At 33.6% G+C, this 72,089-nt stretch overlaps 3 protein-coding genes across 4 annotated transcripts; all 3 read right to left on the bottom strand.

Moving 5' to 3' along the window:
- Window positions 1-26,235: 26,235 nt before the first annotated feature.
- Window positions 26,236-28,215, bottom strand: LOC115712278 (pentatricopeptide repeat-containing protein At4g19191, mitochondrial). The gene has a single exon (XM_030640538.2). It carries the CDS (start codon window positions 28,207-28,209, stop codon window positions 26,248-26,250), a length of 1,962 nt encoding a protein of 653 aa, XP_030496398.2. The 5' UTR covers window positions 28,210-28,215; the 3' UTR covers window positions 26,236-26,247.
- Window positions 28,216-34,973: 6,758 nt separating this feature from the next.
- LOC115708329 (NADPH:adrenodoxin oxidoreductase, mitochondrial) lies at window positions 34,974-39,223 on the bottom strand. Of its 2 annotated transcripts, XM_061114843.1 has the most exons (13): window positions 38,840-39,223; window positions 38,634-38,738; window positions 38,331-38,444; window positions 38,183-38,236; window positions 37,724-37,840; window positions 37,335-37,444; window positions 37,178-37,251; window positions 36,978-37,039; window positions 36,626-36,824; window positions 36,409-36,469; window positions 36,049-36,116; window positions 35,505-35,650; window positions 34,974-35,413 (listed from the first exon to the last, which is right to left on the bottom strand). In XM_061114843.1, exons 1-13 carry the CDS (start codon window positions 38,954-38,956, stop codon window positions 35,180-35,182), a joined length of 1,461 nt encoding a protein of 486 aa, XP_060970826.1. In that variant the 5' UTR covers window positions 38,957-39,223; the 3' UTR covers window positions 34,974-35,179. The 2 variants fall into 2 exon arrangements, with proteins under 2 accessions (XP_060970826.1, XP_060970827.1); XM_061114844.1 differs by lacking the exons at window positions 38,183-38,236; window positions 38,331-38,444 and having other exon boundaries at window positions 38,840-39,196.
- Window positions 39,224-46,103: 6,880 nt separating this feature from the next.
- LOC115713968 (probable inactive receptor kinase At5g10020) lies at window positions 46,104-51,905 on the bottom strand. Its single transcript, XM_030642465.2, has 3 exons — window positions 50,689-51,905; window positions 48,562-50,217; window positions 46,104-46,871 (listed from the first exon to the last, which is right to left on the bottom strand). Exons 1-3 carry the CDS (start codon window positions 51,611-51,613, stop codon window positions 46,294-46,296), a joined length of 3,159 nt encoding a protein of 1,052 aa, XP_030498325.2. The 5' UTR covers window positions 51,614-51,905; the 3' UTR covers window positions 46,104-46,293.
- Between the last annotated feature and the right edge of the window lie 20,184 nt (window positions 51,906-72,089).

The following is a 72,089-nucleotide window of genomic DNA, read 5'->3' on the forward strand; positions in this document are numbered from 1 at the left end:
AAACTGATATTTTCATTATTTTAATGCCAAATAATTCAAACCTAACCCTAGTGGAATGCTATAAATAGATAGTGAAGGCTTCAGGAAAATTACACTTCTGAATCAAAAAACCTGAGCCTTTCTCTCTCTACCTTGGCCGCCACCCTCTCTCTCTCTTCTTCCTTAGAATTTCGAAATTACCTTAGTGATTAGAGTAGTGCCCACACACAGCAAGCAATACCTCAATCATAGTGAGGAAGATCGTGAAGAAATATCATCAGCAAAGGAGTTTCAGCATCAAGGATTTAGAGAAGGGGATCTAGGTTCAGATCTTGATAATACTCTGCTACAGAAAGGATACAAGGGTTAGAGATCTGAACGGAAGGAGTCATTTAATTCCGCTGCATCCAATGTAAGGTTTCTTAAAATTTATACGTGTTTATTTCATCGTTTTAGAAAGTTCATATTTAGGATGTTAATAAACATACTTGTGAGTAGATCTAAGATCCTGGTAAAATAAATTCCAACAGTTACCGTTACACCTTCAATGTATTTTATCCTTAAAACACTTAGCTCCGTATAAATGATATTTCAGCGAAGTGAAATGAGATGTCCACCATTTATCTCTGTTTAGCCAAGCTTGAAGGATATCATCGTTTTACTTCTAAATTCCTATAGAAGTTATAGACTCCATATTTATGTTAGCGCTTCCACTCAATTATACTATCATGTTCCCAAAATGTACGTATCACCCTGACCCAAAAGTAGGCTTATCTAATAAATAAAAGAACATGTATAGTACTCTTGAGATCGAACCTAAACATATCAGGATTAAGATCATTTGATCTAGGATCAACAGGTGATATTTAATTGAATAGATATTACAGTAAATTTTAATATATCTAATCAAAGTTCAATATCGGTCCCTTCCGATGTATACTCCATACATTCGATACTGGTAAACTTTACCAATGTCCTGGAAAGGACATAACAGTTTTCCAAGGTGTAAGAATACCTATCGTTGATTATCATGTCAGTCTAAATCCAGTGAACTGACAAATCAGGGAATAAACTTTCGAACATATACTTAACATTATATTCCACTGTGCTGACAACACTATAATCATTAACAAATTCATATGTTATGGACTTAAATAGAATTCATACATTATATATATAATCATGAAATATATCATGTGAACCATGCAACATAAAATGTTATTTCTGATCTTTATTAATAAGTAAATCTGATTATACTGAAATGAGTTTTATTTAGGGCACAAAACCCAACAAACTCCCACTTGCACTGATATAAAACAAAATGTGCATTTCAAATAATCTCAACACCTTGATATACAAATCAAGTGTAGTAGTATTAAACTTCTCGTAATAGGATCTGACAGGTTGAATTAAACACAACCTCTTCTCCACCATTACTCTTCCTTAATCACAAAATCCTTGATAATGTGAAATTCCTCTCTATATGTCTACTCTCTTGGGATACTGGATTCTATACTTTTGGCAACTACTTTTTGGTTAATCAGGAAATAACACTAGTAGTTAAGACAAGTTGGAACGGTGCCACAAATGTATAGAACTTTCCTTAGACTGAATAAGTACCTTTCCTGCAACTTTAACATTCAGTCTCTCTCTGGTAGACCTAGAGACTTCAGATAGGTTTTTACACTTCTCCAAAATCGCTACTCCACCCCCAGAGTAATCACCATCTTATCAGCAGACTTTCTAGCACAAAGGCAAGTCTCGAAATCTGATTTGGTGTAGTCTAAGAGTTTTAAATACACCCTTATTGACTAACATATAGTTCCTCTCCTTAATCTTAAGATTTACTTGATTATCTTCCAATGTTCTTCTCCTGGATTAATCTGATACCTACTCATTACTCCCACTCAACAACAGGTGTCTGGTCTAAGGCATACTAAAGCATATCTGAGACCTCTCACTGTTGATTTAAGAAATTCTTTCATGGCTTTATCTTTTCTGGAATAGTTGAGACTTTTCCTTAGATAAATAAAATATGTGCTTAGAAGTGGTGAAGCTTCTATAGATTTCCATTGGAAAGAAAATGTTTCAGCATCTTACTAAAGTAAGTTGCTTGCATTAGAGTAAGTAATTAACCAGGTATACCATAAGCCATAGGTTTAGATAAACTCAAACCTATAATACTAGGAACAGGAAGTTTTGTTAAGTCCATTGAATAGACTTATTAACGAAAATTTCCTTTTATGTCCTTGTAATAGAAAACTTTAGGTTACTCCATGTGAATGGATTAAACCATAGTTCTCTTGGCTTTCTTCTTAGTTTCTTATCTTGAAAGAAGACACTGCATTGCTTCCAGTGACTTCTCCATTTATTGTCATTGGAAGTTGTATTTTCCCATTGGGATCGGCGTGTCTCCATTGAAGCCTTATAGTTGAATTGGACAAGGTAATAAGTTAGCTTCCACAAGACCAATGGCTTTGAAGGCATCTTTGAAAATGATATTGACAGAGCTTCCATTATCTAGGCGAATTCTAGAAAATCTTTTATTTTCAATCTGACCTTATATCACTAAAGGGTCATTGTGGGAAAATGCACAAGCTTGGCATCATCTTCTGTGAAATTCATTGGCAAATTCATCATATGAGAATGCTGAGCAGGTGATTGTACCAATTGCAAGTTTCATCTTGATCAAACTCATTCAAGTACCTTTTTTGTGCATTTAGAGTGCTTCCGAAAATGTATGGTCCACCTAAAATGGTGGTTACGTGACCATTTAGCACAAGCTAGGCTGCTCCAAGAGGATATGGATTTCTAGGACTAGGAGCTACAACATGCCTTGCTATCGGAGCATTTTTAACTCCTTGAAGAGTTTATACGTTGAAAGCTTGAATTCCAAGAGCTTGTGGATGTCCTACTCCCTAAAGAGGATTAATGACTCCATGTTGTCTAGGAATAAAAAGTTGTCCATGGGCAACCCCGTATCTAGGATAAATGACTAGTATTCTTACCCAATTAGACAAATGTCCATTTCGAATCAATCTTTCAATTTCATCCCTTACGTAGTCACACTCATTGGTGGTGTGCCCAATATCATTTTGTTATTCACACCTCTTAATTAGATCTCTTTTTTATCTTTTGCCCTTGTGCATCAACGGAGGCTTCTTATAATGGACCATATTACAAGTTGCCTTATAAACATTCTCTCGAGTATCCACAAGGCTTGTGTACTCAGAATATCTGAACTCTTGGGTCTTTCGTTTCTTCATAAAATCATTTTGGCTTAGACCTTTTGAACTCCTTTTGCTCCGTGATTGGCTTACATTGGACTCTAGAGATTCCACTTTTTGGTTCATTTGTTCAGGAGCAGCACTAAATTCGGTTTGTACCCCTCCAAGTCTGGAAAAACTAGCCTGTACAACTGGCTGCGTGGAAGCACTTGGTCCGTAAATGGTAGGAATTGTAAAGGCAGTTCCTAGAGGGAAAATGAATGCAGTAGTCATTTGTGAAGTTTGGGCTATTTTTATGTATGTGGAAGGTGCTGGAACTACCCCATAAGCTTAAGCATAATCTTCTTCTAACTTTATGAATCCTTGAGCTCTCGTCAAGAAATCAGTCAAAGTATTTGCTCTTTTGTGTTGGAGATCTCCCCATAGCAAGGATCCTTTGGTTAATCCTGATGTTAAAGCCACCATCTTCATATCATTAGTAACCTTAGTTTTAGCCGCAACATCCATCATACATTGGATGTACTTCTTCAAGCTTTCCCCTAGTTGCTGTTTGACACTTGTCAGGGAACTAGCTTCCAGGTAAAAGGCCTTTGATGCTACAAATTTCTTTTTAACATTGCTTGTAGACCCCTCCAGTTGTGGATCAATCCCGGAGATAACCTCTTCCAACAGTCTTTTGCGGACTTGCTTAGAGTTAGTGAAAAGCAAAGACATTTTGCATCATCACTGGCCTTAGAAACTTGCATCATGCAATTTTACTTAGAAAGGTGGTCCCTGGGATCCATCCTGCCTTCGTACAATTCAATTTGTGGCATTTTGAAGTGCTTCGAAAGTGGTGCATCTATGATTCTTTTCACACATGATTTTGTGTCTTCTTCTTTAGAATCTGATACAATTACCATTTCGCTTTCTAGAGATCTTCTCTATGAGCTTCATCAACTCTTTGAATTTGCATTTTAAGCATTGAGTTTTGTCACTCAAAGATTCTTTTCTATGAACACGATCATTGATATGATTTCTCAAATCGTTCCCACGGGGTTTGGCTTTTTCTGTTCTTGCTTTATTTTTTTTTTCTTATTTAATTTTCTTCGAAGATCAGTCATGGAAAGACTTCCATTGTTGTCGTCTGAGATTGGATACAACTCATCCACATCATCGCTTTGACTTATGGAATTGTTGTGATTATGCTTATCCTTCCTAGAAGCAGACTTCTTGACTCCGACATCAGTCTTATCTTTTTGTGCAACTCTTCTTCTAAAATTAGTTTGGTCACCCTACCTTGAATCATGGTTCCCTTTCTTTTTTTGTTGAGTTGGTGATTAATTTGAGACTTCTTTTGCTGTTTAGTTGAAGAATTTTATTCAAAGTTTCGCCTATTATCATTTTCCCTTTATCCTTGCGAGGATTTGAGGTTCCAAGATATTTTGAATCAGTTCTTTTGGTAGCATCAATTGTTGGAGGTATTTTCACATTAGTGTTCCCTTTTATTAGGGCTGTCATCACGACTTCTATTCTGTCATCTTCTCGAGCAGTATCTCGTTGAACTGATCCTAATGAGATAGTCTACTTTCAGTTAACTGGAACTTTTTTGCCATGGCGACCACAAGATTTGACTCGTCGGGAGTGTCCTTTCCTCTAGCACCACTTTTAGTATGTTTATCTTGATAATCATCATTCGGCGTGTCTTGAGGATCATCTTTTGAGGTCTCTTTGAGATTGTCATTAACATCTTTTCTTCTGAATCGTCATCTCTAAATACAAGAGCATCCAGATTTGTGTCTTTGCCAACTTGATCTTTGTGACTGTTGGTCACCTCGTTTTGATCTTCTGCATTTCCTGCCTTAGCATTAGGATCAATGAAGTGAAGACTAGATTTGTTTTGGGTGAGCACCATGATTACTGAATGTAACCTTTAGATGGTATCACTGCTTCCTTCAACTCTCAATAAAAGCACCAAAATATTTACTGAGATTTTTCAGAAAACCAATTATAAATAATTAGAACTGAAGACTGAAAGAGAAAAAGTAAGAATAACACAAACATTTTTTATGTGGTTGGGGCATTAACGAACCTTAGTCCACGAGTCAATGTTATTGTGTAACTTAAGCTAGAAAATTCTCAAGGAATACAATGAGCGTAGGTTCTCAAGTTTTCTAAGAAAATATTGTCAGAGAGTTCAACCCTTAATTTGAAGGATACATTGGGTATTTATAATGTTAAGAGAATTACACTTGGTTTTCTTTTTTCTTCTATTTACATTGAATTACATAACTTGGGCTATCTTGTGAAGTCCAGTCAGTCAAAGCCATGTCCTATCATCGTGGGCAATTAATTGTGAATTAATTGCTTGATCTTTGTTTATGAAGTTTTCCCTTTTAGCATGATACGATCTTCTGTTGAGATCCGGGGAGCATTTATTTTCTTTCTCGTGCGCTTGTATAAAAGGGGAAACAAACTAGTCTTCTAGGAACCCGCTATCTGACTCTTCTGGCATCACGGTACTAGAGCTTTTTCCAAATACAAATTGTCACTAGCGGAAGATCATTTGATCACGGAGCTAAGATACGTTCCTAAAAGGTCCTATATAACTTGGGGTTGGCCCAAATTGTCTTCCTTGGGACCCACTGGTGGGCTTTTGATGCTGACCTAGATTCCACGTGTCCTTTGTTGGAAACACGAATAACAATCCTCAAAACTCAAATTTTAACTAAAAATCCCCCAAAACCATGATACAATTAGCAAAATCTCATTTTGTTCATTTAACCCTGTTATTTGCCTATGTGGCTTGATAGACCGAGTGCTAGGTCAACACCTGATTTCCATGCCACTCAAAATGTAAGTACGTGATATTTTAACGTGTACACTCTTGTACACGCGACACATTTACACGGGTCTACATAACAAAGTTATTTAAAATTATGTTAAATTAAAAAATATATAAAATTAAAAAATAAATTAGTTTTAAAAATAAAAAATAATCATAAAATTTAAAATTTAATTTTTCTTTTCTTTTCTCCTTTCTCTTTCTTTTCTTCTCACCTCGTTTTATTCCATATTTGTTCTTCATTCTTCTTCTTCTTCATACAATTGGCTCCACCACCATCACCACTATCTCTTTTCTCTCCCTGACTATCTCTCTCTTTCTTGAAATCTCACTTCCTCAGACTCTCTCTCTCTCTCTCTCTCTCTCTCTCTCTCTCTCTCTCTCTCTCTCTCTCTCTCTCTCTCTCTAAGCTTTCACTCTCTACAAGTCCCCCACCGTCTCTCTTTCAGAAACTCTCTCTCAATCTCTCTCTTTGCGACTCAGATTTACCCTAAACTTAGCCATCCCTATCCACCACCATTCCCTTTCCCTAAACCTAGCCGCCGTAAAGCTCTACCTAAGCTGTGAAGCTCCACCCAAGGAACCCAAGTTTTCTCCCAGCCAGTTGCGAGCTTAGGTCAGTCACGTAATTATTGTTAGCTTCAAGGAAGGCAACACTGTCACCCAGGTCAACACCCAGATTACCAATGCATGTGATGTTATTCAAGTGAGATATTATTGTGTAAGGGGATTCGGTTGATGTTTCAGGGACGATGATTGGGAAAGGTGGTATGAAACAAAAATACTTGTAAAGGGGTCTGATGACTTATGGATTGAAAACCCATAGTGTACTACCCTAGAATTATGAAATGGATTAGCAAAACCTTAACTAGATAATTATGAATAATTGAGAAATTATATTATTATATAATTTAATATATGAGAATTTATATGATTTATACTAGGTAAGACTCCGTTGGTGAGCTAGGGGCATTTTAGTAATTTTGACTCGAGAAGGGTAAAACAGTGAAATTAATTTATTTACGTGCTTATGGGACTATATTATTATATAGTATGTCTGTGTTGTCTTTTTCATGTGTGTTCTGACAGGTTGGCGCGGTATAGTCACAACCGAGTGTCTCGGGCCGAATCGGGTTCGGGCCCGAAATGCAATTGTAATTGATTTAGTGGCATTTTAAATATTGGTGAATAATCTGAAAATATATTTGGATTTATGTGTATGTGAAATGACATTTCTACCCTTGTATGTGTGTGGGTGAGTAATTAAGCCCTAAGGGCAAAATGGTCTTTTGACCTATTGATTTACATTAAATTAAAGAGGTGAATTTGAAGAAAAATGAAGGTGATTTTTCTGGTTTCAAGCCCTCATACCCGAACCTCTCTTTATATCTCAACCCTCTTTGATTTTTCAATTTTTGATTTGGTGAATATTGGCTTGGATTGAAGCTTTGAATTTGAGGATCTTTGAGTTTGTTCTTGAATTGAGCTTGAGGTAATCTTCTATGATTTTAATCTCTATTTTATTGCTGAAAATTTATTGTTGGAGAGCATGAAAATGTGTTGTGGTTGTAAAATTGGATTTGAGATGCATGTTCTTGTTGTTGGGTTGTCTTATGCATGCTTGGAGCTTTAATTCTTGAGTTTGTTTGGGTTAAGTTTGGACAGAAAATTAGAGGATTTTATTTTTGTATGTTGCTGTTCTTAAGCTCTAAAAAAATTGATTGTGTGAAGCATGAGTTCTTGGCTTAATTTTTTAAGAACTCAAGATAAGAATTTCATGGAATTAAGGTCAAGTTGGAGCTTTGATTTTCATGAATTAGTAATATGAAATTACGGGATTTATTGCTGGAAATTGATGCATGAAATATGTTATTTTGACCCTCTAATATTTGTTAGCAACCCTATTTGATGATTTGAGAGTTTGGTTGTGAATTGGGGTGATTTGATTGTGTTTTGGAGCTGATTCGTGTTCTTGTGGCTGATTTTCTGGGTTTTGAACCTAGGTGCCGCGGCATGGTATTTAGCATGCCGCGGCGCGCCCTTTTCTTTCTGGGCAGATCCTAATGCAAACTTCAAATGGCCATAACTTTGTGATTCAGACTTCGATTTGGGAGATCTATATACCGTTGGAAAGCTCGTTTCAAGCTCTATTGAAATATTTATATTTTGAATGCCAAGTATATAATTTTTAAATGTGGAATTAGGGATTAACCCTATATGTGTGAATCCCCAAATTTGTGACTAGGAAACCCGGCACTTGGTCAGGAGCACCCGAGGATTTGGAATCTCCATGTTTCCGGGACATCAGGTAAGACAGTAGTATGCATGTAGAGTTAAGCAAAGTGGCGCTCATATTGGATATTGTCATTGTGATTAATTAAGAACCGGGATTAGGGTTATTACCCTAAAATGAGCGATTGTTTGGTCTAGGGTTATTACCTTAGTAGTTAAAAGATGTTGAATGTTATACCATGATAAATATGTTGGAATAAAGAATTATGCGTCTAAGGCATGATTAAGCTAGACTTGGTAAACTAGTACCTTGAGTTAATTTTAATGTGGTTTAGGGTTATTACCCTAGAATATTATAAAGGTAAGGAAGTAATAATGTATGGTTATGTTGTTAATTAAATGAAGGAGGAAGTAATAATGTATGGTTATGTTGTTAATTAAATGAAGGCATAAGTTAGGGTTATTACCCTCAATAAATGTTATTTCGGGCATGCCGTAATATGTTGTAGGAATGAGTATTTAGTATGCAAGTTGGGGTTATTACCCTAAGATTCTATATGCTTTGATATCTATTGAGTGCATGCATATATGTCAAGAGTTATGCGCATAAGACATAACTTGGTTAGACCTAGTATATTACTAGGATAAACCACTGAAAGAACGTAATGTATGGATTATGTAAATATATATGAATAGGGTTATGCGAGCAAGGCATAACCAGGTTAGACTCGGTAATTATAACTAAGATAAACTTTACTAAGGCCTTATTGTAAATAGACGTGTGAGCGTAACACGTAGGTCTATGCCATATAGACATATATAAACGTGTGAGAGCAACACGTAGGTCTATGCCACATAGACATATATAGGCGTGTGAGTGTAACACGCAGGTCTATAGCAAATAGACAAATAGTGCAGTGGCACCATTAATTATGTGATATATATATTGAGATTAAGGGTTATGCGTTCAAGGCATAATTAGGTTAGACTCGGTAACCAGAACCGAGATGAACTATTCTAAGGCCTTATTGTATTTAGATGTGTGAGCGCAACACGTAGGTCTACGCCACATAGACATAAATAGGCATGTGAGCGTAACATGCAGGTCTGTGACTTACATGCATATGAGATTGGCATTATTGTTTATATTAGGACTGTACAAAAAAAAGTTTAAACCGCCCAAACCGAATAACCCGCCCAAACTGAACCGAAAAAACTGATAAAAATTACAACCGAAATAACCCGAAAAAATTACAACCAGCCCAATCTGTTAATTGGGCGGGTTGAAAATAGGTCCAATCCGTCCAATTAAACCGAATAACCCAACCAACCCGACTTTGGCTTTTATTTTATTTTTAGTTTTTAGTTTTTATTATATATAACATAAATGATTAAATATATAATAATATAAAAAATTGTATACTCAATTGTTGGTTTCAAAGTCATATATATTGTGTTGTGCTTTGGTGGAATTTGATATTTTTAATTTTTATTGACTTTGAAACCCAAAAAAAAAAAAAGTTTGGCCGGTTTGGGCGGGTTAACCAGACCAAATCGCCCAAACCGTTGGTCGGTTTAGAATTTTTTTTTTTTTTTTAATTGGGCGGGTTGCACTTAAATTTTAGCAACCCGAACTTTAGATTGTATTTGAAAATATATAGAATAAACCGCCCAAACTGACCGATGTACATCCCTAGTTTATATAGTATGATAAACATGTTATTGATATTTTATTCTATCTTTCTGGGCTTGGCTCACGGGTGCTCTATTGTGCAGGAAAGGGTAAGGCTATTGCTGATCAGCCATGAGTGTAGGAGCTGGATGAAGAATGTACATGTTCGAGCCACACTAGACCAAGCGGGTTGGGGTCTACCATTGATGTATTTTGTTCTCTGTTTTGTCGCTTAGGTCGGCTAGAGAAAGTAAACTTGTAATAACATTTTGTAAAATACTTTCGGAATCGCGACACATGTATCTTTTATTTTGTAAAAAAAAAGTATTACAAGTTTATTTGCATTCTGTTTGTAATTAAAGTTTAATTTTCGCGCTAATTTTATTAACAATCCCATTTAGGGGATTAGGGCTTCATAAGTATATTGGGTAGCGTGCCTATTTATTTAGGGCGTTACACATAGAGCTTTGGGTTCCATTGGAGCTAAAATCGCTCCTAGGAGAGAGAGAAAGTTAGGTAGAGAGAAGAAGAAATAACATTTAATTAGCCTTTTAATTTAATTTTTCATTTATTTTAATTTTTGTTTTGTGTAATTTCAATTTGTCCTAAAAATTTTAAAATAACAATTTTTTTAACTCATATCTTAGTTTTAGAAATGCCACATAATTATATTTTAAATGACATGGTAATATGGAGTTGACCTGACACTTGTATATCGAGCACGTAAGCAAATAATAGGATTAGATGAATGGAAGTGAGACTTTATCAATAGTATTGTAATTTTAGGAATTTTACTGTCAAAATTTAGATTTTGAGAGTTAATTGCTAGCAAGGTAAAACTATTAGGAATTTTGTTATAATTAACTTAAATATATATTATTTTCTTTCTTTTATCCCTAGAGTTTTCACTGTTCAGTGGGAGGTTAGAAGTTACTTTTACCTTTCATAAAATATAACTTATTACCTTGTTATTGTATAAAAGTAAAGTTTTTATTTTTTAAAAAATATAATTCATAATAACATACTATAATTGTTAATCATTACTTTTTTTTTACTAAAAATATAAATTCTAGGAGGATTTATATTTTATTACAAAACTGTACTGAATAATATATCTATTATTTATGTTATACAGATACATTTAATATAAAATAAAAGATAAGAGAGATATGTGTAGTGAGTTAATTTAAATTTGAATTGTAATGTTTAAAAAAGAACAAGATTTTTGTTTAAAAAAGAACAAGATTTTTTCTATTATATTAAATGTTATATAACAAAAATCTTGTTCTTTTTTAAACATTACAATTCAAATTTAAATTAACTCACTACACATATCTCTCTTATCTTTTATTTTATATTAAATGTATCTGTATAACATAAATTTTTTTTTGTTTGATATTGCAATTCAAATTTAAACTTATTGCACATATTTAAATTTTTTTTTTATTATGATTGTTTTTACTAAAAAAATATATTATTATTATTATTATTATTAAAGAAAGAGAAAAAGTGTGTTATTTCAAAAATGAGAAAAATATTATAAAATTAAAAGTATTACGTAATTAAACTAAAATTGTAATTAACAACAAATTTTGAATATTATTATGTTTTTTTTTTATATAAATAACACATAAATTAAATATTTTTTTAATAAAAAATAATTTTGTTTCTTGAATAACATCTAAAAAAAATTTAATAATTATACAACTAAAAAATATACATAATTAAAATAAAAATTAAAAATATAACTAATATGTGCATTGCACATAATATTAACCCAGTGTATATATATATATATTTATATATATATAAATGATTGTATGCTTCTAAAAAAACATAATGTGGTAATAACTTTTATTAAAAACAAAAATGGTAATCAAATGATATATGCTTTTATGTCAATATTTTTAGGATATATGTTGTGCTATTTTGTCATAATAACAAGAATAGAAATAAAACAACCGAAAAGGAAATTTTTTTTTCATTCTCATCATATAAAACAGCTATTGTTCAACAAAAAAATAATAATATAGAGCTGTGATAAGAAAGCATTTCTTTTAAAAAAATAGCTATTTTAGGAAAGGATGATTTATTTTAAATTATATAATATTTTTTTTTATCAGAATCAAATGTAAGAAAGGAAAAAGTTCCAACCAAAAAACTTTAAAGCTTACCATATAAAGATTTATTTTAGGAATATATGTTAGGTTTTCCTTTGACTAAAAAAATCCAAGCCTGGCACCCAAAAATGGAAAACAAATAAAATTTTAATAATTATTTTCATACTTATTTTGACAAATGGCTTGTTTTGTTTCAATTGAAAAGAAAAAAAAATCATACTCATTTATAGTAGAAAATATCATACACAACACACAAGGATTTTTTCATCTATGCGTTACACATTTGGTCAAATTATGCATTTATTATTACTAGCATTTGTTGTATATAAATACACATAATACTTGGCATAGTTTATTCTAACCTAAATAGAGTGAAATATCATATACATTTTATAGTTAAGAGTTTCAAATATCATCATGAAAGCTTCCTATATCTCTTTTATTATTCTAGCTCTCCTCCTCATTCAAACCTCAGGTAAAAAACTAGTAATGCTATAACAAATATACTTTACTTTCATTGGTGATTTTCTGTATAGATATATAACTGCATTAGCCATTACAATTTTTTTTTTTCTTTTGGATGATATCTCTTTATTATTTTGAATAACTTTATAATAAATAAATAAATAATTAAACAGGTAAAAAGGAAGTTGTAGATGTAAATGGTGTTGAAGGAACAGGGAGCTCTTGCCAAGAAACTGCTCAATTACCCAAATGCGACAACGAAACATGCCTTCAATATTGCCAATCCAATGTTGGCTCATATATGACTGATTCTGAATGTCTCCCTAATGGACTTTGTTGCTGCAAGTGATCATATTATGTACTTCGCACACAATAAAAAATAAAATATTTTTCATATTACATTTTATGATTAATTAATGAATAATATTTTTTTAGGTATTTCTTGTTTGGGGTAAAAAGATGTACTGCATATTAAAATTTAATAATATTGATATGAGTCATGATAATATAAATATATATTTATATATATACATACTAGGTTTGGTTTAGGAGTCAGAGGCACAAACTCATAGGTTAATCATATGTTTTGTATAATAATTATTAGTTATCATATATATATAAAAAAGATAAAGGTAAACTTAAGAGACTATAATACATTAAAAATAAAAATAGCATATTTACATTCAGCCAAAAAAAAAATTCAGAATATTTACATCCAGCAAAAAAAGCAATATATTTATATTCAAATTTTATTTTAACAGTAAAAGTATTTGGTCAGTTTCAAAAAATAATCTCTCACTGACTATGATATTATCTTTAGATAGTTGTGGTGGATTAGATATTAATTGATTCAAAAGAAATATGTACAAGAGAAGTTTCAAAAGATGTATATACAACTTTGAGATTATACAGTTTTCACTTTGCTATAGGAAGTAGCTGATATGCTATCAAGAGAAGTACATGAAGCATCAAAAAACTCATTATCTTCTTCAAGAACACATTCTTTTCCTGTTGAAATTGAGTCATTATGTTCTTGAAGAACACATTTCTTACAAGTTGAATTTGTGTCACTATGTCTTTCAAGAACACTTTATTCAATAGTTGGAATTGCTGGTTCTAGTGATGGTTGTAAAATTGTAGTAACATATATTTTCATGGCACTTGTATTACCAGCAAAAGATTTTATGGTCTTCAAGTGTATGGCGTATTTTTCTTGGTTTGATGAGTAATTGATTCTATGCAAGCGATTAATTGTCTCCTGTATATTGTGGGAATAATAAAAAAAATCAGAAATATATCAATGAAAAGAAGAAAAATAACATACTTTTTTGGTATATTGTGCGAGTATATTTGCAGAACAACCAAGAAAGATTTCAATAATTTTTCCAAATGTTATAGCCTCTAAGTTTCTTGTTGCATCATGAAGTTTGACAACAACTCGAGCTTTGCAAATTGGTAAATGGCAGTATAATTATTTAATTATACAAGAATGAAAGATATCTCATATATTATACTTATAATAAAGAATCAAAATATAATGTTATTATCATTTCAAATTATTTGAGATGTATATTAACTGTAAAAGTAGCTAAAAAATAAGCTAATTAGTTTCCTAGTATAACTTCCCTAAGTTGTGTATAAATACATATTATCTTTTCTCAATGAAATACATGTTATATTCTCTCCACCTTTATTTACATGGTATCAGAGCATCAATTTAAAATTAGGGTTTATTAAAAAAAGTGCAATTAGGGTTCTACATTTTTAGGGTTCCATTTTTCGGAAACCATACTTAGAGAGAAAGTAATATCTCACTGTCGATACCATTAAATTGCCTAGTCGCCGATCAATGTAGCCCCAGAGTTTAGTGATCTGGCCCTCTGCGCATGAACCTCATGCATCGCCTGAAGATCTAGAGACTTCTCCCACGCACCGATGCATGTAGGTGTTTGGCTATACATTTTATGGCCATTTTTTGCTAGTTTCTAACCTTGGTATTTTTGACTTAGTTTCATATTTATTTATTCCATCAAGTTCTTTTTGTGATTGTTGAGGTTTATTTGTTATACTTTCTTGTGGTTCTTCCCTCTATTGTTATCCTTGTTTGTTGGTTCAGAATTATGGCTAAAAATAAGTCTTCAATTGTGACGGATGTGGTGTCGTTAATGTCTAAATTTACTGATCATAAACTCAATGGTTCAAACAATATGGATTAGAGAAAGACTAACTTCCTCTATTTACACAATATTGACAAAGATGATGACTTGACTCGAGATCCTCCAAAGTTAGATTCAAAAGAGATGATTGATTTGACATGGCTTAAGGAGGATGCTCGCTTATTTCTTCAAATTCAAATTTCCATTGAAAATAAGGTAATTGTTTGATCAATCACTGTGAATTTATTAAAGAACTAATAGATTATTTGAAATTTTTTTACTCTAAAAATGGAAATCTCTCCCGCATGTATGACATGTGCAAGGCATTTTATTGTGTGGAAAAACAAGATCAATCACACATAAACTATTTTATGGCTTTCAAGAATACATATGAGAACTTAATGTGTTGTTATCCTTTATTCTTGATGTGAAGGTTCAATAATGTCAGAGGGAGTAGATGGCTATCATGAGCTCCCTAACAGGGCTCTCTCCTAAATTTGATTCTAAAAAAACGCAAGTTCTTTCTGGGTCTAATATCACTTCTTTGACAGATGCCTTTAGTCATGTTCTCCGTATTGAAACTACTTCATCTGATTTACTTACTATTGCTTTGGTTAGTCACAATAATTGTAATGTGTCAGGGAAATCTTCTACCTCAAGTGGATAGAATGGGGATATCCATAAGGATTTGATAGTCGAACATCGAATTCTAGAGGTATTTTTTGCAACTATAGTAAAAAACTTAGTCACACAAAATTTGAGTGTAGAAAGTTTCAATTTAAAAATTAGCAAAGACAGTTCACTAATGTTGCAAGCACTGGTGATGCATCTGACAAATTGGTCGTTATTTCTGCTGATGAATTTGCCAAGTACTCACGGTACCAAGAATCACTTAAGTCTTCATCTCCTTCTGTCACTGCTATTGCTGATTCAAGTAAATCTAATGCATTCCTTCTTGCCACATCCTTAAAATGGGTCATTGATTTTGGCACCACATATCACATGATAGGTAATTCCAATCTATTTTCTAATTTTTAATCTCATAGTTCCACTTCAACTGTTAACTTAGCTAATGGATCTTCTTCTTATGTTCTTGGATCTAGCACCATTACTCCTACACCTCTACTTACTTTATCATTAGTCTTACATTTACCTAATCTATCATTTAATTTGCTTTCTGTTAGCCAACTCACTCGTAATCTAAATTATTGCATCCCATTCTTTCCTAATCATTATTTACTTTAGGATCTTATGACAAAAAAGACTATTGGCAAATGACATGAATCTGGTGGCCTGTATGTTCTTCATCCACTTCCACCAATCTCTATGTCTTGTCCAAGTGTTTCTTTTGCTTTTGAGGCCCATTGTCATTTGGACCATTCATCCATTCCTCTGCTCTAGAAATTTTGTCCCCAGTATAGTAAAGTGTCTTTATTAGATTTTCAGTCGTGTCAGTTTTCCCAAAATTATCGTGTTAATTTGAGTCCTTGAGTCAATAAACATGCTAGTGCTCCTTTTGATTCTGATGTCGGGGGCCCTTCTCTTATGTTGTCAAAACTTAAATTCAATTATTTTGTTGCTTTTGTGGATGATTATTCTCATGTAACTTGGTTATATTTAATGAAAAATAGTTATGAGTTGTTTTCTATATTTTGTGCTTTTTATGCTGAGATTAAAAATCAATTTAATGTGTTTTTTTTTGTACTTTGCAAAAAATGCCGAGGAATACACATATGCTTGATTTCAATCTTATATGATCTCTAATGACATGCTTCATGAAACTTCTTACAATGATTTTGCACCCCAAAATGGTGTAGCAAAACGTAAAAATAGATATATTCTTGAAATTGAGCGTGCCCTCTTGTTTCAAATGAAAGTTCCTAAACCTTTTTTGCTCGATGCAGTTTCCACAACATGCTTTCTTATTAATTGAATGCCATCCTCAACACTTAATGGTGAGATCTCATTTAAAATTCTTTTTCCCGATAAGTAATTATTTCCAGTTGCTCCTCAGGTATTTGGCAGTGTTTGTTTTACTTGAGATGTTAGTTCACATGTCACCAAATTAGATCTTAAGTCATTGAAGTGTGTCTTTCTTGGTTATTCTCGTCGTCAGAAAGGGTATAGGTTTTATTGACCATGTCTTCATGCAATTAAGTAAAAAATTTCGAGGTTTGCACTTAGAAATTTTATAAAAGCAATTTTTATTTTGAGCAACAAATCCTTACCAATGTTGAGCTCCGTGGTCGATATGGTGGGTTTAATTTCAACTTCTTCTAGCTCGTTCAACAGCCCAACATTTATCTCAGGTTCCCCATGGCGAGGATCCATATCTTTATCCCCACTTGGACGTATTCCGATTGGACAATGCTTTTGCCCTTCTCTGAACTCTGGCTAAAATTGTCTTCCTTTTTGGCCTTAGATAGAGCGAGCTTACAACATTCTCGTGTAGTTTTTTGGTTTCCCTTCAAACAGCCCACTCCATTTCTTGTTAGGAATTTTACACATAGGTGGAATACAAAAGTGATGGCCTTCAGTTCATGTAAGGCTAGTCGGGCTAATATGACATAAAAAGCAGAAGGCACATCGATCACTATGAATTGAGCCATCACCGTTGTGCTTGTTGGATCTTGTCCAACTGTAAGTGGTAGGTGGATCTATCCGAGTGGGGCAACACTTTGGCTGAAAAATCCATATACTAGCTGAGTGCAAGGAACTAGATCTTTGAGCTGAAACCCCATCTTTTCATATATTATTTTGAACAAAATAGTTAAGGAAGCTCCATTATCAAACACGGTCCGAGTCACCATATTATTTGCAATCTGAACATCAACAACCAAAGGGTCATTATGTAGACAAATAACGTGGTCAGAATTTGCTTCACTGAAAGATATGATTGATTCTCCAACATGCGATTGCTTAGACTTTCTTTCTTCTTTGGCTAAAACTGCATCTGTCTGTTCATATTGTAAGGCCCGAGCATATTTCACTCTAGCTTTGCCCGAGTCTCTAGCAAGGTCGGGACCTCCAATGATAACCTGAAGAGGTCTGTCCACTGGTGGAGGCATCAACTGATTTTGAGTGTTATATGGTTTGGTGGCCCTTTGTTCCTAGTCAGTCTTGACATATTTTTTCAAGTGAGGGTTATTTTTCCTAATGAGGAATTCTATTTCCTACTTCAAGTTTTGTATTCATTAGTGTCGTGACCGTAGTCCGTATGAAAGCGACAGAACATAGTGGTATCCCTTTTGCTCATGTCTTTATTCATGGAAAGAGGTTTTTTATATGGTACCATGGACTGGGTAGTTGTAAAAATTGTCTCTATATTATCTGTTAGGATGGTAAATGCAGTAAACTTTGAGGCATTCTCGCGAGGATGTTGGTCGGAGTTGCCACTGAATCTACTTTTTTTTTCCATTACCTTATTTATCGCCATTATATGTTCTTTTACAACCTTGGCTCAAGCTACTGTGATTTTGTGAATTCTGGTCTGGCTAGATGGATGTATTGGTTGTAGGGGCATGTTGTTAATTTTTCTTCAGTCCAACTGTGTCCACACACTGAACTGCTTTTTTGAGCTTTATAAATTTTTCTTCTCAGTCCAAGAATTCTACCATTAACCGTATAGTAAGTTTCTTTATGTCTTTCGCCAATTCTCTTAGGGCTTCGATACCTCATAGGATTGCATCTAGCCTCTCTTACTCGGTCAGTCCTTTCACTTTTGTTGCTTTAGTCATAAATATGCTGATGTAAGCTCTTAAGGGTTCCCGTGGTATTTGTTTCACTTTGACCAGGTCATCTAAGTGAGATGGGATTTTCCAAGAAGAAGAGAATTGTGTTTGAAACTCTGACATGAAAGAATTCCACAAACTAAAATTCCTTGAAGCCAACATGAAGTAGGACTGCTAGGTAGCCTCTGCCGAAGTAGCTGGGAAGATTCAGCACTGTACATCACCTCTCACTGCTTGTAAGTCCATTTGCATTTCAAAATACTTAATGTGAGACAAAGGATCTTCTTTGCCCATATGAGTTTTCCATGTTGGCATTTTGAACTTTGGCGGTAGGTCTAGAGTGTTGATTTCTAGTGAGAATAGTGATTCTCTAGTCTGATCAGGTTCTAGAACTGTGAGTTTTGGGCCGACCAGACCTTGAACGAGGCTCTTAAGTTGATTTATTTATGCTTGCACTAATGGATTAACTTGACCTACTTATCACTGACCTGTGTCATATTAGGATCTCTTAGAACTGGACCCTGTACATAGTAATTTGTATTATCTAGTTGTACGGTAGGAGTATTATCCTATTCGCCTAATCCCATTCTATAATTAAAATCATTCCTGAGGTCATGCACGGTACCCAATTGGGTAAAGACTGATTTGCCTAGAGGCCCTTCTTGTCTGACCATTGTGAACAAGGGGTTGGCCCAATACCTCTGTCCGAGGACTAGTGTTAGGTTGATCATTCTCTCCCAAGTAGCGAGTTGGTAAAACTTACTCATCTACCATTTGGCCCATAGTTTGATTCTGTGGCCTAGGATTGGACGGTCCATCTGTTGGGTTTTGTGCCCTAAATAAAACTCATTTCAATATAATCAGATTTACTTATTAATAAAGATCAGAAATTATTTTATGTTGCATGGTTCACATGATTTATTTCATGATTATATTTAATGTATAAATTCTATTAAGTCTAGAACATATGTATTTTTTCGTGATTATAGTGTTGTCAACACAGTGGAATATAATCATGATCATATGTTCAAAAGTTTAATTCCTTGATTTGTCAGTTCACTGGATTTAGACTGACATGATAATCAGCGATAGGTATACTTACACCTTGGATAAGTGTTATGTCCTTTCCAGGGCATTGACAAAGTTTACCGGTATCAGATGTATGGAGTATACATTGGAAGGGACCGATATTGAACTTGAATTAGATATGATAAATTTACCGTAATATCTATTCAATTCAATATCACCTAGTTGATCCTAGATCAAATGATCTTAATCCTGACATGATTAGGTTCGATCTCAAGAGTGTTATTTGTGTTCTTTGATTTGCTAGTTAAGCCTACTTTTTGGTCAGGGTGATGTGTATATTTTGGGAAAACGATGGTGCAATTGAGTGGGAGCGCTAATCATAGATATGGAATCTATAGCTTCTATCCGGACATAGAAGTGAAACGATGATTTCCTTCGAGCTAGGCTAAATAGAGATAAATGATAGAGTGCTCATTTTAGTGATTATATTAGTTCACTAAAATATCATTTATAGGTGGCCAAGTGTTTTAAGGATAAAATACATTGAAAGGGTGTAACGGTAATTTATCCCTATGCAATGTAGATCATCTATAGAGGATCATTGATTATTGGGATTATAACAATGGATAATTAATAGCGTATCTATATCGTGGAACATATAGTCTATGTAACTGAGAGTGAAATTCCAAGTTCTATGGTGGATGCAATGAGGAATTAATAAGTTAGTGGATTTACTTTGTAAATTCTAGATCTGCTTATTGGAAGCTCGGTTATATAGGCCCATGGTCCCCATACTAGTTGAGAAAAACTGCTTGTAAGAGTCAGTTAATTGATTTTAGTTGATCAATTATAATTCTAAAATTAGACTATGTCTAGTTTGAATTTTTCACTAAGATATGGCTTGATTGTGAAGAAATAGTGTTTTGGGGTTTATTTATTGATTAAGAGACTTTATGGAGTCTAATTAATAAATATTACAATTTTATTTGATAGTTATTTTAATTATTAAATAAATAGTTTTGACATTTATAGGGTTGAAATTGCAAAAAGTGGCATTTGTGAAAAATAGACAAATGGTTGAGAAAAATGGAAAAAATCTAACTAGTGTTGGGCCCATTCATGGCCGGGCCACTAGATGGTAATTTTGGTCCATTTTTTTTTATCATTTTTTATTCCAAATAAATCAACCCTAACCCTAAGAGAAGTAGTATAAAAGGAAAAGAAAGTCTCATTATCCAACTAATGCTTCAAAGGCAAGAAAACCTAGCTTTCTTTCTCTCTAGGTTTTGAGACTTCTTCTTCTTTCTTTTCTTCTCTTGATTTTCGAAATCCTTAGTCTTTCTTCACCAAATAAAATTCAGCCATTAGTGATTGAGTACATGCCCACACATATCAAGTTGGTCCTCAATCACAGTATGTAAGACTGTGAAGAATCCAAACACAAGGAAGGAGTTTCGGGCTCAGATTTTGGTGATACTCTGCTACAGAAAGGATTCAAGGGTTAGAGATCTGAGCAGAATGAGTCATTTAATTCCGCTGCAACCACTGTAAGGTTTCTCAAACTTTATATGTGTTTAAATTACATTATTTTAAAAATTCATATTTAGGATGTCAAATAACATACATGGTAGTAAATCTAGATCCTGGTAAAATATAATCCAACACCATCAACTTAGGTTTGTTGAGTGTCTTTAGCTAGACGTTCTTCTAGCCCGTGCTGTGGCCCAAGAAGAATGTTAACATCTACTACTAATTATTGACCTGTGACTTAGTAAGCTCTCCTGATCAGTATGGCAGCCTACCTGGAATGGTTTTCAATTTTCACTTGATAGACTCTCATGATTTCCATCTCTCAATCTTGCCATTCTTTGAACTGGCATCTTTGTTCCGTAAGGCAAACTTTATAGTCACTCAAGTATCTTACTGATCATGATAAAGAGTGTTATTGTGGCCTTATATTTGCCTTAGTGCAGCTCAAAAGTTCTATAGCTCGGTGTCATCACCGATTGGCCTTTGAGAGTTTGTAGTAGATGAATCTCAGTACTGGGGGTGGTTTGCTCGGTTCGAGTACTTGTAGTTCTAGTTTCTTGCACGCTTGGAGTGAACCAGCCAGAGGGGTAGTCACTCCTTGACCTACAATTTGTGGGCCTGTTGGTGGTTGAGGATTAGTCAGAGTAGGATCTGTCGTGGCTAGATCTCTGGGGTTTGCAGGTGTGTGCACATTTGGATCCATGGCCATTGGATCTATTGTATCAATCTGATTTCCCCTTTGCATTTGCACAACTATTATGTGTCCTGAAAAAGAATTAAAACAAAAACTTGTGTGTCTTTGCTCTCAATGAAAGCACTAAAATGTTGACCTCGCTGTTAATCAATGACCAAGAGTCAAATTAAAGCAATTAAGATTAATTGAATAACTAAACATAAATAATATAAAGAAAAGAAAACACCAGATCTATAGAGGTTCGACTCTTTATTAATGGTAATAGCCTAATTCCCTTTAGTTGCATTGACTTATGAGAAGATGAATACGGAAGCCTTGATCTCTCTCTTAAGCTCTTACAACGATCTCTGAGTATTTTGCTCTTAGATCAAAGTTTCTCTCTTGAGTGTTCTCTCTTTGAAAATAATTTGTGTCCCTGGATAGTGAGATGAATCCACTATTTACAGGGATGAATTAAATTGGTTTCCTAAAACTAATCAGAAATAAAATGGGAAACTGGTTTAATTTCTATAATTACAATAAGCAAAATAGAAACTTGGCAGATTTCCTTTCTTCTCTAGAGATACGAATCTATCTAATGAATTTAGGGATAGTATCATGACTTGCAAGCTTGAGATTACATGAGATATATCTTTGAAATTGCTAATTTGCATTCCCCAGTAAGTGCATGCAAGCCACCTGCTTGATAGAAGTTGGTCCGATGTCTTCATGTACTCTACTCGGATGTTACAACTTCTGTCTGTGACCTTGAGAGTCAACTCTTCTATACGGCCTACTAAGAGTAGAACTGTCCATCTAGGTTATGAAATGTGTTCCAGATGTCACCTAGAATGATGCTACATCACCTTGAAGAAATTTGAATAACATTACAGTACATAACAATACTAATAATTCAATTATTTGTCTAGTAAGACAAAGTATTCTCGATACTTTATAAAGTATCCATCAACTCTCATTTCCAACGAGTCAACTAATGTCACTATCGTTGCCTAGTGAGGCAACCGATAAGTAAGAAACCCAACAATGGTTTCAAATTAGAGTTATAACTCTTTTTTATTAACGGTAATTGATAACTCTACAAAATAGAATTATTTTACCATATTTTATAAGTAAAAATTGGTTTAGTTCTTCACTTTTTTAATTAATTTACTAAGTTTTTAGGGATAGTATCATGACTTGCAAGCTTGATGTATCTTGCTAACTATACAAAACCTAATATAGCTTTCTTTATCAATTTGTTAGCAAGATTTATTTATGCTCCAACATATAGACATTAGAAAGGGATTAAGCACATACTTCATCATCTTTAAAGGTACTATTGATAAATGATTGTTCTATTCTAATAATTGTGGGTCATAACTTATTGGCTACGCAGATGCAGGATATTTTTCTGATCCACATAAAGTCAGATCTCAAACTGGCTATTTGTTCACTTGCAGTGACACTGCTATAACCTGGCGGTCAACAAAGCAAACTCTGGTGGCTACTTCTTCAAATAACACTGAGATACTTGTAATTGACAAGGCAAGTGAAAAATGTGTTTTCGTTAAGATCAATGACACAACATATTCGAGGGACATGTGGTTAACATCTAATAAAAAAGTACCAACAATTCTCTATGAAGATAATGCTGCTTGCATCGCCCAACTTAAAGGAGTGTACATTAAAGGAGATAAAACTAAACACATTTCACCAAAATGCTTCTTTACACACAATCTTTAAGAGAATGGTGATTTTGATGTTCAACAAATTCGATCAAGTGATGATAATCTTGCAAACTCATTCACAAAGTCATTACCAACATCAACTTTTGAGAAGATGGTTCACAAGATTGGAATGCGCCAATTAAAAGATCTCTATGAATGCCGAAATGAGGGGGAGTAATTTCATACTGCACTCTTTTTTTCTTGACCGAGTTTTGTCCCACTGGATTTTCTTGACGAGGTTTTTAATGAGATAGTTATTATGGACATCCAAGGGGGGTGTTATAAATATGAATAATTAGCATTTGCTCCCTGAACTTTTGATACTACCTGATTTTGCCCCTTAAAATATATGACTTGTTAAAAATTTCCCCAGTTACATAATTATGCCCCTTCTGTTAGATTACGTTTCTTTAACCGTTAAAAATTAGTATTTTTACCCCCTGAATTTTGACCAATACAAAATTTTGCCCCTATTATTAAAAAATAATTTTTAATTTTTGTAAAGCAATTATAATATTCTATTGATTCTGAAAAAATAATAAAAATTATTAAAAGACTTGATAAAAATATTAATTTTACTTAACAAAAAACTTAAATTATTTCTAAAAAAATATTTTCAAACTTTATTTTATTTATAAACACGTATCATACAAAATCAAACTAAAATTATTGAGAATCTAATAAAATTTTTAAATAAACTAAAACTTTTTGAAGAAAAAATCAAACTTATTTATATTATTAACTTATTTCTTAACTAATAAAAAAAATAATTAAAAATTCAATAAAAATATAAAACTGTTTTGAAAAAAAAATTATAAATTAAACTAAAAAAATAATGTGTTTACTTAAATAAATCTACATTTTTTGAGAAAAAAAATATACTCATGTTTGTTCTCGTAAAATTAATTTTTACAAAAATTAAATTTTAATATATTTTTTTTAATATCTAAATGAATTTATAATAAAATATAAATAATTTTTAAATTACTTAATTAGTTTTAAAATTTAAATTTATTGTTTAATTTTCTTAATCATTCAAAATGATTTTTTCTTAAGATCTAAATTAATTTTTTAAGATTTACTAAAAAAAAATGTTGAATCTTTCTTATTTTTATTTTGAGGGGGTACAATTTGATAGTTGTCAAAGTTTAGGGGTAAAATGACTAATTTACAAAGACAAGTCAGCATTTTAAACGGAATAATGGGACGGAACCTAACAGAAGGACTAAATTTCTGTACATATAAAAGTTCATGAAAAATTCTTAACAAGCCGTATATTTTAGGGAGTAAAATCAGTATAGTCGAAAGTTCAGGGGGTAAAATTGCTAATTATTCTATAAATATTAATAATTATATGGATGTCCAAATCTTTTATTTATTACCATTAATTGTAATCAATATATTTTTTTTCTTAGTTTTTCTTTTTCTTAGTTTCTTAATATTTAATTCTCTTATGTATATAAATAAGAAATCACCCATTAGACTACAATTTTAAAAAAAAATCTCATCTTTTTTCTATTTTCTTTTTCTAAATTATAATATTTTATAATATCTAAAGATTCATTTAAGTATTTATGCATAAAAATATCCTCCAATAATATTACAAAATGCAAAATAAGATACTATTGCAACAAATAATAGGTAATATGCCTTCAAATCTTTCTAGATAGATTTGTAATCTGTGTAATCACAACAAATTACAATGTTTTTTTTTTTTTTGAAAAAGAGAAGGAGCTCACTTGGCAAGGCTCCTCCGATATTATTAAAGCCTCATTTTTGGCGGAGAAAAATCTTGGTACATAAAATTATAACAATACAATGAGTTTGCACATTGAGTGACCAAACATACAAAAAGAAAGAATTCCTAAGTTTTACATCAAAGCACTCCAATCCCTGCATAAGTCTAGGAAAGAAAAGGCCTTAAAGTGTTTGGTTTTAAAGATCCATGTGCTCTGTCCAAAATTTTATTCTCTCTCAAACAACAAATTACAGTATTATTTAGGATACTACATACAAAGCAAGAAAATACAAAACCAACAAAAAATAAATAGATTTTGTATGTTATTATTATTATTATTATTATTTTGCTAATGTGTATATATTTAAGAGATTGTCTACTGATTAAACATAGGCCTAAGGTCCAAAGAGGGAAAAAACACTGTGATGCCTATTTTATTTTTTTGTAATGTCTATTTTATTTTATTATTTCTTTTTTTTGAAAAGATATAAAAACAACTTTTATGTACCCATTTATTTTATAGTGTAGAATATCCAATATCTAGAAACCACCAATAAAAATTCATTTACTTACCATATATTTGTTTAAATTGTCCATTTATAATGATTAGCATTTTGTTCTATACAAATACATTATTCTAGTTCTTGGTACAGAATAGTAAAACATCATATATTTTGTTTTCCATAACCTACACTTTCAAATCATCATGAAAGCTTCATATGTTTGTTTTATAGTTTTTGTTCTTCTTCTCGTCCATACGTCTGCAGGTAATGAGAAATAATCTTAATGATTTTGTCATACACATAATTTCGTATATATATATATATAGATTTTTTGATGTAATACCTTATATTATCTAATAAAGAAGTTTTATTTTGGATGTACAGGTAATGAAGTACATGAAAATGGTGATGAAGATCTAAAGGGGCGTTGCAACATAGTTTTTCACATTCCGAATTGCAACACAGAAGAATGCCTCCGAAATTGTCAATTGAAAATGGGCTCATATGTGGCTACTTATCAATGTGTCGATCAACAACGTTGTTGCTGTGCTTATTAATAATTAGCTTGTCATATAAATATATAAGTTGATCGATCACTGTCAATAATATATATATATATAATAAATATATAAAGAAAAACTTCAATGGAGATCATATTCCTGGTTTAACTGAACTGAGTATTCTTCTTCTTCTTTCAGTTGCAAAAACAAACTATCTAACACCTCATATATAAACAAATCCTCAGAATGACCCCTATCTTCAACTCCAAAAACATGACGATTACCATTCACTTGGACAATGCTTTGCCCTGGGAATTTCTTCACTTTATTACTTTTCATCATTTTTCTTATTGCCGCAACATCATCCCACCTTTGATCTGATGCATATATGTTAGCCATCTCAACATATGGGACTGCAACCAAAGGGTCTAGCTCGAACAGACGATCGGATACATACTTGCCAATTTCTACGTTTCTATGAATCTTACAAGAACTAAGCAACGAGCTCCAAATACCAATATCAGGTTTAACTGGCATGTTTTGAACTAGCTCCAAGGCTTCTTTTATTTTTCCTTTACGACCAAAGAGATCCACCATACAAGAATAATGGTCTAAGCCAGGATCTATGAAATATTTACTTGTCATCATATTAAAGTACTCCATACCTTTCTCTAGGATACCAGAGTGAGTACAAGCTTGAAGAACAGCAAGAAATGTGATGTGGTTTGGCTTCATGTCTGAGCTCACCATTGAATTGAAATGATCGAAAGCTTCTTTAACTTCACCATTCAAAGCGCACCCTGCAATCATTGTTGTCCAGGAGACAAGAGTTTTTTCGGGCATGATGCTAAAGAGGTCTCGCGCATCATTCATACTTCCACACTTTGCATACATGTCAATTAAAGCATTGGACACCACCGTGTTGTGTCTTAATCCGTTTGAAAATGCATAGCTGTGGATCCATTTACCTAGCTCAAGTGCTCCTGTTTGGCCAAAGCCCGAAATAAGAGAAAGCACGGTAACTGAATCAGGTTTCTCACCGGCTGCTTCTATAGCATGAAACAATCTCAATGCCTCATCTAAATCCCCTTTCTCAGCATAGCCGCTAATTATAACAGTCCACGAAACACATGTTCTACAAGGCATGTTGTCAAATAGAAGCCTTGCAGAAACAATGTCACCACTCTTAGAATACATGTATATAAGAGTGTTAACAACAGAAATATCATAATCACAACCCAGTTGAATTCCATGACAATGAATCAAAGTACCTTGAAGCATAGCTTCTGGTTGTGCACACGATGAGAGCAAGCTGACAACAGTGCTAGAATCGGCTCTATATCCATCACACGACATCAGTTTGTAGCAATTTAGAGCATCACGAAACTTTTCGAAGTTTGAGTAAGCTGCTATCATTGAATTCCAAGAGACAACTGATCTCACACCCAAGTCAATCCCATCAAATACGACCTTTGCTAAATGAAGATCACCGCATTTGGCATAGGCACCAATCCAAGTGTTAGCTAGAGAAATATCAGCATCTAATCCGAGTTGAATTCCAAGCGATTGAATAGCTTTCAGTAATTTGACGTTCTTTGAGTGTGAGCTCACTTGAGTCAACCCCAAAACGGTCACCGTATCAGGCCGAATCCCAGAAAACATCATCTGACAAAATAGACATAGAACTCTATCAAGAAAACCTGAGTGAGCAAATCCCAGAATCATTGAATTCCAAGCAGCCACATCTCTCACGGTCATTTTCTCGAACACAGTGTAGGCAACACCTAACTGACCGCACTTCACATACATATCAACCACAGCTGTTTGCACAAAGACACCAAACTGAAATGAAGATTTCACAACGTGGGTATGAACCATCTGGGATATTCTGACATAGGATAGCTTCGAACAAGCTTTGGCTACGAAGGGAAAAGTGAAATTGTTAGGCTCTACACCATTTTGTTTCATTTGGCGATATAGACTAAGTGCTTTGTGGGAATGGCCTTGATTCACAGCCTCTCTTATGGTGGAGTTCCAGACTCCAACGGTCGAAAAAATTGAAAAACGGTTGAGATATGGAGTGAGTGAGAAGGATGGAATCATCTCTCATTTGTACTCGTCTAATCAAGGACATAAATCATATGTAAGAATTATAATCTTAGACAATTCAAAATTAAATTATACATAAATTATGTCTTTAATTTTTCTTTTTTAGAAGAATAGTCTCAGAAAACACTGAACACATTTAACCAACTACCACATTTACTGTTATAGAGCAAAATAAAAAATCCATAATGCTGTCTTAAAGCACTAAACCTAAAGAGGAATCAATTCAAGAGGCAAATAATTAACAAGTTTATGTCTTTAATAATCATTCAAACATTGTGTGTCGTTGAGCACTTTATTATACTATATTTTAGGAGAAATTAGCCATTAAAGATAACCAAATAATTTTGTAACCAGGAAGACAATTGTCAAGGTCTCTATCAAGACTGGAAATGTTAAGTCCTAAAGAAAATGGTAAGTCCCCCAATTCTTTTATATTTTTAAAATATAAAATTATTAATTTAAAATTTCCATTTAAATATTTTAATTTTGTAATTGTAACACTTGTTTTTCATCTTTAGTTTTGAAGAAAAGCTTATAAAACTAATTACTTTAACTAAAAACATAAATTCTTCGTACAATTATTTTTAAAAGATAAACAAAATTACGTAAAAAGAAACAAGTCCATTATTGGTTTGAATTGCTGCAAAAATTGTTGGGTCTCCTTCTTTCACCTTGTTGGGTACTTTTCCAAAAGGTCTTATACTAATGGAGTAGGTGAAATACTTATATCTAATACAACTCTTGTCTATTCTTCCAATGCGGGATTTGGATTGATAATCCAACAATCCTCTCCTCAAACCAAGGACCACATACTCGTGGCCTCCCCTCCAACAAAATAACCTTATGTCACCTCTATCACCAACGGAACTCGCTGCCTAACCACCACCTTTGTCATGAAAACTTTCAACACAGGTCCTAATACCGATCTCCATCTTGTACCGCCATAATCATCAATGAGAGACGCCGCCTGACCACCATAATATCAGGTAGACTTTCGATACAAGACACCATATAGATCTTCAACCGCGAGGTCATCACAATGAGAGCTTCTCCCACACATTGCAAATGTAGCCCACTATCCTAGTGCTCTTAAACCTTTGGCTCTAATACCACTTGTTAGCACCTGTTCTTCCACCTTGTCGGGCTGCTACCTCACCTTAACTCCCACATTAGTATGATATTGTCTGCTTTGGTCTAATCCTTAACAGTTTTATTTTTGGGTACCTTCCTAAAAAGCCTTATACTAATGGAGTAGGTGGAACACTTATATCCAATACAACTCTTGTCTATTCTTCCAATATAGAATTTGAGTTGATACCCCAACAAAAACAAATACAAATCTCCCAAATAATTGAGCAAGAGCAACTTAAACTTACTAAGTTATTACAAAAGTGAAGAAACCTCCTAAAAAGAAAATCACTTACCAACTCCATATTTTAGTAAAATATAAATCAATCGGGTGCATTTTAGTAAAATGAAGTTCAGAGTAATAAGGTGTCTATAAAACATATAAAGACAAACTCTATATTTTTAGATCCAGATCATTAAGGATATACCATTTAAGGCTTGTTAGGAGCTTGTTGCTCATATATGGATGTAGTATTATTTAAGATTGTGTTGTTTTAGTAGATATTTGTATTTAGGATTGTTAGAATATTAGTTGTATATTAGTTGTAAAAATTAAGGTAACTTGTATATAGTAGTTTTCTATTTATATTTAGTAGTTTTTCATTTAGTCTTCTAGCTTTATATATAAATATATACTATATTAAGGAATACAATATACAATTTTATTCACCATTCTCTACATGGTATCAAAGTCATACTTAAAATTGTGATTTAAAATTTGAAATTCAAAATTAAGGTTCATAAAAAAAAAAAAAAAAAAAAAAAAGAGATTAGGGTTTCAGTTTAGGGTTCTTTTTCAAAAACCCTATTTAGAGTGCAAGTTTATTCTCACTGCCACTCAAGAGGATTACCCAGCCACTGATCTGCCAAACCCCGAAGTCCGATTGTTGAACTCCTCGCACGTGGGGCTCACGCACCGCCTAAAGTTTTTGTGCACATCCCACGCACTGGCGCGTGGAGGGGCATGTGACAGCGTCTTTGACGACATTCTTTTTTTAATTCTTTACTCGATTCTTCTAAGTCCACTTGCATCTATCTCAAGTTATAATTTGGTATTTTTTGTCTTCTTCGTGTTTGGGTGTTCATTCTTTGTTGTTCTTTTTCTTCCTTTTCTCTTTCAATTGTTTTTGCTTTCGAGATTATGATAGAGATAAAATTAGATTCAAAATCAGTCGTTATTTTTTATGTGGTTCCCGTGATGTCTAAAATCACAGACCATAAATTGATTGGTTCAAATTATTTGGAATGGAGGAAGACAATTTGATTGTATCTGAGGAGTATTGACAAAGATGATCACTTGACTGACGATCCTCTCAAAGAAAAAGACGATTCAAGGAAAATATGGCTCTGTGAGGATGCTCGCTTGTTCCTTCAAATTCAAAATTATATCGATCATGAGGTAATTAGTTTGATTAATTAATGTGAATTAATTAAAGAACTAGTGTATTACTTGGAGTTTTTGTGTTCTAACAAAGACAACATATCTCACATATATGATGTTTGTAAAGTTTTTTATCATGCACAGAAATAAGATAAGTCTCTTAAGTTACTTTATGGCATTTAAAAAATCATATGAAGAGCTTAATGTGTTATTGCCATTTAGTCTTGATGTGAAAGTGTAACAACCAATGAGAGCAGATGGCTATTAGGAGTTTTTTTGCATGACTCTCGTCTAAATTTAACTCTGCAAAGTCACAAGTTCTCTCTGGTTCTGATGTCTCCTCTTTACAAGATGTATTTACTCTTGTTATTCCCACAGAAACTACCTCTTCAGTTCCTCTTAATAGCGCCTTGGTGAGTCGTAATAATTTTGCACCAGAAAAAATTTCTACTCCAAGTGGATACAAAGGAGGTGATTCACAAGGACATGATAATCGAACACCAGATTCTGGGAGCATCATGTGAAAATATTATACGAAACCATGTCACACCAAGTTTGACTGTAGGAAGTTATAGTTCAAAAATCGACAACAACACTACTAATATTGCAAGCACTAGTGATGCATTTGACAAATCAGTCCTTATTTTTGCTAATGAATTCGCCAAGTTCTCAAGGTATCAAGAAACACTTAAGTATTCTTCTCCTTCTGTCACTGTGATTGCTGATTCAGGTAACTCTAATGCATGTCTTCTTTCCAAATCCTCAAAATGGGTTATTATTCTGGTGCCACAAGTCATATGATAGGTAATTCCAATCTCTTTTCCACTTTTCAGTCTCATAGTTCCACTTCTATTGTTACCTTAGCTGATGGATCAACATCTTATGTACTTGGATATGGCACTGTTGTTCCTACACCTATGCTCACTTTGTCATCAGTCTTACATTTACCTAATTTGTCCTTTAATTTGCTTTCTGTTAGTCAACTCACTCGTAATCTAAATTTTGCATCTCATTCTTTCTCGATCATTGTTTGTTTCAGGATCTTATGAAGAAGAATATTATTAGTAAAAGACATGAATCTAGTGGCTTGTATGTTCTTGGCCCACTTCCACCAATCTCTATTGCTTGTTCGAGTGTTTCTTCGCTTTTGAGGATCATTGTCATTTGGGTCATCCATCCCTTCCTTTGCTCAAGAAACTTTTTTATCAATATAGTAAGTTGTCTTCATTAGATTGTGAGTCATGTTAGTTTGCCAAACATCAGCGTGTTAGTTTGAGTCCTCGAGTCAATAAGCATGCTAGTATTTCTTTTAAGTTAGTTCATTTTGATGTTTGAGGTCCTTCTCCTATTTTGTCTCAAGCTAGATTCAGGTATTTTGTTACTTTTGTGGATGATTATTCTCGTGTAACTTGGTTATATTTAATTAAAAATTGTCTGAGTTATTTTTTATATTCTGTGCTTTTTTGTGCTAAGATTCAAAATCAACTTAATGTATATGTTCGTACTTTGAGAAGTGATAATCCCAAAGAGTACACATCTACTCAATTTCAATCTTACATGGCCTCTAATGTCATACTTCATGAAACTTCTTGTGTTGATATTGCACCTCAAAATAGTGTCGCAAAACGTAAAAACAGACATCTTCTTGAAACCGCATGTGCCCTCATGTTTCAAATGAAAGTTCTTAAACCTTTTTGGGCCGATGCAGTTTTCACAACATGCTTTCTTATTAATCGCATGTCATCTTCTGTACTTGATGGTGAGATCCCATTTAAAATTTCTTTTTCTAGTAAGTCATTGTTTCAAGTTGCTCCTCGAGTATTTGTCAGTGTTTGTTTTGCTTGCGATGTTTGTCCACATGTCACCGACGTAGACCCTAAGGCATTAAAGTGTGTCTTTCTTGGTTAGTCTCGCCTTCAAAAAGGGTATAGGTGTTATTGTCCTGATCTCAACAAATATCTTGTTTCAATTGATGTTACCTTTGTGGAAAATACACTGTTTTTTTCATCTTCAACTACTCTTACTCGTCAGGGGGAGGATGATAATTTGTTGGTATATTCTATCACATCCTCTACGCCTCATACATGTTCTGACGAGTCTCTTATTCTTTTACCTACCTCGGTCATAACTCCCACAATGCCTACACCTCCACCACTCCCTCGACCTCATATAGTGTACACTAGGCGTCCCCCTCCTCCACCTCCCATTTATTGTCCTGCACCCGCATCTTCGTCATCAAATCTGGAACTCAAAGATAATCTTCCCATTGCACTACATAAAGGTAAACGCCAATGTACTTGTCCTATTTCTTCTTTTGTTTCTTATAATCATCTCTTCTCTTCTTCTTGCTCTTTTATTGCTTCTCTTAATTCTATCACTATTCCTAAAATTATTCATGAAGCAATGTCTCATCCTGGTTGGCTTGCTGCAATGATAGAAGAGATGAATGCTTTAGTTGCCAATGGTACTTGGGTCTTAGTTAATTTACCTTCAGGAAAACAGGCCATAGGGTGCAAATAGGTGTTTACGGTTAAATTCAATCAAGATGGAACAATTGCTCGCTTAAAGGCTCATCTTGTTGCCAAGAGTTATGCTCAAACTTATGGAGTGGACTATTATGATACTTTTTCTACTGTTGTTAAGCTCACATCTATTTGATTGTTCATTTCCATGGCAGCTACTCAGCATTGGCCTTTGCATCAGCTTGATATTAAAAATGCGTTTCTTCATGGAGATATTGAGGAAGAAGGGTATATGGAGCAACCTCCCGGATTTGTTGCTCAGGGAGAGTTAGGGACAATTTGTCGTCTTCGCAAATCTTTATATGGATTGAAACAAAGCCCTCGTGCTTAGTTTGGTAAATTTTGTCAGACTGTTGAGAAATTTGGTTTGTTGAAAAGTAAGTCAGATCATTATGTGTTCTATAAAAGATCAATTGTTGGTATAATTTTGTTAGTGGTGTATGTTGATGACATCGTTATCACTAAAAATGATACTGAAGGCATCTCATCCTTTAAGTCTTTCGTTCATACCCATTTTCACATGAAGGATTTAGGGGAGCTCAAGGATTTCTTGGGTATGGAAGTTACTTGGAGTAAACAAGGTGTTTTTCTATCTCAAATGAAGTATGTACTTGATTTGTTAACTGAGATAAGAAAATTGGGAGCAAAACCTTGTAGTGCTCTAATGAATCCAGTTGTGCATCTTACACGTGATGGGAAACCATTTGAAGACCCTGAGAAATATTGCAGATTTATTGGAAAGTTGAATTATCTAACTGTGAATCGTCTAAATATTGCATTCTCAATTAGTGTCATTAGTCAGTCTATGTCTTCTCCAACAATTCATTATTGGACAGCACTAGAGAAAATTTTATATTACTTGAAAGGAGCACCAAGACGAGGTATAGTTTACAAGGATGATGGACATACCTAGATTGAGTGTTTCTCTGATGCAAATTGGGCAAGCTCTAAAGTAGATTGATAATCCATTTCAGGATATTGTGTATTTATTGGGGGCAATCTAATCTCTTGGAAGAGTAAGAAACAAAATATTGCGTCTAGATCCAGTGCTGAATCAGAATAAAGAACTATGGCACAGTCTGTGTGTGAGGTAATATAGATTTATCAACTTTTGACTAAAGTCGGGATTAAGACTTCTATTTCAGCAAAATTGTAGTGTGATAATCAAGTTGCTTTTTATATTGCCTCAAATCTCGTGTTCCACGAGCGAACTAAGCACATTGAGATTGATTGTCATTTTTATGTAAGAAAATTCAACAAAGTCTAATCTCCACAAGATATGTAAAGACCGGATAACAATTATGAGATATTCTTACAAAAAAATTGAATGGGGTGTGGATTGATTATCTTTGTAACAAGCTATGCATGATTAACATTTATGTTCCAACTTGAAGGAGAGTGTTAGAATATTAGTTGTATATTAGTTGTAAAAATTACAATAACTTGTATTTAGTAGTTTCCTATTTGTATTTAGTAATTTACTATTTAGTCTCCTAACTTTATATATAAATATATACTATTCTATAGAATACAATATACAATTCTATTCACCATTCTCTACAAGGATGTTCTGTCAAATTATACCCCTCTAAATTACAGTGTTGAACCACCCAAACTATCACTACAATCAAATTGCATATCCGAATGTTTGATAGAAAATTGATTTCTAATAGTTTAGATAAATTTTTAACCAAACAAAATTGGTAGGTGAATTTTAATAGTAATAGTTCCGAGTAAAAATCTTACTTATTTTATTCTCTATAAAAATAATAGTCTCAAATAGTCTCAAATAGACATCTTCAATCTTGATGCATCATAAAATTGGAATGAGTGAACAAGAAGAATCACAAAAATAAACTTAAATGAATAAGACTAAGAACTCTTCTTCTAGTTCAAAAAGAAAATCCGAAAAAGAGTACATTGGAGCCTGAAATTACTCCCCTGCTACTTTCAGCAGCTCTTCCCATGTCGCCAGTTTTTCCCGGGGCTTGTTATTTATGCTCCCACGCCTTCTTTCTTCAGAATCTATCTTTTCCCAAGCAGTAAATGGTAGAACTCTGACATTACGATCATCCAGCAACTGAAGAAGACCCTCTCTTCCCGGCTTGGGCGACCTAGAAGTCGATTTTAATAATCCTTGCTCGACATCTTCGGATATGCTTGCGACCTGCCATGTCCATCAGTTCAATTAGGTAATCATATTTTGGTTTGACGGACTATAATGAGAAGCTTAGTATGCAATGCAAGAGACAACTTACAGTTTCTTCAGCACAGTAGAGGTTTGTACCAATGATTCCACTTGGTCCTCTCTTCAACCACCCACATACATACAAACCTTCCTCGACCAGTTGAGAATCTGTACTTGTATCACTCAAAACTCGACCTTTGATGTTTGGAACAATACCTGAGAAACAGGTTAGGGAATGGGATAACACTTAGAACTGAAATGAATCTAATGATATCAAGCCTTCTTTAACTTTAGTTATGTTCAAGCCATAAGCTAAAATAAACACTTATCGAATTTGGATCATTTTTTCCATTTAAAGGTGCCATGCCAGAAATCTATTAAAAGCAATTGAACCACCCTCAATCACCCCAAAAGAAAGACACGGATGGAAGGAGGATCAGATATATAACAAAATTGTTATGTTTTGTATTCTACATACATGGGATTTCAATTTATCTTGTCAAATTTCGAAGACAAAATATGAACCAGCACATACCAAGTTTTCTCCAAAGAAGAAAGGAAAAACCAAATGAAACCTTTTAAAATCCAACTAAAATTAGGATTTTGTAACATACCTTGTTGATTATCAAAGGGTAAGCCATCAACTGGTTTTGATTTGTATCCAATGCTCTTTAGCGCCATCCTACCAGAACAGATTGCATATTAGAAACTAGGCAGAAACTTGATCCAAAATAATTGCGACATCAATAAAGGAAGAAGGAATATTAATTCTTCCAACTTCCTCATCTGGTAAATCAAATTATCGGTTTCTGGAAGGAAAAAAATTCCAATTTCCAATCTACTCAGTGACATGACATGACCATTAGAATAAAATAATTATGTGGAATAGACCAACATCTAGTATCAGTAAATGGATAAATGCCTCGTTGATTAAAACTGTAAATGATCAAATCTAGAGATGCAAAACAAGGTACCCGCATCCAAGGTCTTCAAATTGTTTGGTACCCACAGCTATCTGTTTTCCAGGTTCAACACCTATGAAAGGAAGATAAATAAATAACATTTCAATCTAAACAAGAAAACCCAAACATTTGGATCTAATTTCTATATTTCTTTCTTTTAGGTAAGGCCATATTGCTTTCCAAAGTCAGATAAGCAATTATATTACAACTGCTAACATACAGTACATACCATGAAGACTTGTCTTCTCAAGGCGGACACCAGCTACATGGCTGATTCTTTCATGTGATTGTAGAAACCTATCAGGTTTCCGAAAAAAGACAAAGTGTAGCTCGCGTTGTCCTGGACTGGGGTGAGAAGGTCCTGTGGTGACTGCCTTAGAAAGCAACTCATAAATCCTTCTCTGAATTCGATTATTCTTCAGCTCTTCCTTGCAAAAGATGTCACGTACAAATAATAACATAAGTTGAAAGAAACAATACGAACAATAAAATCATCCAACCACTAAAACATGGCTTTATTTTAATGTAAAATATTAATATGATTAAGTGTAATATGTAAATCTAAATAAGATAAGAAATACCTCATCTACTGGGGTTTTATGAAGATCTTCTTTCTGTATATGAACATACAGATCTCTAATACCTAGGAAAAAAAACCTACAGGTCAAGCATACTCTATAAACATATTTCTCAGCATCACGTGATATGAAAACATAATTATAAACATAATCATATTTAGATATCTATGTTAAAACCAAAGGTGGCATGATGCTAAAAGTACCAAGAAGTTCACGAAGCTCTTTAGTGGTACAAGCTGCTTGGACTGGTCCACGTCTACCAACCAAGTACACCTTCCTAAAATAGCATAATTTTCAATAAGATTTAGCATAGCATAACATTCCTTATAGCATAGAGATCAGTGTAGCAAGCCAACAAACCTTATATTGCTCTCCTTGAGAGCAGCCAATGCATGGCTTGCAATGTCAGTTGTCGCCAATTCTGCAGTTGGTCTTAAAAGAATACGTGCAACATCAAGAGCGACATTACCCTGTAAGTTAAAAAACAAGTTTAATGACAAGAAAACTTAATTATTAAGGAAATCCGAATGTGTATGTATCTTAGAAGAAATAGTTAGTCCCCACAACCCTCCCTCACCCAACCACTTGAGATATAGCCTGTTCAATCATCATTGTTAGCTCATAAAATAGTTTAGAATTTTTGACCTGGGCCTCAATGAGAAAGGAAGACCAACTGATTAAAGTTACTGTTAGGAGATTGAAAAAATTAACAACCTTTCTGATCAACAATCCATCAACAATTTAAATACCTGGCCAAGAATTACAGCAGTATCAGTGCTTTTTAAGTCAGGATTAAGGCCTACACAATCTGGATGACCATTATACCACCAAACAAATTCTCTTGCTGAGTATATCCCGGCCAAATCCTAGAGAAGAAAAAGAGCATAAAACATTAATCATTTGCAAAAGCAAACTCAATAAATGATCAAAACGCACTAAATTTAATTTGTCAAAAACCATTATCAAGAAAAGCAAAAGCACTGCCCCCAGGGCATTGGTGTAGCAGCAAGGAAGGACTTTAGAAAACATCACAAATTTAAATCTTAGTAGCTGCACACATCTTTGTTGTCTTCCAGGACTTGGCACTGGGGTGCATGGGGTCTCTCCCGGTGGAATTAGTAATACAGGGGGCAAAATACACAGTTATATATAAAAATAAATTAAAAGTAAAATGCAAAATCACAGAGCATCAAGTTCTCTAAACATACTTCTCCTGGAATGCCAAGAACTCTATCACTTTCGGCACCATAGGCAAGCACAACCTGCTCATATCCAAACTACATCAGTAAAAAAAATGTCCACACCAAAATGGCAAAGCCCACATAAACCAAAATTCATCTTGAAGTGGAAACAAACCACGTCATACAGCTTGCGAAGCTCACAGAGAGAAATGGACGATCCAAGAAAGACATTTCCAAAGAAAGAGCATCTTTCATGTTGAGCAACACGTGAAAACTGATTGACTACAACCTGTTGCAAATTTTCTGATGAACTAAGCTAAATTAAGAAACATATATATTGGACGATTTAATTGACAAGTCTCAAATGCAAACAATCATGATAATTGCAATGTACTCATTTCAGTATATCCAAACCAAAAACAAAAAAGCACAAGTCAAACTTGGATATTTAAATAAGAATTATCAGATAAAGGGTGACCTTAGTTTCAGGATGATCAGGTGCTACGCCGGAGCGGACTAATCCAAAAGGTGTGGGCAAGCGGTCAACAATATCAACCTGTGCTTCTTGGTGTGCTTTCAGCATCTAATACCCATATCAGAAAATTCCAAAATTAACACTTTTCCTTGGTAACCAAACAGGTATCCACACAAAGTGAGACAAGTATAAATAAAGAGAGAGGTTACCTTCTCAGCCGTGTAGAAACCAGCTGGTCCACTTCCAACAATACATACACGTAGAGGGTGTGAAGAAACAGTGGAGAAGGCTCTGGAAAGCCATGAACTTGCTCGATAAATCACCATTCTCAAGGAAAAATTCGACAGTTTTCACTTTACATGGGAGATGCTAGGGCTTGCGATTCCAATTCCTGTCTCCGAATTGGAAAATTATTCTTGGATTTTGGAGGGAGGGGAATTAGAATGCAACGGACACAAAAACAAAATTCAATAGGAATGAGTGTTACTACAACATATAAGAGCACTCACAGTTATAATAGGTAAGAGCTAATGCTTTTAAACTCGTAGCTATTATCACTCATTCAAATTATAATAAATTTTTTTCTACATTTAGCCTTGAAATAGTGGAGGGGTAAAATATATTTTATACCTTTTTTCTTTTTTTTCTCTTTTATTAAATTAATTAATTTTTTATTATTTTTTTTTTACTCATTTTCATATTTTTTATTTTAATTAATAAAATATATGTAAAAATATAATATTTAAATGATATAAAAAAAAAAAATAGAACACTTCTTAATAAGTATTACCAAACAAATTTAACTATAAATATATATATTTAATAGAGTGAAATCGTTTTTTATATTTAAAAAATCAATATAAACACTTTTTTATAAGAAAAAAAAAGTTGACCAATTAAGTTGCATCAAGTGTTAATTAACTTAGTACTTTTAACACTTTTGTTAGACTGACTACTAACTCGTACTAGCAAAAGTATACAATGGAATTTTTACGGAAACAGAAGATTGTGTATTTTTTTTTTTTTTTTTGAAAAGAAAGCTTTATAACCTGAGAAAATAGAGTACACAGCAACAAGATCCCTCAGAAAAGCAGGAATGCAAACAACCATTCCAAACATACTTGCTATCTAATCCTAAACCCACCCTAGCACAATTGTGAGCCATTTTATTGAACTCACGAGGTACATAAGAGAGTATAAGGGCAGGACTAAACGATAACAAGTGTCGAATACGCACTACAAGATCACTAATAACAGAATAATTACAAAAAGAACCATTAACTTTATCAACTAAACTCTTACAATCAGACTCCAAAATACTAACAGGAAGATTAACACTGTGAGCCCATTCTAAAGCCAGAAGAATAGCCTTTGCTTCTGCAATTTCAGGTGACACATTCCCAACCACTGGAGCAATAATGCCAGCAGTCACCTGATCTTGACCATTTCGGACAACCACACCAAGACTATGCTTCTTCAGATTAATATCAAGTGCAGCATCGGTATTGATCTTGTATCGGTATGGAGCAACTGATGAATGAGGACTGCTAGAAGATTGCTGCACATTACGTCTAACATTAGCTTTAAGATTGGCAAACTCAAAATCTTGCAAATAAGTAACTGCATGATCATATATGAACATTGGAGACAAACATCTATGATGGTGAAAATAATTATTCCTTTGTGACCACACCATCCAAAGAAAACAAAAGAAAATACATAGCATTGGCTTATCGAAAATCTCAAAGGCCTTAGAAATATAGGCATTGATGTTCAAAGACTTGTGTTCTGCATAAAAAATAGAAAAGGAAGAATTTTTTCAGGCAGTTTTAACTCTAGAACATTCAAGGAAAGCATGTGTTACCGTTTCTGGTGCTACATGACAGAGAGGACAAAAGGGTGCAGGGATGATGTGCCTATGATAAAGATTAGAAGCAACAGGGATAGAATTGAGAAGAATACGCCAAATACAATGCTTAACCTTAGCAGGAATAGGTGAGGACCAGAGCTTAGACCAAAAACGTTTATTACCCAAAAAAGATGAAGAAGATGGGATATCTCTAGAGCTAATAGCGAGATGATAAGCAGATTTAACACTGAAAATCCCAGAATTTTCCTTCCCCCATATTAAAACATCAGGACACATATGGCCAGCTATAGGTATATCCAAAATATTATCAATGATGAAATCAGGAAAATGACATCTCAGTTTATTCAAGTCCCAAGCACCAGAAGGAGAAATAAAAAATGACAAAGAAGGAGAAGGGAGAGTGGCTATCAAATCAGAGCTTTTAAGAGCAAAATTAGGCAACCAGCGATCTTCAAGTGTATTAATAGTTTGCCCATTGCCAACCTTCCAAAGAAGCCCTCTCTTAAGAAGATCTCTACCCCACAAGATACTTCTCCAAGAGAAAGAAGGACTATGACATGCAACAGCATCAAGAAAAGAAGTGTGTGGAAAATACCTAGCCTTAAGAGTAAGACTGAGTAGAGAATTAGGAGTATGGAAAACTCCAAGCCTGCTTTGCTAACATGGCTTGATTAAAATGAACCAGAGACCTAAAGCCCATACCTCCCACAAATTTAGATTAACAGATCATAGACCACTTTTTCCAATGAATTGAAGGACGATTAGGGGAAGAGCCCCACCAAAACTTAGACACAATCGATTCAAGCTCTTTACAGATTTTGGTAGGAACACGAAAGCAAGCCATAGCATAAGAAGGAATGGCTTGAAGGACAGCCTTGACCAAGATTTCTTTGCCAGCCTTAGAAAACCATTTATGATGCCAGGATTGGATAACAGACAAAACCTTATCCTTAAGAAAAGTAAAAGATTGATATTTAACACGAGAAAAACATTGAGGAAGTCCGAGGTATTTAGAGATAAAAGGCTTATCAAGTAATTGAAAAGTATGCATAAACATGTCTCGAACATTAGCCAAAGTATTGGGGGAAAACAAAATGGATGATTTATCAAAATTAATCAATTGGCCCGAAGCTTGAGAATAAGTATGAATGGCTGAATTCAAAGCTTCACAAGAAGACGGCGTAGCCATGCAAAAAAGAATGCTATCATCTGCAAACAATAGATGAGTGAGAGAAGGAGAAGTGCGAGAGATAGCAACACCCTTAAGGACCCCTTGACGCTGAGAATGATGAAGGAGTGTAGAGAGTCCTTCAGAACAGAGGATAAAAAGGTAAGGAGAAAGAGGATCTCCTTGCGTTAAACCTCTGGTAGGAAAGACTTTGCCACAAACCTCACCATTAACAGAGAAAGATATAGTAGCAGTGGTTAGGCATTTCATAATATTAGAAACGAACTTAACAGGGAAATTAAAATGATACATAAGACTTTGGAGAAAGCCCCATTCAACCCTATCAAAAGCTTTGGACATATCAAGCTTAAGGGCCGCCCAACCAACTTTCCCATTCTTCCTATTGTTAATGGCATGAACTACCTCATTGGCAAGAAGTATATTATCAAAGATGATACGACCCGAGATAAAAGCGCTTTGATTCGGGGAAAGTATTTTATCCAAAACAACCTTTAGTCGATTTGCATGAATTTTTGAGATAACTTTGTAAAAGGTGGTACAAAGACTAATAGTTCTAAAGTCCTTTAGAGAATGAGCACGTTGCTTTTTAGGGATAAGAACAATGAGAGAATAGTTGATCGTGGCAAAGTCCGCACCATTATTAAGACAATCCAAGATAGCCTTAGTAAAATCGGTTCCCAAAACTGACCAGTTTTTCTGGTAAAAATAAGCATTAAGGCCATCAAGACCCACTGCTTTATCACCAGAGATTTGAAAAACAGCTCTCCTAACCTCATCCGGAGTGAAGTCTTGATCAAGAAAACTAACATCAGACTCCTCTAACCCAGAATTAAGATAGGAAAATATAGTAGAAGCAGCATCCACATCACTGCCTTGGGTAGAGAAGAGGTTTTGAAAGTAATCAGTGATAAGATTTACAATCCCCTCATGAGTATTCACAAGAGAGCCATCCTCAGCTTTAAGAAATTTGATTGTATTCGTTTTCTTCCTAAAAGAGGCATGTTTATGAAAAAAATTTGTATTTCTGTCCCCAGCATTCAACCATTTAACCCTCGCTCGTTGCCTCCAATAGATCTCCTCTTTATACAGCAAAGAGTCAAGAGCAGACTTCAGATGACTAAGCCTACGGGACTCCTGAAGGGTAAGGGCCGTCTTATTTTGGAGTTGATCAATTTCCAAGTTAAGCTGGGAAATTCTGGTCTTAAAGAGAGAATTATGTTTTTTACCCCAAGACTTGAGATGATTGACACAATGATCTTGCTTATTAAAGAAAGACTGAAACCCCGAAGTAGACATTGGAATAGAGTGATCAGACCAGGCATCTTTAACAGTAGAATAAAAATCAGGGTCTTCCAACCAAATATTTTCAAACCTAAACCTTTTATTGACAAAACTAGGTACAGTATACGAATTATTATCTAAAACTAGTTTAAGAGCTCTATGATCCGAGCCATAAAAACCAAGATGATGTAAAGAATTATTAGGAAAAAGGTCACACCAAGACTCAGAGACAACAACCCAATCTAACCTTTCTTTAACACTTGAGTTATACCAGGTGAATTTATTACCAATAAAAGGAAGAGGAATAAGAGAAAATTTATTAAGAAACTCAGCAAAAGAAGAGGAATAAGAATTAGAACTAACTCGACCACCATATTTATCACTACTAAACAAATAACTATTAAAATCTCTTATAACAACCCAAGGAAGATTAGGAGCATTATAATAAATCTTATCCAAAAGATCCCAAGTAAAACGCCTATTACTTGCCACAAGTGAACCATAAAAAACAAGTAAGATGCCATATATCATTAGAATCAAAAGAGATATTACAATCTATATGATTAAGGGAATAGTTTAAAATATTTACATGACAATCAGCTTTCCATAATAACATTAAGCCACCCCCATAAGACAATCTAGGGACTTCTAAACCAAAATCAAAACCCAAAGAAGTCTTAAACCGATCGATAGAGTGAGGCTTGAGTCTAGTTTCCATCAAAAAAAGAACCAACGGCCTGTGAGTCTTAACCAAAAGGGAAAGCTGGTTGAATGCTCGAGAGTTCCCCAGCCCTCGAGCATTCCAACTAATAAGAGTCATTTTTCTGGGCGGGTGTGCCCAGCAGCACCCGCCTGTTCAGTTGATGAAGTTGTGGAAACAGAAACAGAATTAGTATCCCCAGACCTGGCTTGCTTCAGCTGTGAACGCAGAGAGCCACCGACTTGAACTTGATGCGAGTGAAAAGTAGGCCTCTTGACTCCTGAAGCACAAGCAAGCCCCTTCCCTTTGACATTAGGATCAGGAGTAGCATTCTGCCTCTCCATATTGGTTCCCAAATCAAGAGAAGGAATAGCATCAGCAAGTGACCTTGCAGCCAACAGAACCTCAGGATGCTGGAATTCAGAATGATCAGAGACAATAGTAGAATCCGTTGGTGCAATGGTCATTTGGCCAGGAACAGAACCATACGGCAGAGGATTAACATACTCAGTAAAAGTAGAGGTATCATGAGTGGTAAGATTCGGATTAACAGGAGTAGGAATCATAAGGACACTAGAACTGATAGGTGATCCTAAAAACGAACTAGGCCCTATAGTAGAATTCAACAAACCAGTGAAAGTATACGATTGGGCCAAGAACGGATTTAGCGTCCTTTGATTAGGAGGGATAGAATGCGGTGGCAATTCAGAGATGGATAAGGCAGGAGGATGAGAATAGTCAAAAGGGCCAGACTTATCCATAGATTTTTCTTTCCCCCTAAGAAGGATGGTATAGGTGCTAGTTGGTGGAACAGGATTTTCATCACATTTTTGTAAATAAGCTTGACAAAACCTTCTGGTATGATCAAGCTTACCATAATAAAAGCAAAAATCAAGGAGTCTTTCATACTTAAAGTCCAACCATTTGGTAAATTCTCTACCCATCTTTAGGAAACGAATGTTAATACCCCTCCTAATAGGTTTATTAACATCCAAAAGAAATCTACCCCTTAGATAAGGCCCAGTGCCTTCCTTAATAGTATCCTCATCAATTTGAATAAGATCTCCCAAACCCGAAGCTATAAGCTTGGCAAGATCATAGGACTTGCAGCGAAAAGGGATGCCATACACTTGAACCCAGAACGGGATATAATGCAGAAGGTCAGCAGTAATAAGAAAGGAGTGATTTGGAGATGCAAAAACAGTCAGGCTTTGAGCATAGTGCCAAGGCTGCCCATCAAGGATTCTCTTCTTGTCACCCTCACAACCAAAAGTAACAAGAAACAATCCCTCTGAGTGCTCAGAAACAACAACAGGAAATCGACACTGAGAAGTCCACATTTGCGAAAGGGTTTTCATGAGGGAGGGATGACTAAAGGGACGAATGGTAAACAAACGCAGGAGAAGATTTATGGAGGGGTGAGAATCATCAGGAATATCAGGAAGAGTGAAGACATCACTCTCATCGGGAGTAACAAGGGAATAGGAGCTGAGTTGGGAGTCATAGCCATAGCTAGAAAAAGTTGCAGAAAAAAAACAGATAAGAAAAGGGAATAAAGAAGGAGATACCTGGAGTTGTAGCCTAGGATGCACTTTAAATAGAAAGAACCAGGAAGTCCACAGATCAGCACCTCTACGATTGCAGGTCAGAGCCTCCACTTCACTAGGAGTAGATCTCATCATGGGATGAGATCTTTGAGCTTCACGAAGGCCATCTTTCTTCCTTGCCGCCATAAATATGAGATAAAAGGGCTCTTTGAGAAGTGGAATGATTTGATAGCCAAAGATTAAGAGGATTTGTGAGAGCAGAGAGGAAGAAAATGGGGGCTGAAAAGGATCTAAGTGATTAGAGAAGTAATTAATGTAGTCAGAAGGGAAAGAAAAAACAAAAAACAAAAAAATAAGGATTTAATAGATGAAAAGCATTAAAGACACATTTAATGCTCTGAAGATAATCATAATAGTATTTGATTAGGAGATCGGGGCACCATAAACCACCCCACAACTCCGGTGGGTGGACCAAAAACCCATTTCGGGTACCAAAAAGGGAAACACACACAAGGTACTTGAACATTCTAGAGAGAAAACTTTCCTAAATTGCAACGAAGATTGTGTATTAAAATGACAAAAACTCTTCAGTTTGAGTAGATACTAACTGATACAAACGAAAATATACATTGTTTACTTTTACAACGAAAAAAGAAAAGAATGAAAAAATAAAATTGGGTAGTAAATCAACAGAAATTACTTTTACTGCCATTTTCTCTAATAATAATAACTAATCTGCTTGGCTATTTAAATTTTACTTTACATTGCTTCCAAGCTGTTTAAGCATAACTTTGCAGTGCAATACAACCTTCCTGAAAATATATGGTGTAAGAAAAAAAAAAATCTTTCTAAGAGAATATATATTTATAAAAAAGAATGGACAATCTTTTAAAAGACCAAACTCAAACCAGTCAAATAATGAGTCGTTTCTTTACAATGAAATTTTCAAGGGAAAAAAAATGTGATCATTAGCCATAAATCAGAAGGATTGGAGGGGAGAAAGAGAAAAAAATAAGAAAACATGGGTCAAGGAACAAAAAAACTAATTCCAAGACTCACGTACAAAAAAAATAAATTCAAACGGATATAGAACATAGATCATCGAAAATATGTCTGATGTTAGGCCTCTCATTTACAGGGAGAATACACTTAAGTGATATTGCAAGTAAATCATCCATTGCTTTGGAGGGTTCTTCCCCACTAGCAATGTCTCTATCAATGCAGTCCCTTCCTCGTCCTTCCTGATCACACAGCCTAACCCAATCCGTAAGATCAACCGCCCCTGATTGACCTGAAATAATATCACCTGCACTTCTTCTGGTTAGCAATTCCATCAAGATGACTCCAAATGCATAAACATCAGCCTTGAATGAGGGAACTGGTTTGGCTGCTGAGGATAGTTCCGGGGCTCGATAGCCTAGGGCACCCATGTTTAGTATCTGTTCTGCAATACCAGCTGGTGTCATTAGGCGGTGAAGACTGTAATCAGTAAGTCGAGCCTCATATTCAGGACCAGCTAGGAGTATGTTTGTTGGCTTTAGATTTCCATGGGGCAGACCTCTGTCATGAAGGAATAAGAGACACCGAGCTACATCCACTGCAACTTTTAGTCTTTGGGTGAATGCCAATGGACAGTACCTCCGAGGTGTAGTCTCTGCATAAGATACATATGAATGAAATTTTCAGAAACCAGAGTAAGAACTCACGTGATCAGTATTACGGAGTAATGTATATTACTGAAAAACCCAAAGTCCTTAAACTTCCACTTTAATGCCGCAGATCAGCCAAGGAATAAGAAAATACTTAGCCAGCACAGACATTGGCTCAAACACTCCTCAAGGAAACATACTATGGCAACGTTTGTTATTCACTGACATATTTTGCTAAAACAATCAATCAGGGAAAAAAACTTGCTACAGATCCTATCCAAGTATTCTCAACCATTTAAATGATGCCTGTCAAGTTTCATCTTTTTATTTGTGCCGAAACTGAAAGAAAGAAAAATCAACCTACACACATAATCCATAGCACAAATATAGAAGGATTCCAAGAAAAAAAATTCATTAGCACTATTTAGGCTATCCAAGTATTCTCAACCATTTAAATGATGTCTGTTATGTTTCATCTTTTTATTTGTGCCAAAACTGAAAGTTAGAAAGAAAAATCAACCTACACACGCAATCCATAGCACAAAAATAGAAGGATTCCAAGAAAGAAATTCATTAGCACTATTTAGGCTACCCAGCCTAGCCTACACTACAACTCATTACTCATATGCATTTATTTTCTATCTGGCAATTAGTCTCATAATGTATTAAAGTATTCCCACCTTGTATAGCGAATAGTTTGTCTCTTGATAAAACAGTTTCAAACAATAAATTCTGGTTTGACTCCCCTTTCATGTTTACTTTAAGGTGGCGTTTGGTTGGAGGTAATGAAATGGAATGGAAACAATTTTCATTCCATTCCTTTGTTTGGTTGCATTTTAAAGTATTGGAATGGCATTCCAATGGAATGCTCTTTCCACCATTTTGGTAGAATGACTATTTCATTTTAAAAAAGAAGGAAAGATCATTCCAATGTAACAAAAGAAAAAATTTAATGATTTTTTTATCAATTGTTTTTATGCATTTTAAATTTTATTCCATTCCATTCCCATTCCTATTCCTATATTTTCATTCCTCCCAACCAAACGCCACCTAAGTTCTAACCTTCAATAAATCCCCATAAAAAGCTTTTGGAGAAATGAGAGTAAGTTCTAGTGAAATTGAGAATAACCCAACCTAACATTCAGCAAACTTAGTTCTATAGAAATAGAAAAGAGTATAGCAATAAAGGTTCCTATTGCAGAAGATTATACGTAATTACTTCTAAGTTGTACTGATAGTCACTCTTCAAAATACTTCACTAAAGCTCAAAGAGGCAAACACCAAATAAATTTCCAATAAACTTTTAGTGAATCCTAGATAGATGATTAGTAAAAACTCAAGCTTTTCAATTTTTTCTGTAGTGTAGGAAATCACACCCATAACCACAATTCTTGATTGTAATGGCAGAAGGCTTGCAAAAAAGTTGTCTGACAAGTTATTTGACCTAAAGGAACAAAAGCCTATTCAATCAAACACCAAAACAATATACTGAACCGAAAAAAACAAGACTAGCCAAAATAAAAAATAAACCAGTGGGGTGAAAGAAAGAAGAAGACTAATATGTAGAACAATCAAATCTTAACATGTTGAATGCATGCACCATAACATTATTAAAGATGGCTCACTTTGAAGTTCGTAAGAAAATTTAATAAGATCGAGTATATAAGAACCAGGGTGATCAATTTAAAGTCTTACCATAAAGATGCAGGGCTAAACTGTCTCCATGGATATAATCTGCTAAAAGAAGTCTCTCTTGTTCTCTTGGTCCCCAGTAGTATGCCCTCAACGGAACAATGCTAGGATGCCTTATCGAGCCAATCCTTTTGACCTCTCTAGCAAACTCTTTCTTATGCTTGACCAAGCCTACCCGTAACCATTTGACAGTCAACATATGTCCACTGTCTAAAGTAGCTTTGTACAAAGTTCCATGGCTGCTTCTGCCAAGAACTTCAGCTGGAGCTCGAGATAGTTCCTCAGCTGTGAATGCCATTGAAGCATCCAGGAAGAACAATTCACCAGCCAATCTATCTGGTGAATATACATCCAACATTACAGGTTGTTCACGTGCTTCTATGAAACGAGGAGATGAAGATAATGGAGAATCTGAAGAGGATTTCCTTCCCGAAGTTGCAGGATTACTATCAAGGAGATCCATAGAAGCTGAAGTAGTTGCCACTTCCCGATGTACAACTTCAGTTGCAATCTCTCGCTGTGCAGATATTGACCCTGATTTTGAAGTTAACAAGTGATCATTTGAAAAACTCAATGAAGATGGTGGGGCCTGAGTGTTGGAAGTGAACTTCAAGAACGAAGGTCTTGTGATTTTTCCTATCTTGATGTCTCTCCCTGTAGTTTGACCTCCAAGTCCACTTCTCCTATGGAAATCTTTAAGCTGTGAACGATGATAAGCTAGTAAAACAAAAACGATCATAAAGGCAGCTCCAACAGATGCAAGAATAATTGCTACTTTAATATTACTACTTTTTGAAGGTCGATTTTTCCTTAGATCACTAACATGGTCTGGAACTGAATTCGATGTCGGCATACCCTTAGGTAAGATAAGCAAGTCATTTCCTGGATGAAATGCAGATATAGGAAACCTTCTCAAATTTCCAGGAAGAGGACCCCTTAGATCATTGTTTGATACATTAAAGAAAGTTATGCTGGAGGGAAGGTTATCAGGGATTTCACCATTAAATTTGTTGTCAGATAGATCAAGGTACTCCAACTTACTAAGTTTGTCCAACTCCTTTGGCAACTTTCCTGAAAAGCCATTCTTTGCGAGATTCAGCAATTTGAGATTGATCATATTACCCATGTGTGAAGGCAGGACACCTGACAAAGAGTTCCGAGAGAGGTCGAGGTATTCTATCATTGGACTAGAAGGTAGATATAATAATTCACTCACATGATCACTTCCAAGAGAAATTGGCCCTATAAGATGATTTCCAGAAAGATTGAGGGTTAGCAAAGTCCTTGAACCGAAGAAAGAAGCAGGAATAGGCCCACTGAGTTCATTTGAACTAACATCAACTGTTGACAATCTAGGACAGGCCACCAAGATGGGAGGCAAAGTACCTACTATTGAATTATTTCTAAGGTTAATTGTAGTTAAACTCTGAAAGTGTGAAGATAGTTTTGGAAAGCTTCCAGATAACTCGTTTGAGCTCATATCAATAAACTCTAAATGAGCTTCCCAGTTCTGCATAGTGGAAACATCACCAGATATCATATTTTTGCTCAAATCGATCGCCAGACAACTTTTTACAGTTGCAGGTAATGCCCCAGACAAACTGTTGGATGAAAGATTCAAAAGTTGCAAGCTTGTAGAGTTGATTCCGACAAGAGAACCTGTAGATAAAAGAGCAATAACATATCATACATTTGATAAACAGCAGCAATGGCGATTAGTTCAAAGGTTAAAAAATAATTACAAGGGACTTTATACAGATCTTACAAGACCAATTGCAGGGGAAAAATAAGCCCAACACATTTCAACATGGACAGAGTAGAAATACATAAAATTTACATCGATTTTTTCCCCGAAATATAAACGAAATAGTTAGAGAAGTTTGCAAAATATACACCTTTACAGTGATGTGATCTTTTAAAAGTAAAGACTAAATAAAAACTTGAGATCGAGGAAGGAAACCATCAAGGTTTTCATTTCCCACATCAAACCATTCAAGTTAACAAAAAGAATAACGTACAATATTAGCATGAAAAAATCATTAGACAAACCTAAATTTGAAGGTTTGAAAAGGTGATTATTTTCAAAAGTTAGCAAATCCTGCATTTAATAATAGAAGGTCAATTCTTAACCTGTAAATCCATTGTTACTTAGATCCAGTTCTACAATCGGAATAGAAGTCTCAAACAACTCCTCTGGAATTGATCCGAACAACTGATTGTTCCCTAGACGCAAGACCCGCAAACTTGGCAGAGACCCAAATGAAGGAAGCTCTCCATTGATCTGATTATAACCCAAGTCCAGAACTTCCAAATTGCGGAACAACGCTATTGCATCACCCTTAAAGAAGCCACCATTTAACTTATTATGACTCAAGTTCAAATGATGAACAGTGTTCGCTAAACTCGAAATATTTTCCAGAGGAAGAGAAATCGACCCGAAAAACTCGTTCACACTCAAATCAACGTACTCTAAATTGCGAAGCTCTTGTACTAAATCACCAATGCTCCCCCATAACTGGTTCGAATGCAAATCCAAAACTTTCAACTGCTGAAGATTATTAAATCCACGAGGAAACCCACCTTTGAATTTGTTTGCCGAGAGATTAAGATGCTTCAAATCCCACAACCCACTGATCCGCTCTGGGATCGGACCATAGAAGCCATTCCCAGATAGATCCAAATGCTGCAATGAAGTCATTGTACCCAATGTTGGTTCAACCCGACCCGTGAATCCATTTCCAGCGAGACTAAGATTCTTAAGCTTCCCAAGCCCAATCAGAGTGTGGAACTTCAACTCACCGCCGAGGCCAAGCCCTTCGAGGACTACAGCAGTGACATTGCCGTTCTCATCGCAGGTAACGCCGGTCCAGGGAGGGCAGTCGGAAAAACTCTCGAGCGTGGGGTAGTTCCATGTGTCAAGAACCTTCCGAAGCGGGTCAATACGTACCCCTTTTTTGAACTCGAGCAAGGATCGGAGCTCAGAGTCGGAGACGCAAGAGACCGATACCAAAAGTAGAGAGAGAAAGTAAGAGTAAAGAGCGGGAAAGAAATTCATTGGGTGTCGCGGTAAAACCCTAATGATTCATTGAAGGAAAAAAAATTAGTACGCCGTAGTAACCCCGAGTCAGTCTCACTCACCCGACTCAGCTACCGCGCGATGAAGACGAAGAAGAATCGTTCTCGAAACCCTAGATTGAGAGAGAGAAAATGAGAGTTAGGGTTTTTTTTTTGGGGGGTGATAGAAGAATGAACCAAAACCAGAAAGGGAAAGAGAAAATCCGTTAAAAATGGCGGTTCTGTCAGGTGGACAGTGTTGGTTGGTGAAGCTGAGTAACTACAGTCTGTAAAGGACAAAAACTCTTCTCTTTCTCTCTCTAAGGATGAGAGAGGGAGAGTTCTATGGACCCCACTCACATGCGACTTAACGTCGTCTTAACGCCGTTAATTTTTTTTTTAGGAGCAGAGAGACAAACAGACAGACAAAGCCGGTGAAGTACATATGTCAACGTTTTTTCTTTTTTTGTGTGTGTTTTTTTTTAAGAAATTTAAAAAAGGAAAACATAAAAAAAAGAATTTCACATTAATGACCAATATTTGGGTTGGAAATTGAATTTATTAATGAGCTAAGTTTGTATTTGTAACACTTTCTTGGAGCAATTTAAGGCAGTGTTTTTTGAATAATTAACCAAAGAATTTGAATGGAAAGTTTTCATAAATGGAAAATAAATAAATTTTGTAAAGAAAAAAAAAATGAATTGTTACTAACTCATTCTATTTTCCGGTCAATAGTAAATATGGGATTTACTAATTAACCATTAAGAATCCTTTTCTTTCTTTGAATTATAATAATAATTATTATTATTATTTGAAGAAAGAAATAAATTCTTCGATTTGGAAGGAGCAATTATTTGTCCATTCTAATTCAAATTGGTAGAAAAATTTCCATACCAAAAAAAAAATGGAGAAAATTAAAGGATAAAATAATTGTATTGTATAAGCAAGGTAGGGCATTTCTTCAAATCATAATGATACTAACTAATACTAATAATAATAATAAAATATAAAGTGGAAACCTATCAAATCATATTATTTTCAGAAAGAATGAAAGTTTATCCCTTGTGTCTTCTTGTACCTCAAAACTTCAAAAGTCTATAGCTTAAACTCACGCACACATCTTTATCATAATTGAAAATAAATAAATAAATAAATAAATAAAATAAACCCAACCCCTCAGTTTGTGCCAATATTTAACTTTCTTTTTTGGAGCCAATTTATAAAGCATGTATTAATTAAAATACGAAATTCAAAATAAATAATAATAATTAAAATACAGATACAAATATAATTCAATAAAGGCATATGATTTTTTTTTTAAAAAAAAGCTAAATTATTGATTATGGGTCAATTCTTACTATATTACACTACTACGCTACTCTCTCCTATAAAATGTCAAATATCTTTTCTTTGTTTAAGAAAAATAAACAAGTGTGCCAAGTTGCAAAACGGAAACATTCTTTGGCACTTGGCCCTTAGTGGATTTATTTATTTTTTTTTTTGAACAGGAAGCCCTTAGTAGAATTTATGTAGTGTTTTTTCTTTAAATAAGAAATTGGCTTTATTAACTAATTACTTCAGCTACCAAATAAAATAGCAAATCAATTGAAACATCCTCAAAACTAAAACGACGATCAGAAAATAAAATAATAGCTTTTGCAAAATTATATATGGACTATTAAATTAACAAATCGTTTAACAAAAAAGACAGAAACAGTACCAATAGAATCAAACAAAGATCTACAGTATGAATAACTAAACCGGACAAAGAAATTATTTTCACTGAACTCCGTAGAGCTTGAACCACGCATGGACAATCAGACTCCAGACAAACATTTTGCCATTGCCTTTCTTTGATTCAGCTGAGAACCTCTTTGATGCCTATAACTTTAGCAAGAGATGGTTCAACCATGCTATGGGAAAATGAAGTTTTGCCCTCAATAAGCATCCCATTAGAATCTCGCGCCACGAGGCCAATGCCATAACTTTGACTGCCCTCGAACAATGTCGCGTCCACGTTAATCTTGATACTATTGACATTTGGTGGTGTCCAATGCTCTCTCCCATCACCTGTCTGATATTCAGACCATGATGCATCCATGTTGGATTTTCTAGCATTCTTCCATTGATCAAGAGACTTCTTAGAAAACACAACAATGTTACCTAGGTTAAATTGTTTATTTTTCCAAACGAGATTATTTCGGGCTCCCCATATATAGCCTAACAAACAGCAGCCACAATACCTTTATGCTCCGAACTTACTGCTTGAAAAGTAGTGATGCACCAGGTGTTGGAGTTGTGCCAATTCCTACACAGTTCCAATAGACTTGAACCGCCCTGCAAGTGACCAAGCAATGCAGAGTTATTTCCTCTGATTCACGGCATAACGGGCATAGGGTACAAATAACCACTCTCTTAACACGAAGTTGTACCAATGTGGGGAGACACTCAGAGCAAGCACGCCACAGCAAGTTAGCTATTTTCGGCGGCACCTTCAAGCTCCAAGCTCCAAAGCTTATGTCAGAAGTCGATACAGTGTCTTCATACCAAAACTCTTTTTTAAATTTCATATATAAACATCAGTCAATTTTTATAGAAAATATGTATATGAAGATAATAACACTTTGAGAAACTACAATTTTTTTTTAGAGATTACTTCATAAATTTCCAAAAAATAATAAAAAATTTATATTTTTACGGATTTATAATATTTACCTTTTTACGGATATTAATTTTTTTTTATAAAAATACAATGTGTTATTTTTTAAAAAATTAATTTTATTTTTACGTTGCTACTAGGAACAAAATAATGTGTTTAAAACAACGTTTCTCTAAAAAAAATACGTGAAAAACAAAAACCGTAAAAAAGAAAAATAAGTTTTTTTATACAAATGCTATGCTTGGCCTGTATAAACCTTGCGTGATTGCATAATGCAATTAATTTGAGGAATCATAATGAAATTAGATAAAGTTATACTATTGCTATTTACCATTTGCTAGACTTTAAACATTAATTAAATAAGATTTTAATTGCACGTCAAGTCTTCAACCTCATAAATAAAACCCTTTGTGCCATATTACACTCAATATTAATTTAGTGGTGTAGCCATAACCAAAATTCAACTACAAACTTTTTTTTTTTTTTTTGATGAATAAATTCAACTACAAACTTAGTCAAGTTAGACTAATAACGATAGCAATATTAGTAAGTTGATTTGGGTATGGATGGTCCCCATTGAAGAGTGAGTGAGTTGTCATTGGTACTAAATTGTATAAAAGATGCATTGTGTTGGTTTAGGATCCTTTTTGGACGGCTAGGATTTACTTAACTAGTTTGAAGCATATTTGAAGGTCAAAGACTGCATATATTAAGGTCAAGTAGTGGGTGACCACGAAGGGTCCTTGTTGTGTTGGTACACTAATTATGATGTTTTTCTTATTTAAGTCATTGCTTAAAAGTCCCTTAATTTCTATTTAATTTATAATATGTATAAATATATAATTTAGAAGAAAGGGTCTATATTTTTCCACATAATAACACTGACCTTATCTGGTTCTCATGTTGTCAAAAAAATCCCATGTATCAAGCTCGTCTTTTTCATCACTTACATTTACAATTTCTTTTTTTTTTTTAATAAATTTGTAACTTTCATTGAAGATTGAGGAAACATTACAAAGTTACAAATTTGAGATACTTGGTGGAATCACGCTACTTCATTATCTACTCTTAGTGCTAACTTAGCAATGGTACGAGTAAGAGTACTATTGCTTCTATCATATGGCAAACCTTAACACTAGGAAAAAGAGACAACAAAGATTTAACTTCCCTAACTGGATCAGTAAATTGAGACAAAAATTCTCATTTGTAGAAAGCAATCTTTAAATGAACAAGCACCTGAGAATTTGTCTCTATAATTGATATTGGAAGAGAAACCATAGAACGCCATTGAAGGACACTAAAAAAAGCTCGTCCTTCTGCTGCTAGTGGGCTAGAGCAACCCAACATCTTCTTACTTAAACCAACCACCACTTACCATTCATGTTTGTAACGAATGGTCATTGTCTACTTGTAAAAGATTGAGTATTTAGAGTTGCATCAATGTTTAGCTTGAAAGTACCAGCTTGTTAATTGCTCTTGCTTTCGTGTAACAAGTACTATTGAAGTCAATTCTTTTAACCCGGGCATGTGTTATAGTCAATTCTTTTGTCTATTCTTGATTTTCCAAAAAGAACAACATTCATGTCATTCCAAATTGCCCAAAGAAGTCCAAGGCAATCTTCAAACAAATCTGCATTTGGAGTCTTGAAAGCTTGGAACAAAAAGTCAGAAATATCACTATATTTATATTCTTTTTATATAAATAGAGTAAAAGGGAGAAGATTTACAAGCCTTTCGAGCCCTAGAGCAATACAAGACAGTATGTGACACTATCTCCCGATCATCACCACAAGAGATACAAAAAGAATTAGAGATGACATGCTTATTAGCTAGATTTAAAGCACAAGGGAGCAAATGATGATAGAGTAGTTGAGAATATTTTATCAGGATCTAGATTTACTAATAAGTATGTTGAATTAACATCCTAAATATGAATTCTCTAAAACAATGAAAATAAACACATAAGGGTTTAAAAAAATCTTACATTGATTGCAGCGGAATATAATGACTCCTTCCGTTCAAGATTTCTAGCCCTTGATTCATTTTTGTAGCAGAGCATTGTCAAGATCTGAACTTGAATCTTTTTCTCTCCTTTGGGTTTGGTTACCACCGTCTTACTTACTATGATTGAGTACTTGACTTGCTATGTGTGGGCATGGCACTCATCACTAAGGGTTCGAATATGGAAGAACAATGAAGAAGGCTGAAATCACTAAGGAAGGAACTCTCTCATCTAGGTTGGTTGAATAGACAAGTTGACATTAGTTAAGTTGACAAGCAAGAGGATGAGATAAGAGCATCATGTTCCTTTTAAGTGTTTCAAATAGGGTTTAGGGCTGAATTATATAGATTAAAAAAGAATAAAATATTGGACAAAAATCACTTCTTGGCCCTACACTTTAAAGGACCAAACTCTAGCTAGATTTTTGCCACTTTATTTCAACCACTTATTCTTTTTTTCAATAATACCATATTTTCCAATTCAATCCTATAAATGCCAAAACTTTTTATTTAATAATTATAATTAATTAGTAATAAAATTGTCATTTATATAATTTATTAATTAGACCATACAAAGTCTCTTAATTAACAAATTGATCCCAAAACCTCTTTTCTTCACAATTAAGCCCTTGATTAGTGAAAATTCATAAATAAGACATAGTCTAATTTTAGAATTATAATTGATTAATTAAAATCAATTAACTGAGCCTGCAAGTAATATTATCTCAACTAGTGAGGGGACCATGCGCATATATAAACGAGCTTTAAATAAGTAGATCTAAAATTCACCAAGTAAATTCTCAACTTATTAATTACTCCTTGCGCCACTATAGATTTGGAATTGAATAACACTCTCAATTATATAGAACGCTCTATATGTACCACGATATAGATACGGTATGATTATCCATTGTTACAATCCCAATAGTCAAAGATCCTCTATAATGATCTACACTGAATAGGAACAAATTTGTCGTTCTACCCTTTAATGTCTTTTATCTTTAAAACACTTAGCTACCTATAAATGATACTTTAGTAAACTAATATAATTACTGAAATGAGGCCTTAATCATTTATCTCTATTCAGTCAAGCTCGAAGGAAATCATAGTTTTACTTCTAAATACTTATAGAAGTTATAGATTCTATATCTACGTTTAGCGCTCCCACTTAATTGAACTATCATGTCCTTAATCTGTATGTCACAAGAAGATCCAATTGGTCGACTTTAACAAACAAAATGAAGAACATAAATAATACAACTAAGTTGAACCTAACCATATCAGGATTAAGATCCATAGACCTAAGATCAACCATTGATATTGACTTAGAAAGATATAATGGTAAGTTTATAATATCTTATCTAAGATCAATATCGGTCCCTTCCAATGTATACTCCATACATCTGATACTGGTAAACTTTGCCAATGCCCTGGAAAGGACATAACACTTATCCAAGGTGTAAGTATACCTTATCGCTGATTATCATGCCAGTCTAAATTTAGTGAACTGACAAATCATGAGAATTAAACTTTTGAACATATAATCATGATTACATTCCACTATGCTGACGACACTATAATCATGAACAAATATATACATATTTATATATGTTCTGAACTTAATAGAATTTTTACATTAAATATAATCATGAAATAAATTATGTGAACCATGCAACATAGAATGATTTCTAATCTTTAGTAATTAGTATATCTGATTATATTAAAATGAGTTTTATTTAGGGCACAAAACCCAGTAAACTCCCACTTGCACTATTATAAAACAAAAAGTGCATTTCAATTAATCTCAACACCTTGATATCCAGATCAAGTGTAGTATGTAGTATTCTCTCTGTAATAGGATCTGACAGGTTGTATTTAATACAAATTTTTCTCCACCGTTACATTTTCGTAGTCACAAAATCCTTGATATTGTGAAATTCCTCTCTATATGTCTACTCCACTAGGGATACTAGATTCTTTACTTTTTGGCAACTACTTCTGTGTTAATCAGGAAGTAACACTAGTAGTTAATAAATTGTTGGTACAATGCCAAAAACTGTATAGAACTTTCCATAGACTGAATAAGTATCTTTCCTGCAACTTTAACATTCAGTCTCACTGGTAGAGTTAAAGACTCCAGATTAGTTTTTACACTTCTCCAAAATCTCTGCTCCACCCCAAGAGTAATCACCATCTCATTAGTAGACTTTCTAGCACTAAACAAGTCTAGAAACCTGATTTGGTGTAGTCTAAGAGTATTAAAACACCACCCTTATCGACTAACATATAGTTCCTCTTCTTGATCTTAAATTTTACTTGATTGTCTTCCAATGTTCCTTTCCTGGATCAATTTGATACCTACTCATTACTCCCACTCAGCAACAGATGTCTGCTTTAATGCATAACAAAAGCATATTTGAGACCTCTCACTGTTGATCTGAAAGAATTCTTTCCATGGCCTTTATCTTTTTTGGAATGGTTGAAACTTTTCCGTAAATAAATAAAATCTATGTCTAGAAGTCGAGAAGCTTCTATAGATTTCCATTAGAAAATGCACCAGCATCTTACTAAAGTAAGTTGCTTGCACCAGAGTAAGTAAATCACCAGGCATACCACAAGCCATAGGTTTAGATAAACTCAAACCTTTACTACTAAGAACAGGAAGTTTTGTTAAGTCCATTGATTAGATTTAACAAGATTTCCTTTCTTGTCCTTGTAATAGAAAACTTTTTAGTTACTCCATATGAATGATTTTAACCATAGTTCTCTTAGTTTTGCTTCTAAGTTCCTTATTCTGATAATTCATTACTTGTTTAACCTAACAATGGATTTTCATCACAAGTGCCTTCCAAGTCATAACAAGGTGAGTTCCTTAAAACCCTCCCACTACGACAAGGTACCGTGACTTTCTGTCTAAGAATCTAAATGGTATTATCCTCATCAGTTGTTTCAATACAACAGAGGAAGTGGACCATCTTATACAGAATAAGATGATAGAAAACTTTGGAATTAAGAAAAAATATATCCTCTACTTTGCTACTGTGTTTTCAGACTTAGTCATTTTCTTAGAAAAATAGTATCTGTTAAAACTAACACTTTCTTGTCTAATGACCATGGGATGGTCCACCCCTAATCACTTAGAATAGCTATCAAACATGCAAACCTTAGTTAATAATTCTAGCTTTTCTTAAGTTCACGATTAGGACATCCATGAATTTAGTAATGGTTTACACTAAGTACACAACCATTCCATCATTCTGAAATTTTCCTATAACTAGGGTATTTTCCTAGAAGGACTTAGGCAACTACTAGTAACTAATCATAGACCTTATTCTATCATCAATATGCAAATTGAATTTCTGGGGAGGTAAGTTTGGATATAATTCAAAAAATCAACTTAATGATCTTTAAACTGTATATCCAAATATTTCTCCACCCCTATTAGTTCGCAAGATCTTTAACCACACTTACCTTAATGTTTTTCCAACATTGCTAAAAATTCATGAAATTTCTTAAACATTTCAAATTTCTTTGCATAAGGTAAAATCTAGAGTGATCGTCTTAAGAATTTGACGATAACTCATATCCACCCCTGAATGTACATTCACATTTTTGAATATAGATGATCTTACTTTCAAGTGGATATAGGCATATATTCTTTTTGTAAAGAATCATCTTGTCAAAACCACTATGAACAAGATGTAAATGCCATAGATTTATAAAATATAGTTTTGGTCTTTTGATGACTTAGGTTTAGTTATAATAAAGAGTTCTTAGAATAGTCCAAGTAGATCTTGGTTACAGAATACAAAACTCATATTCCATACGTAATAATACAATTTGGATCCATTGACAAAAAATGGATATTAATAACTTGTGAAAGTCATACTATATTTGTATTGTCCAGTGTATTCTACAAAACTGAAATATAAAATTTCAATTTGAAATCTAAAATTTAAAGTCAAAGACTTAAATTTATACCAAATATACAATGAGTTTTATTCTAGCTTGGACCACCACTACTAATCTAACTCTAAGTCTAATTTGCCTAAAGTAAGCATGTATAAGTAGGAGATTTCTAAGATCGATAATTTATATCATTTCAGGATAGAATGTCGGGAATATAGTCATCTGCGCCATTCAATTTCATAAGAGAAATTAGAATGACATCATAAGCAGATGATTTATAAACCATTCATCCAATGATATACTATTTAAGCAAATTTAAAATGAAATAGCTAAGAGGAAAAATAAAGAATAATTTTGATTCAAATAAGAATCTAATGATGTCCCGGTAGGCGAGAGTCAAAGTCATTCTTATTTTATTAACTTCTTCATTGTTTCATATTGTAAATACTAGTCTAAGTTGTCATCTTTGGATGTACAACTAGATGTTGCATTTACAAATACTTATCTGTTGAGATCTAACACTATTATGTTTGTCTAACGGATGACAATCCTTTGGGATTTGTCCCATTAAAATAACAAGTTAAGTTAGACCAACAATGAAGACTCGAAATTATACTACAACATTAATAACAGAAAATAACATGGTTCAATATAAATTCATACACAATTCAGAAATTATTAAGCATTTAGCAAATAACAAAGACATGTGAAAATACAAAACTATCATATCTTAAATAATTTCTAAGGTTTCCAACAAATTGATACAGTGTCCCAGTAGGCGAGAGTCAAAGTAATCATTCATTGAATAGAGTTGTCAGCTCATCTAAAATGGACACCATTCTAGCAACCTTTTATTCGATCAAAATAAGAATCCAACGTTGTCCCAGTAGGCAAGAGTCAAGGTTATTTTTATTTTATGAGCTTCTACCATTATTTCATACTTCATAAATTTATCTCTAAGTAGTTACCGTAAAGGAGATTCTAGTAGAGACAAAAATTTACAAAATACTTATCATAAGAGATCGTTGCAATGTTAAATACTTCAACGAATAACCATCCATAAGGGGGACAAAGTCTAGCGTCTCGCGGTTATATTGAAAACAATTAACCATGTAGGACCAACAATGGAGATCGAATATCCTTATAACTAAAGCTCATTATTTTAAAGAGTTGTATTTTCATTTGATACTTATTTTAATCTATTTATTTTAATATATATTTATTTAATTAAAATTACTAATTTAGATAACTCAATATACTGTAGCACCTTGTGATGAATCTGATCCTTGACAAAGTAAATATCATGGTGAAATTTGAAAAACACATTGTTATCTCTAGTGAATTTAGACACACTTAACAAATTTTTGGTTAGTGCAGGAACATGAAGTAAATTACTCAATATGAGAGGAGAAGTAATAGATGAATTAGAGAGAAATGAATGACCAATGTGCTTAATAGACAAAACTGTACCATCTCCAACAAACAGTTGTTCAAACCCTTCATAAGTGGAACTTGAGGCCAGATTTTGAGCATTAGAGGTACAATGATTGGTGGCCCCAGAATCGGATAACCAATTAATGTCATTGTGATTCGAAGTGTGCACCAAATTGGCTTGGGGAGAAAGGGCAACATTGTTTGGTTGAAAACCAGTAAAACTCTTGTCGAATTCGTAAAAACAATCAACAATTGTGTGCCCTATTTTGTGACAAAACTGGCACTGTGGGTGGCCTGAGGGAGTAGTAACTCTGCCTCCTCTGTTAGCACTGCTGCGATTAGCTTAAGGAGGTTGGGAAGAGTTGTACTGAGGCATTTGGTAGTGATATCCTCTTGGAACAAAGCCATTGGGATAATAGTATTGAGCTCCTCGAGAAGGAGAACTGCCTCTTGGATTAGGAAAATTTGGTGCATAAGTACCAAACTAAAATGGATTTTTGGGAGGAAAACTAGCTTTGAATCGATTTTGATAAGCAACGTTGGCTTTAGGCTGCTGGTCAGCATCAGAAACAACAAAGTTAGCATTAAGTTCAGGTTCTTGATCAGTCTTTTCGACTCTTGATTCTGAAGAAAGAAGCAATGCTTCAATCTCTCCAACTGTATACCCTTCAATTTGTGTGTTGGTAAATATGACAAAGGTGTCGTACGCACTCGGAAGTCCTTTGAAAATGGTTGCAATGTGATCACGGTCACTTAGGACTTCACCAACAAGCAACAAAGGCAAGCAAGTCAACATGCTGCTTCACTTTGAGTAAGTAATCATTGAGGGATTGAGTGTCTTTCTTGAGATTTTGCAGCTTCGTTCTGAATTCAAGAATCTTCGATGATACTTGCGATGTGAAGTATTTCTCAAGGGTGGACCAGATTTGGTGAGATGTGTGTCAACCAACCATTCATGTCAACAGACTTTCAGACATTGATGATAAGATCCACAAAACCAACAACTAATCTTGAACATCCCAATCAAGAAACTCGGGATTGTACGTTTGTGATGTATGATCTTCATCAGACAAGAACTGCAAAGGTGGAGCAACATCCTGAATAAATTTCAGCAAGCAATTTCCACGAATTGCTGGAAGAACCTGCTGTTACCAAAGTAAGAAGTTGTGATCGTCAAGTTTAACCGAAAGATTATGAGAGAAACTCACAGGAGAGAACTCATTTGTCGCACGATTGCAATTTCCTCGAGAAGTAGGGTATGAGTTTGATGTATTTCCCAGATTCGACGACTTAGCGTGGTTTTGAGCTTCAATAGTCACCATGTTAGCATTCAGGGGGAAAATCAAGCTTTGATACCATATTACGATTGGTAATCCTTCTACTCATAGCTGAAACACCAAAGAAACAACAATGGAGAAACAGAGAAAGAGTAAAGGGAAGGAAGATCAGAAAGACTAGAAAGAGAGAGAAAGAAATCAATTACATTGATTGTTATTGTTCAAAAGTTTAGAGTACAAATGAGGATCATATATATATACAACAGAGAGAGAGAGAGAGAGAGAGAGAGAGAGAGAGAGAGAGAGAGAGAGAGAGAGAGAGAGAGAGAGAGAGAGAGAGAGAGAGAGAGAGAGAGGAAAGGAAGTAAGCGAGAGAACTAACTAACAACCTTCCAACAACCCTGTAACAACAACTAACGGTTTTTAACTAACTCTGAACAGTAGTCCCTAATAATCTGTCATCACTTAAAGAGAGAAAGCTAATATTTTACATTAGCAATTGGGTAACTAAAATAATAGGATTCATATTCCTAATCATTCATCCATAGTCAACTATATTCATTATTGTTTCTTTTATTTTCTTTTAATTTTCTATTAATTAATTGTTCAACCTTGTTTTCGATTCAACCAAATAGAAATACAAATCCAATTAAGTAGTACTCAATATCAATATCCTGTGGATCGACTTCACATGTGTGAGTATTTAACTGTAATAGATTGCGTACACTTACGTAGACTATAAAAATAGGCAACAATGATTGATGATGATTGCTTGGAATCTTTTTCTCTTGCTCTTCAATATATTTTTTGATCTAAAACTTACATCTGTCTCTCTCTAGTCGTCTAGAAGTCAAAATATATAGTTTTATTTATAAATTGAAAAGATAAAAAAATATGACATTTTAAAATTAAGGTTTAAATTTGAATTTTGTGCCAAGCAACATGTCTGGACACTACAACATATTAGCTCATTACCGGCGGAGAGGTCCGCTGGTAATAATTGTGTTTTCCGCCCCTAAAAGTTATTACCGGCGGGATCCGCTGGTACTATAGGGTCGCTATTTACCATTTTTAGTGGCGGACTGACATCCCGCCGCTATTAAATATTATTACCAGCGGATTATTAGGGGCGGACCCCGCCGGTACTAAACTCGTCAGACTGTCTATCTGACACATTAATACCGGCGGACTCCGCTGCTATTTATCCCCCACTATTAGTTTTTTAATATAAAAATATTTAATAATATTAATTGAGAAGAAAATAAAAATAATATATTATATTATATTTTATATAAAAAATAACAGAATTTTTAAAAATAATTAATATTTATTCAACACATTATGCATCAATTAATAGAACAATACACCTTAAAAAATTGTCTTAGTTAAAATACAATACATTGTCATTGTTGCTGAAAAGAAAAATATATTATCATTGTTTAAATGAGAATATTCATTTAAAAAATCTGTAATTTTGAAGTCAATAGTCTTGAATCTTCACTATAGTGGTGTCGACCGTGAAATGTAGCAAGATAGTAGAGACTACTACGAAGATAATAACTTGCTTTAAAATTGTTGTCTCCTCATTGTGTCATTTGGACCTGATAATAAAAAAAATTAAACTAAAAATTAATAGTATATAACAACTATATTTTAAACTATAACAAAAATTATGAAAAATAATTTAAAATTGGCAGAATAGTTTAAAATTATTTCTAAGTTTATATATATAGACACATATTTTTTTTCAAAAAAAATAACAATATATATATAAATATTTTTAGTTATATATATAAATACTATAAAATCCTATGAGATATTATAGGTTATCTTTTAAAAATACTAAAAAAATTAATTAATTATAAGTATATATTTATATATATATTTATAGAACATAAAAGAAATCTAACCTCAACAGAGATCTTAATAGTGAGGTGTCTCAGCTAACAAAAAAAAATATTATTACAATACATAAAACTTATTTTATATATATATATATATATATGAATATATAATAAATAACTCACATGGGTAGAGACAAACTCATCTTGCACTAACTGAAAAAACGACCATCTGCTATCAAAAAATATCACAGTGTGCCACTGCTATCAAAGACGAAGAGATTGAGAGAGATAAGAAGAGAAGGGGCGAGAGAGTTCTAGAAGAAGAGAAGAGACGAGAGTGAAAATGAGAAGAAATGAAGTCTGAAGGAAAAGATGGGATTTTTGTTTTTTATATATACCAACTTATTACCGGCGGGACTCCGCTGGTATAAGTTTCTCCGCCGGTAATAAGTATAAAAATAATAAATTAATATTTATTACCAGCGGAGTCCGCCGGTATAAGTCCGCTGCTAATGATAAATTAAAAATAAAGGCGGGATTTTTCCCGCACATTTCACATTTTGAATAATCAACAAAAAATTCCGCCGCTAATACATTGTTTCTCGCTGCTATTACTAAAGAAAAAAGATTTTAAATAAAAAAATTATTATTTTTTACTATTACCGGCGGAAAGTGTACTCTGCCGGTAATAACCCTTATTATTAGGGGCGGATCTATTCCGCCGGTAATAAGTCCGCCCCTAATAATAATTTTTGTTGTAGTGGGACCTTATTATCTTTGGAGTTTTCGATCTCGCTTTTGTCCATGTGCCAAAATAGTCATCCTTATAAGTTGGGCGACATGTCGCCTGACATCCAGACTACATGTCATCTAGAGCAACAGTTCCTCTTTTTAGCTTCTTTGGCTCACGTTTTGCTTCTCAATTTTGACATATATCTGATTATCGTTTATGTGCACAAAATTCATAATATTATCGTATTTAAAACTCAAAACTGCATTATTATAAAAAACACATCAAATATATATAAAATTTAAGAAATAAATACTAATTCATCTAAAATAATCAGTAATGAATGTATAATTAACTTAATTTTTTTAATTATAATAAATTAATTGAAAATAAGCTCTAAAGTTGAAATCCATTTATTACTTTTTGTGGTGACTAGTTAGACTTGTGACTATTCCTTTTCGATGGGAGATAAAATCTAGTTGACCTTCAACTTCATATCATAGGCAAAACTAAAACCCATACTAAAACGAAAAATTTCAAGAAGAAAAGAACACTATTCAAAGGTATTTATCATTTTTTTTACTAAAACGAAAAGTAAAGTTATCTTGAAAAAAAAAAGTAAAGTGTGAAAGATACTTTTAAATGTTGTTTGAGAATCAACCATTTAATTTACTTTTAACGCGCAAAAAAAATATTGAATGAAAAAGAGTATTGTTATTAGGCACCAGTGGTGATTAGCACCTTTTTGACATGTTGTGTTGTGATTGGCTAGTGATACTTCCTAAAAGCTATTATATTAAACTACATGAGACCTGATACTTAGTTGAACCAACATAGGAAGTTGCACCACTGATGCCCTTTAGTATTTCTCGAATGAAAAGGCTATCAACCCAACATATAATCAAGTGCACCTGATATATTCTTAAAAGGAAACTCCAAAACCTTATAATAAGTTACATTCATGGTAAATTGAAATGTCGTTGAGAATCATAGGATTCCATCTCAAAATCAATTGGTGATTAGTGGAGTAGCCCATGTTCTTATATATGGCTCAATATTTTTACATTTGATCCATGTGGGACAATATTGTCAAATATTCGCCGTCAAGATGGTTGTTATTTTTGCTCACCAATCTTGAATCACCTTATCATAAGTAGTGTCATTTGCTAACTTATTTTTGTTTGTTTTGCGACTGGGAATTCCATTGTCTCGCTTATTCTTGTTTGCGGCTGGAAGTACCATTTTGCTTGCTTGTGGCTGGCTAACTCTTTGATAGATGTGGATCGAAAGCCCGCTAGGGATATGACTTTGATACCCTGTTGAGAATCATGAGATTCCATCTCAAAACCAATTAGTAATGAGTGGAGTAGCCCATGTTCTTATATATGGCTCAATTCTCTACCATTTATTTTATGTATGACGATGTCCACAATATTCCCCCTCAAGATGATGGCTATTTTTTTACTCATCAATCTTGAACCGTATCAAAGTGGACATGGTCACTATCTGTATAGGTGCGGATCGAATAGGATCACTTGCCCGCAAGGGATATGGTTCTGATACCATGTTGAGAATCATGGGATTTTATCTCAAAACTAATTGGTGATGAGTAGAGTAACCCATGTTCTTACATATGGCTCAATATTTTTATTGATCTATATAGGACAATATTGTCCAAGTAAGTTATTAGTATATATAGTTTTATGACTAATATAAGGATTAAACTGAGGAAGAAAGAAGTCGGTGATACACTATAAAGTAATTGATAAGAATCCAAACCAAGTGATATATAATGCATCTTGGACTCACCAAATAAAGTGACAATTTTTATCCCTTTTTAATTAAATTTTTATAAATCTTTATATGTATATACAAATTTATATTTGTTTATAATTTAGTGAGGAAAAACCAAGATAAGGCCACCCAATGGCCTAGAGGGTCGAGCTTGATGCTGAGGAATCAGCAGACATAGTCAAAGAAGATAACATTATATATCCTAACAAACACAAACACATAGTACTAAATATTGTGTTTATTTAGAAATTTATTTGTGTACTTTATAATATAAAAAAAAATAATGTGTTGAAATTAGAAGGTTCAAAATTTTGCAAGGCATGGTCGGTGCTGTCTTCTTCTTCTTATGATCTTCTTCTTTAGTCTTTATATATGTATATATCTCTTTCATTAGTATTCGCCCATAAACAAAAGTAGAGATTTTGAATTATATCAACCAAAAAGTACAACAATGAGATTCCAAATCCAAAGATTAGCTATACTCTTGGTTCTCTTCTTTTGCATGGCTTTTCTTGTGCATGGGAAAGTGGACCCAACTAGTAATAATAATAGTACTACTGTGGCTTCTGAAAACTCTCTCAATGTGGTGAGTTGGTTTCCCTCTCTTTTCTTTGTATGTATATGTGTAGTGTACATTATAAATGTATATGTATGTGTTTTGACAATCGATACGTATATAAATACAAATGCAGGGTAGAGCAGAGTGTGGGAAGGAACAAAATGTTGAGTGCAAAAAAAGGTCAGATCAAGAAGATGATGTGTTTGAGGATGAAGATTACATCTACACCAACTCACTCCCTTAAATTAGATTTTGCTTGTAATATTGTACAAATTTGGTACCTACTTTTGTTAAAATGTGTATTAGATTAAGTCTTTTCCTACTAAGTTAGGCACCAGCAAATCTTCTTTAGTATTGTACTAATTAATAATATGAAGACAGTTGAATTCAAGTAGTGATAGTACCTTTCATTTGCTATACAAGCAAGCCAACATTCTGCAAACTTCAATTGGTCATTTTTTTACTAATTTAATAAATTTTGTAAGTAAAATATATATGTTGGATCAAGTAAAAGATCCATTATAGTAGGTATACTTGAGTTTAAAGTCAAAAGATTAAAAATCATATCGCAAGTTATATACCTGAACAGCTAGCCTGTGTGTAATAAAAACTAACAGTAGTCCAGTTCATTAAAAATGATTTTAGTCATGAGATTTGTTCACCTTTTAAAGCCAAATAGTTTAAATTAATTATTTGCATAAGTTTATTTTCACAACAAAATGCATATTATGTCTAACTTGATCATCTTGAAGTTAATGTTGCTCTAAAGTTGACCAAAGCGTGTAATTTAATATCGAATTGGGAAAAATATAAAATATTATAAGCTACTGCACAGATAAGGTTCTAAGTTCTATTTATATAATATATAATAACTGAAAAAATAAATAAATAAGATTATATTTATGAGTTGTCCAACATGCTATATTTGAGGTATAGTGATAATTAAAAAATGAAACAAATAAGTATATTATTATTAGTAGTAGTACTAGTAGTATTTGAGCTGGCCTATTTGAATTTGAGAATGACCATGTCAATATGAGTTACTGTATCCTTGAAGGGTTCATAAAATAGTAATGTGAGTGAGGAAGAAGAGAAGAGAAGAGAAGATCATATCTTGACAGTCTGTCGAATCTCTTAATTAAATGTTTGGGAGCCAATATTCTTGAGGATGACACCATTAAGAGCCTTTGAACTAATTCTTATATTCTCTCTATTATCTACTTGCATTGTTTAATCATACTAGTATTATTATTTTTAATTCTTTTGCTGAAAAAGTAATATTAATAAAATTGATTTTGGTGCTTTACATGTGTCCTTGTAATGTTATATGAATACAGCATATTAGTTTAATAGGGAAAAGTATCTATTTTTATTGTACAAAACAAAAGCAATAAAATTAATTTGTGAAAGATATAATTGCTATATCTTTGCTAGCTGTTACTTTTCATTAATGAATTTCGTGTATACGCTTTTACCACATTACTGTATTAAAATTAGAATAATATTGAGACACGCTCAGATTAGAGACACTTTTTGAGCTAGTTGTGCTCTTGGAAAAAACGAATGTAGTTGTACTGTTAAAAAAAATAACTCTAAGAGAACTGTGAAAAAAAAATTAGCTAAGTATTTAAGTGGCGTTTGATAACACTTTTTTAATCAGTTTTTTATTTTTAAAAGTAGAAAAGTGAAAATATTTTTCAAAAACATGTTCTATAAAACTGTTTTTACTTTTCAATTTTATAATTAGAAATCAAAATTTTAAAAACAAAAAAAAAATCACTTTCAATATTTTTTTAAACAGTTTTTTTTTTTCTTAATCAATCTTTTAGATTACGATCAGACCCAGACCCAAATCTCCTCCCTACGGCCCTGGCGCTAAATTCGGCTTTTGACTTGAACCCGAATCCGACCCCGAACCTAGACCTGACTTAAATAAAATCAAAAAATAAAAATAAAAATGAACTTTACAGAACACACTTTGTTTTCTGTTTTTAAAATTGAAAAACAAAAGTGGTTATAGAACGCATTTTTGTTTTTAAAAAATAAATTTTTTAAAAACAAAAATTACTTTTATTTTCTGATTAAAAAATTAAAAAACAAAAGTGTTACCAAACGGCACCTTAGTAAATTATAAATTGTAAAATGACGTGAGTTGTTAAAATTTTATTATAATAATAATGTTATATTTTAATTTATTATAATCACAAATATATAAAAAATTATGTTAAATATGTAATAGGAACATGTAGTGTATTTTTTTTTTTTTTTTGAATGGAGTAATGTCTATTAACTTGCCTAGCTTTTTTTGTTCCACGAGAGGCTTTTATTTATTTTTATATTTTTCATTACCTTTTACCTTAATACTTTTATTTTTATTTTGGAGAATTGGATAAAAATACTTTAGTGATGAATTTGCTCCAAATCTACAAAGGATTCCCACTTTTAAAGAATAGAAAATGAAGAGGAAAAGTACAAGTTAAGTATGAAGCCAAATTATAGTTGTCAATTTCAGCAAAAGGCACTACCAGCTGACCCTCCATAAAATATTAATGACAAAAAACTGATAAATTGGCAGCATCTATCAATTACATTTACGGAAGATCATTGTCTTATAAGCTAACGTTAATAAAATTAAATTGGCCTCAGAAGAAAGAAAAAAAAAATCAGATAATGTTTGAATGGTAATGTGACACCATTGAAAATACTCTAATATTTTCATAGTACAACTTAAAATATCAATTGTATTTTTTTTTTTTTTAGAAAATAGGTCTTTTCAATCCTAATAAAATTGTGTAACTGATAATGCAATTAGTATTTAGGGCATTAGCTATTAAAAAATATTAGGGTAAATTTGAAAATTCATAGTGTAATTAGAGATAATTACACTATTTAACATATTTTGTGTGACCATTTAATAAAATAGAGGTAATTGAGGAATTTCAACTACACTCTCTAATTTTTTTAGCCCCATAAAAATTGAGTTTAATTAAGGAATTATTTCATAAATATATAAAAATAACAAATCTTTTACATTTTTACAGATTTTACTTTATTTTTTTTTACAAAAATGTAGAGTGTTATTTTTTATTGTTTTCAAAACAACATTATTTTGACGTTGTGTTGCTTTTGAGGAATTTACACAAAATATTAATTTTTTCTAAACTTTAAATTTATGTTGTGACTTAGAATTTTTTTACATTTATACTATCCTACTTAATTTTTTTTTTCTTTTTTTCTGTTTTTTATTTATTAAAGTTTTTATAAAGATTTTTTTCCTTTATATCTCTTTTGTCTTGTTTTTTTTTCTTCAATCAGTGTTGACTTTTATTTATTTTTTCTTTCTTTCTCTTTTCTCTATCTTTTTCTCTTTTTTATTGTTTTCCTGTTTTTTTTTTCTCTTTCTCTCTTTTTCTATCTATTTCTCTCTGCAACACTAATTTTTTTTTTATTTTAATATATATAATATTAATAATTATTAGTGAAAAGCTGTAAAAAAGACTTATTTTATTAATAAATGAAACAGTTATACAAAGAGGAATTAGTTGTTTGGATAAAACAGATCATAACAGAAAACTGTTATTTAAACGAAACCAACTAACAACCAATAACCGACTATGTCTAAGACTCCCCCTCAAGATGAAGTGTAGAGATTAGATACACTCATCTTGGACAACAAAGATCGAAATTGAGTAGGAAATAGGGGGCCTTACTCACTATATCTGCAATATTGTGCCGAGAAGGAACATAGGACAATTTTATTTTGTTCTTGTTAATTTGTTCACGTACTATATGGCAGTCTATGTCAATATGTTTGGTGTGTTCATGAAAGACTGCGTTCTCAGATATATGGATTGCAGCTTGGTTGTCACAATGAACTGTTGTTAGTTGTGGTGAAGAAATACCAAAGTCAGTTAGGATGTTGTGCAGCCATAGAATTTCACAGGTAGTGTTGGCAAGTGACTGTTGGAATTTATTTTACCAGGATCTTAGATCTACTCACAAGTATGTTGATTAACACCCTAAATATGAACTTTCTAAAACGATGAAATAAACACATATAAAGTTTAGGAAACCTTACATTGGGTGCAGCGGAATATAATGACTCATTCCGTTCAGATATCTAGCCCTTGATTCCTTTCTGTAGCAGAGCATTATCAATATCTGAACCTGGATCTCTTTCTCTGAATCTTTGATGCTGAAACTCCTTCTTGCTGAAAGTCTTTCTTCACGATCTTCCTCACTATGATTGAGGTATCACTTGCTGTGTGTG

Source organism: Cannabis sativa, chromosome 4 (genome assembly GCF_029168945.1).
Source record: "Cannabis sativa cultivar Pink pepper isolate KNU-18-1 chromosome 4, ASM2916894v1, whole genome shotgun sequence".
Lineage (NCBI taxonomy): Eukaryota > Viridiplantae > Streptophyta > Magnoliopsida > Rosales > Cannabaceae > Cannabis > Cannabis sativa.

Coding starts and splice junctions, on each gene's coding strand:
- LOC115712278 (XM_030640538.2), bottom strand. CDS start 28,209: ATGATTCCATCCTTCTCACTCACTCCATATCTCAACCGTTTTTCAATT.
- LOC115708329 (XM_061114843.1), bottom strand. CDS start 38,956: ATGGTGATTTATCGAGCAAGTTCATGGCTTTCCAGAGCCTTCTCCACT. Junction 36,825..36,977: donor ATAAAACCCCAGTAGATGAG/GTATTTCTTATC, acceptor ATCTTTTGCAAG/GAAGAGCTGAAGAATAATCG. Junction 36,117..36,408: donor TTTGAAGACCTTGGATGCGG/GTACCTTGTTTT, acceptor CTGTTCTGGTAG/GATGGCGCTAAAGAGCATTG.
- LOC115713968 (XM_030642465.2), bottom strand. CDS start 51,613: ATGAATTTCTTTCCCGCTCTTTACTCTTACTTTCTCTCTCTACTTTTG. Junction 50,218..50,688: donor AAGTAACAATGGATTTACAG/GTTAAGAATTGA, acceptor TTTTATCTACAG/GTTCTCTTGTCGGAATCAAC. Junction 46,872..48,561: donor TTTAGCCCTGCATCTTTATG/GTAAGACTTTAA, acceptor TATCTTATGCAG/AGACTACACCTCGGAGGTAC.